Source organism: Bombina bombina, chromosome 6, assembly GCF_027579735.1.
Source record: "Bombina bombina isolate aBomBom1 chromosome 6, aBomBom1.pri, whole genome shotgun sequence".
NCBI classification, from domain to species: Eukaryota; Metazoa; Chordata; class Amphibia; order Anura; family Bombinatoridae; genus Bombina; species Bombina bombina.
In genome coordinates, this window is record NC_069504.1 from 847,622,694 (window position 1) to 847,694,782 (window position 72,089).

General features: G+C 37.8%; 2 protein-coding genes across 2 annotated transcripts; one reads left to right on the forward strand and one right to left on the reverse strand.

The window, feature by feature from the left end:
• Positions 1–24,230: 24,230 nt before the first annotated feature.
• On the reverse strand, positions 24,231–26,999 carry LOC128664661 (neurosecretory protein VGF-like). Its single transcript, XM_053719472.1, has one exon. The coding sequence runs from the start codon at positions 26,997–26,999 to the stop codon at positions 25,407–25,409; it is 1,593 nt and encodes a 530-aa protein (XP_053575447.1). The 3' UTR covers positions 24,231–25,406.
• Positions 27,000–68,105: 41,106 nt separating this feature from the next.
• Positions 68,106–70,483, forward strand: LOC128662304 (putative nuclease HARBI1). Its single transcript, XM_053716109.1, has 4 exons — positions 68,106–69,050; positions 69,340–69,418; positions 69,996–70,297; positions 70,387–70,483. The coding sequence occupies exons 1-4, from the start codon at positions 68,384–68,386 to the stop codon at positions 70,389–70,391; spliced, it is 1,053 nt and encodes a 350-aa protein (XP_053572084.1). The 5' UTR covers positions 68,106–68,383; the 3' UTR covers positions 70,392–70,483.
• Positions 70,484–72,089: the final 1,606 nt, after the last annotated feature.

A 72,089-nucleotide genomic window follows, 5' to 3' on the forward strand; every position in this document is an offset into this window, starting at 1 on the left:
CCACCAATCAGCAAGGACAACCCAGGTTGTTCACCAAAAATGGGCTGGCATCTAAACTTAAATTTCTTTCATGTAATTAGCAAGAGTCCATGAGCTAGTGACGTATGGGATATACATTCCTACCAGGAGGGGCAAAGTTTCCCAAACCTAAAAATGCCTATAAATACACCCCTCACCACACCCACAATTCAGTTTTACAAACTTTGCCTCCGATGGAGGTGGTGAAGTAAGTTTGTGCTAGATTCTACGTTGATATGCGCTCCGCAGCAAGTTGGAGCCCGGTTTTCCTCTCAGCGTGCAGTGAATGTCAGAGGGATGTGAGGAGAGTATTGCCTATTTGAATGCAGTGATCTCCTTCTACGGGGTCTATTTCATAGGTTCTCTGTTATCGGTCGTAGAGATTCATCTCTTACCTCCCTTTTCAGATCGACGATATACTCTTATATATACCATTACCTCTGCTGATTCTCGTTTCAGTACTGGTTTGGCTTTCTACAAACATGTAGATGAGTGTCCTGGGGTAAGTAAATCTTATTTTCTGTGACACTCTAAGCTATGGTTGGGCACTTTATTTATAAAGTTCTAAATATATGTATTCAAACATTTATTTGCCTTGACTCAGAATGTTCAACATTCCTTATTTTTCAGACAGTCAGTTTCATATTTGGGATAAATGCATTTGTTTCAATCATTTTTTCTTACCTTAAAAAATTTGACTTTTTCCCTGTGGGCTGTTAGGCTCGCGGGGGCAGAAAATGCTTCATTTTATTGCGTCATTCTTGGCGCAGACTTTTTTGGCGCAAATTTTTTTTTCTGTTTCCGGCGTCATACGTGTCGCCGGAAGTTGCGTCATTTTTTGACGTTTTTTGCGTCAAAGATGTCGGCGTTCCGGATGTGGCGTCATTTTTGGCGCCAAAAGCATTTAGGCGCCAAATAATGTGGGCGTCTTTTTTGGCGCTAAAAAATATGGGCGTCATTTTTGTCTCCACATTATTTAAGTCTCATTATTTATTGCTTCTGGTTGCTAGAAGCTTGTTCACTGGCATTTTTTTCCCATTCCTGAAACTGTCATTTAAGGAATTTGATCAATTTTGCTTTATATGTTGTTTTTTTCTTTTACATATTGCAAGATGTTCCACGTTGCAACTGAGTCAGAAGATACTTCAGGAAAATCACTGCACAGTGCTGGAGCTACCAAGCTAAGTGTATCTGCTATAAACTTTTGGTATCTGTTTCTCCAGCTGTTATTTGTATTGCATGTCATGTCAAACTTATTAATGCAGATAAAATTTCCTTTAGTACTGTTACATTACCTGTTGCTGTTCCGTCAACATCTAATTTTCAGAGTGTTCCTGATAACATAAGAGATTTTATTTTTTAAATCCATTAAGAAGGCTATGTCTGTTATTTCTCCTTCTAGTATACATAAAAGTCTTTTAAAACTTCTCTTTTTTCAGATGAATTTTTTAAATGAACATCATCATTCTGATACTGATAATGGTTCTTCTGGTTCAGAGGTTTCTGTCTCAGAGGTTGATGCTGATAAATCTTTGTATTTGTTCAAGATGGAATTTATTCGTTCTTTACTTAAAGAAGTGTTATTTGCATTAGAAATAGAGGATTCTGGTCCTATTGATACTAAATGTAAACGTTTAAATAAGGTTTTTAAATCTCCTGTAGTTATTCCAGAAGTATTTTATCTCCCTGATGCTATTTCTGAAGTAATTTCCAGGGAATGGAATAATTTGGGTAATTTATTTACTCCTTCTAGACGTTTAAGCAAATTATATCCTGTGCCATCTGACAGATTAGAGTTTTTTGGGACAAAAATCCCTAAGGTTATGGGGCTGTCTCTACTCCTGCTAATGTACTACTATTCCTACGGCAGATAGTACTTCATTTAAGGATCCTTTAGATAGGAAAATTGAATCCTTTCTAAGAAAAGCTTACTTATGTTCAGGTAATCTTCTTAGACCTGCTATATTTTTAGCGAAAGTTGCTGCAGCTTCAACTTTTTGGTTAGAAGCTTTAGCGCAACAAGTAACAGATCATAATTTTATAGCATTATTATTATTCTATAACATGCTAATAATTTTATTGGTGATACCATCTTTTGATATCATTAGAGTTGATGTCAGGTATATGTCTCTAGCTATTTTAGCTAGAAAAGCTTTATGGATTAAACTTGGAATGCTGACATGTCTTCTAAGTCAACTTTGCTTTCCCTTTCTTTCCAGGGTAAATAATCATTTTCGTTCCTTTCCTCACAACAAGGAACAAAAGCCTGATCCTTCATCCTCAGGAGCGGTATCAGTTTGGAAACTATTTCCAGTTTGGAATATATCCAAGCCTTATAGAAACCTATAGCCAGCTCCTAAGTACCTATGAAGGTGCGGCCCTTATTCCAGCTCAGCTGGTATGGGGCAGATTTCGTTTTCTTCAAAGAAATTTGGATCAATTCCGTTCTTAATCTCTGGTTTCAGAAACATTGTTTCAGAAAGGTACAGAATTGGCTTCAAGTTAAGGCCTCCTGCTAAGAGATTCTTTTCTTTCCCGTGTCCCAGTTAACACAGCAAGGGCTCAGAATTTCTGAAATGTGTTTCAGATCTAGAGTTGGCTGGAGTATTTATGCCAGTTCCAGTTCTGGAACAGGGGCTGGGGTTTTATTTTATCTCTTCATTGTACCAAAGAAGGTCAATTCTTTCAGACCAGTTCCGGATCTATCATTATTGAATCGTTATGTTAGGATACCAACATTCAAGATGGTTACTGTAGGACTATCCTGCCTTTTGTTTAGCAAGGGCATTATATGTCTACAATAGATTTACAGGATGTATATCTGCATATTCCGATTCATCCAGATCACTTTTAGTGTCTGAGATTCTCTTTTTAGACAAGCATTACCAGTTTTGTGGCTCTACCGTTTGGCCTAGCCTCAGTTCCAAGAATTTTTTTCAAAGGTTCTCGGTGCCCTTCTTTCTGTAATCAGAGAATAGGGTTTTGGTATTTCCTTATTTGGACGATATCTTGGTACTTGCTCAGTCTTCTCATTTTCGAAGAATCTCATACGAATCGACTTGTGTTGTTTCTTCAAGTTCATGGTTGGAGGATCAATTTACCAATCAGTTCATTGATTCCTCAGACAAGGGTAACCTTTTTAGGTTTCTAGATAAATTCAGTGTCTATGACTCTGTCCTTGTCAGACAAGAGAAGTTTAACATTGATATCAGCTTGTCAAAACCTTCAGTCACAATCATTCCCTTTGGTAGCCTTATGCATGGAAATGTTGGGTCTTAGGACTGCCACATCAGATGCGATCTCCTTTGCTCGTTTTCACATGCGACCTCTTCAGCTCTGTATGCTGAACCAATGGTGCAGGGATTACTCAAAGATATCTCAATTAATATCTTTAAACCGATTTTACGACACTCTCTGACATGGTGGACAGATCACCATCGTTTAGTTCAGGGGGCTTCTTTGTTCTTCCGACCTGGACTATAATCTCAACAGATGTAAGTCTTACAGGTTGGGGAGCTGTGTGGGGGTATCTGACGGCACAAGGGGTTTGGGAATCTCAGGAGGTGAGATTTCCGATTAATATTTTGGAACTCCGTGCAATTTTCAGAGCTCTTCAGTCTTGGCCTCTTCTGAAGAGAGAGTTGTTCATTTGTTTTCAGATAGACAATGTCACAACTGTGGCATACATCAATCATCAAGGAGGGACTCACAGTCCTCTGGCTATGAAAGAAGTATCTCGAATTTTGGTTTGGGCGGAATCCAGCTCCTGTCTAATCTCTGCGGTTCATATCCCAGGTATGGACAATTGGAAAGCGGATTATCTCAGTCGCCAAACGTTGCATCCGGGCGAATGGTCTCTTCACCCAGAGGTATTTCTTCAGATTGTTCAAATGTGGGAACTTCCAGAAATAGTTCTGATGGCTTCTCATCTAAACAAGAAACTTCCCAGGTATCTGTCCAGATCCCGGGATCCTCAGGCGGAGGCAGTGGATGCATTATCACTTCCTTGGAAGTATCATCCTGCCTATATCTTTCCGCCTCTAGTTCTTCTTCCAAGAGTAATCTCCAAGATTCTGAAGGAATGCTCGTTTGTTCTGCTGGTAGCTCCGGCATGGCCTCACAGGTTTTGGTATGCGGATCTTGTCCGGATGGCCTCTTGCCGACCGTGGACTCTTCCGTTAAGACCAGACCTTTCGTCTCAAGGTCCTTTTTTCCATCAGGATCTGAAATCCTTAAATTTAAAGGTATGGAGATTGAACGCTTGATTCTTGGTCAAAGAGGTTTCTCTGACTCTGTGATTAATTCTATGTTACAGGCTCGTAAATCTGTATCCAGAGAGATATATTATAGAGTCTGGAAGACTTATATTTCTTGGTGTCTTTCTCATCATTTTTCTTGGCATTCTTTTAGAATACCGAGAATATTACAGTTTCTTCAGGATGGTTTAGATAAGGGTTTGTCCGCAAGTTCCTTGAAAGGTCAAATCTCTGCTTTTTCTGTTCTTTTTCACAGAAAGATTGCTATTCTTCCTGATATTCATTGTTTTGTACAAGCTTTGGTTCGTATAAAGCCTGTCATTAAGTCAATTTCTCCTCCTTGGAGTTTGAATTTGGTTCTGGGGGATCTTCAAGCTCCTCCATTTGAACCTATGCATTCATTGGATATTAAATTACTTTCTTGGAAAGTTTTGTTCCTTTTGGCCATCTCTTCTGCCAGAAGAGTTTCTGAATTATCTGCTCTTTCTTGTGAGTCTCCTTTTCTGATTTTTCATCAGGATAAGGCGGTGTTGCGAACTTCTTTTGAATTTTTACCTAAGTTGTGAATTCCAACAACATTAGTAGAGACATTGTGGTTCCTTCATTATGTCCTAATCCTAAAAATTCTAAGGAGAAATCGTTGCATTCTTTGGATGTTATTAGAGCTTTGAAATATTATGTTGAAGCTACTAAGTCTTTCCGAAGGACTTCTAGTTTATTTGTTATCTTTTCCGGTTTTAGAAAGGCCAGAAAACTTCTGCCATTTCTTTGGCATCTTGGTTGAAATCTTTAATTCATCTTGCCTATGTTGAGTCGGGTAAGACTCCGCCTCATAGGATTACAGCTCATTCTACTAGGTCAGTTTCTACTTCCTGGGCGTTTAGGAATGAAGCTTCGGTTGATCAGATTTGCAAAGCGGCAACTTGGTCCTCTTTGCATACTTTTACCAAATTCTACCATTTTGTTGTATTTTCTTCTTCTGAAGCAGTTTTTGGTAGAAAAGTACTTCAGGCAGCGGTTTCAGTTTGAATCTTCTGCTTATGTTTTTCATTAAACTTTATTTTGGGTGTGGATTATTTTCAGCAGGAATTGGCTGTCTTTATTTTATCCCTCCCTCTCTAGTGACTCTTGTGTGGAAAGATCCACATCTTGGGTAGTCATTATCCCATACGTCACTAGCTCATGGACTCTTGCTAATTACATGAAAGAAAACATAATTTATGTAAGAACTTACCTGATAAATTCATTTCTTTCATATTAGCAAGAGTCCATGAGGCCCGCCCTTTTTTGTGGTGGTTATGATTTTTTTGTATAAAGCACAATTATTCCAATTCCTTATTTTATATGCTTTCGCACTTTTTTCTTATCACCCCACTTCTTGGCTATTCGTTAAACTGAATTGTGGGTGTGGTGAGGGGTGTATTTATAGGCATTTTTAGGTTTGGGAAACTTTGCCCCTCCTGGTAGGAATGTATATCCCATACGTCACTAGCTCATGGACTCTTGCTAATATGAAAGAAATGAATTTATCAGGTAAGTTCTTACATAAATTATGTTTCTTGCATTTCAAATAAAGATACCAAGAGAATAAAGAAAATTTGATAATAGGAGTAAATTAGAAAGTTGCTTAAAATGTCATGCTCTATCTGAATCATGAAAGAAAAAATGTGGGTTCAGTGTCCCTTTAATGTTGAGAGGTCTCCACTAACTAACATGCTTAAAAACACTGCAAGCTGAGATATTGTATATTGGAATGTTTAGATAATACCAATAGAGACTGGATTACTAACTGACTTATATTTAACCCATTTCCATTTAAATTAAAAGGTTATTTGCATGCACCTCATAAAAAAAGAAGACCCCAATGATTGTTCCTTAATGTATTAAAATAAAGAACGAAATAAACATTTTTGAAAAAAAGTAAGCTATCTAATAAGCAGTCTTGGCTCCTGAGTTTTGTTGTATATAGTTTACATGAGTTAAATGTATGTATTCTGCTGACTGCAGTAAGGCAATGAGCAAGCGCTTATAGTGTGAAGATGGTTGGAAAATGGATTATGTATCTCAGCTATCTTTTTGGAAGTTGTCAAAGTCAAACAGCAATGAAATGGTATTTTAAAATATATCTTTAAAATAGTTGTTTTATAATTATAAAAATATTACTTGCTTGTTTTTATAATTGTGGAGGCTTAGCAATGACAACCAACTGAGCCGTCTTTATTAGCTAATGAACAATTGTGATTTCAGTGTTAGTAGTGCACAAACCTACATTTCCTTATAGTCTCATTTGTTTCTATTAATCCTTTTCCTGCAAAAAATATAATAATATTTTTTAACTTTAATATGCATGATACATTTTTTTCCATTTCACATTTAATTTTTTGGGGGTACACCCACTTTTATGCCACGCCAACAATTTTATGCAAACAATATGCACAAACTTCAGAACAGATGTACACACCAGTACTGCATGCTATTATACTACATTATATTTCAGCAATTCCAAACTACCAGCTGCATTTCCAAACATGCACTCTCAGAGTAGATGTGCTCCCCCAACAACGCCTGTATGCCAATTGTATTCCTAAAAATCTGCCCAAGTGCATTTCACAACAACCATTGCAAGCCAAAACATTAGCTTTCAGATGATCAGATGCAAATACACAGCAACTCATGTATGTCAGCAGTACACCAAAGCATTGGACTTTAGACCAGACATTTGTCTCTGCAGCCCCTGTATGCCAGCTTTGTAACCAAACATAAGTCATTAAACATAAGTCATTAAACAGTTTGCATATCCTCAGTACAGTCTGTGTGCAAACCTTATTTCCTGTCCTGACTTAGCACTCCCACACACACAAGGGCTGCGTGTGTGTGTGTGGGGGTTGTGTGTGTGTGGGCTGTGTGTGTGTGTGTGGGGGCTGGCTGTGTGTGTGTGGGCTGGCTGTGTGTGTGTGGGCTGGCTGTGTGTGTGTGTGGGCTGGCGCTGTGTGTGTGTGTGTGGGCTGGCTGTGTGTGTGTGTGTGTGTGTGTGGGCTGGCTGTGTATGTGTGTGTGGGCTGGCTGTGTGTGTGGGCTAGCTGTGTGTGTGTGTGTGTGGGCTGGCTGTGTGTGTTTGGGGGGGGGGGCTGGCTGGCTGTGTGTGTGTCTGTGTGTGTGTGTGTGTGGGCTGTCTGTGTGCGTTGGCTGTCTGTGTGTGTGGGCTGGCTGTGTGTGTGGGCTGGCTGTGTGTGTGTGGGGGCTGGCTGTGTGTGTACACCTGTGTATGTATATATGTGCACCTGTGTATGTGTCTTTTGAGTGTGTGGATGTATGTGTATTTAAGTATCTCAGTGTGTGTATTATATATGTGTGTTTGTGTGGTACAGTGCATTGCCCCATTTCTTTAAAGTATTTTTTGTTCTGGGTAGAGGCCCCGCGCAGCGCTGTCAATCTGCCTAGGGACCTGCCCTTGCTAGGGCCGGCCCTGGCGTCTCTGTAATGTTCTTGTTATCATAAGAAAACACATAAAAATAAGGCCCAGTTCAACTCAACTGTTCCTAATTGTCAGCATAATTCTTCATTATATACATAAACAGTTGTTCCAATAGTACAAATGGTATATTGCAATATATACAATGTTATAGTGCTCCACATTAGTGGATTTATATGTTTTATTATATATAAAATGTTGTGCATTACCTTAAATGATTTTTCTCCCATTGTTTGGGGGCGGGGATAAAGGGGGCCCCATTTTGTCATCCTGCCTTGGGCCCCGCAATGGCTAGGGCCGGCCCTGAGCACAGTATAAGTGCAGAAACTTCTTCCTCAGTAACAGGGGTGAAAGAGCTAAATATATGGCTATGTGGGTTTTGGTTGATTGCGAGCTTTTGAGGGGTCGAGAGACTGGAAGTATGTTGGGAGTTGTATTCGTTTCTGATGGAATCTTACACATTTCTATTTAGCCACATTGGCTTGGATTTATTTATTTTACTTCTATAACGTTGTGTTGATATGTATATTCATTTAAGAAAGTTTTATATGTATGTAAATATATATATATATATATATATATATGTATATGAGTATGTATGTGGATATATGATTCTATGTGTTTGTATGTGTGCATGTGTTTGTGTGTGAGTATATGTGTATAATATAACCCCTTAAGACATTATACACCAACAATAAACAGTTTATGGGAGAACACACAAAATCAGCAGCACTGTATAAAATGCTAAAACCATTTTTTATTACAAAATTGGAAACATGTACAAAAAGTGTAAAAAGACAAAGTTTCGAGTACAAGGCCCCTAGCCACTTCATTAATGAATATAACACAATACATACCTTTAAATAATTCAGTAGATAACATAGACACACCTATCTTTACCCTTTCATCATCCAAAAAGGATAATAATTCTTCTCTACTCCCACCTAGTATTATATATTAAAAACTACAAATATATATTTACATCTCAAAGGCTAATAAATGCCCTTTGTACAAATAAATTACAATCAATCTACCTACAAAGACTATAATTTATATATCAAGAAAGCTTCATGTTTCTTCAGAAACAATTCCCTATCCCGTCCCCGCCTCAAGAGTGGGATATGTTAAATTATTTGAAGTCTAAGTTGAGAGACAGATTCTCCACCAGACAAAAAATGATGGGTCACTGGTGCATCATAATCCTTCCTTCTGCTGGATGACTTATGCTGGACAATTCTATCCCTCACCATACGTGTAGTATAAATACGGAATATGAGGTAGGAAATGTAGTGGGTGTACAACCAAACAACAGGGTAGTGGCGGACTGTGTACAAACACTATTGCTGCCAATAACGTCAACCGTCACTTGTAAGCATGTACAGTGTATGATGTCCCAACCCCTGGAAACAGATGTGCCAAACGACAGAGAGGTAACCTCAATCCTCCTATCCGGCAATGTGATCAAGAACAGACCTTCCGGTTACACAAACCTTCACATTCAAGCTAGCTGTATATTGCAAATAAGCAGCGTAACACAGTTCTCCATTCGCTGTAGCGCACATACCTTGCGATGCAAACAGGCCACCTACCAGGATATCCGACCTGTGAATGTATCCTTTTCGTTAGTCGTCCACATCCCACGGAGAACAGCGGCCTTCAGTCTCAACCCAAATGATCTGTTAGTTGATTAGCCACCCTGCAGCCACTTGATTGAACCTCCGTGCTCACTCAGGCCATAAAAGTACATAGAGCAAAAAAGATGTGAGAAGCACTCGAGTATCAGCAAGTAAAATAATTTATTGGACAGTTCCAAAAATCACATAAACGTATTGTAAGGAGTTAATACTCCTGGGTAAAAAGCAGAGCAAAGTGTACAAAAAGGTGAGTGCAGGGGCACTAGAACAAACAGCTTACGCGTTTCGGCCTAAGCCTTACTCATAGCCATATTAAAACAGTGTAACAAACAAACGTGTTATCAAACCTTGCCCTTGCACCAATTGGCCGCCCGGTAACCACCTCTCTAATGGCTGGCCAATCCTAAGTGTGCAAGGTTTGATAACACGTTTGTTTGTTACACTGTTTTAATATGGCTATGAGTAAGGCTTAGGTCGAAACGCGTAAGCCGTTTGTTCTAGTGCCCCTGCACTCACCTTTTTGTACACTTTGCTCTGCTTTTTACCCAGGAGTATTCACTCCTCACGATACATTTATGTGATTTTTGGAACTGTCCAATAAATTATTTTACTTGCTGATACTCGAGTGCTTCTCACATCTTTTTTGCTATACGTGTAGTATACCCTATATAAATGACCCTACGTGGACATTTTATGAAATATACCACATAACTTGTGTTGCATGTAAAAAAAACAAGCACATATTTGGCCTCTCTGTGGATGTAAAAAATGATCACATTTGATCATGCTGTTCCAGATAGAGCAATTTAAACATGGATAACACCCATTCCTCCTAGATGTAATATGAGATGTGCTATCACCTTTACTACTCCTTATATCTGCCATAGCCAATTTATCTTTAATATTTGCAGACCTGGTATATGCTTTAAGTGTTTTTTATTTATTTTAATTAAAGCCTATATATTAGGGTGACACTCTCTCAGTATGTACAAATACTTATTTTTGGATTCAACCTATTGAATTTAGTTACAAAAACTATTCTTTCCTCATTCCCTCTTTTCTGTTGCAATACCTCAACTCCTTAAATTTTATGGACCTTCTTAATAGCTTCTTGAATTACCATCACAGGATACCCTTTGTCAACAAATCGTTGGCCAGTTTCCTGTAACCGCATTGGAACTAATGCCTCATCTTGTACTATCCTTCTTAAAACATAGCAACTGACTAAAAAAAAAGATATTTAATAAAGATGCAGGATGTGCACTAGTAAAGTACAACACGCTGTTTCAATCTGTCTCCTTTGTGAACAGGTCAGTTTTCATAAGGCCATTCTCTTTATATACCCTTTTATCTAAGAATACCACAGAAGTTTCACTCCATGTGTGTGTAAAGTTACTATGGGTGAAAAGCCTCATTCAGAATCTGTACAAGATCATATAGGGATCCAATGTCACCCCTTTGAATGCCAAATATATTGTCTATATAGCGCCACCAAGTGGCGACATATAATAAAATAACTAATTTTAAAATACATATTTTTCCTCAAATGGATTCATAAAACTATTGACATAGGTAGGAGAGGCATTGGACCCCATAGCTGTACCCTGATTCTGCAAATAAAAGTTATCCTGCAACAAAAAATAGTTATAATAGAGAACGATCTCCAACAGTTCCAGAATTAAGGCTAGCTGGTGTACTGTGTACCTACTGTTCAATGCAAGTACATTCCTGATGGCTCCCATCCCACTTGCATGGGTAATTGGCATATACAGGCTTACCACACCTAATATATATAAAAAATATACTTGTCTGATGCAACTGGCAGGTCATCTATCTGCTTGCTTGCACACAGCCTGTTCATTGCTCTTTAAATTTATGATTCCCTCATACATTTTTGCAATGGTGGTAAGAGTCCACAAGACCCCACCCTGTTATTTTCTGGTGATGGTTTGTTTATCTTTTGCACATTTTTTCCCCCTGATCCTATTATTTTGCTCTTATTTCTTTACCTACCTTTCTTGCTTGGCTATACATCAGACTAGTTACCAGTAAGGTGGGAGGGGTTTGGGAATCTTTGCCTCCTCCTAGTGGCCTGGAAGAGTCATTTCCAGGTTAATGGATTGTGGACTCTCACCACCATGAAATAAATTAATTTATCAGGTAAACATAAATTTTGTTTTTGCACAATGCCACACTATTTATACTATAAGCTTTACTCTTTGGAATGGTTTATTAATATTTTCATTCAGTCTGTCGTCATTCTTCATTATTATGATGCTCCTCCCCCTCTCCTTTTCTTCTCTCCCTCTTTTCCTTCTTTCCCTTTTTTTCCCTCCTCTCCTTTCATTTACTTTTGAAATGCCATGAAAAATAAAAACAACCGGCGTCTTCTTACACAATGACCAAAAAATATTTTACGGCTAAAAAAGGACTAAAACCTGGGGAGGCTGGGGCAGCAGAATTTTGAGTTGCTAGTGCAGCACAAAACCTAAATACAACACTGTGTGTGTATATTAATATATATATATATATATATATATATATATATATATATATATATTTGTGTATGCATGCTTATGTGTGCATATGTGTGTGTGTGTGCTTTCATGCATATGTATATAACATCACCAGCTGCCATGGATTCAAACTGGTTCCACAGTTTATAAAATTGGTATAGAAAAGTTCATTATTCCATTTAACCAATTTAGCTTAGAAATATCTGAGTATATTTAAAAATAAAATTCTTGTTCTCTGTACTTTGTCTTTCGGTAAAGAATTTCATTTGTTTGATGCATTATGAAGATTAAATTCGGCTGTAACTATTCCAGTGTATGTTAAATATAAAAGATACTGTATAAAGGAATATTCCTGCCATCCCTTCTGTAAGTGACGCATGCATAATCACTTCTGATAAATGACTAGATAAAGAAGATTAATATTTTGAAGAATGAAGCAGAGAACACATAAAGACAATTTAATAGTATAGTTAATTTAGACTAATTAACTATAGCTGCAGTTTGAAAAGCCATATTATCTCATCACCTGTTCTTCCATGAATGCCTCTTGGCCCTCTGTCTTCAAAGATATTTTATAAATTTCTATGTCAAGTAGAGTGTATTAAGATTGAAAAGGTAATGTAAGCCCCTGGGGAATTCTAGCGTAAATAAATCACTAATACATGGGTATTTTTCCATTGCAGATGAAATCAGCTTCACTATATGTCTTACATATTCAATATTGAACTTGATTTGTTTTGAGTACTAAATACAGCCTTTTCTATTTTTTGGTAAGCTTTATTCTGAGCTGATAGACATATATGATTGATGTTTATGGTTTCTATTCATGTTCCTAGGAAGCTGTTAGAGGACTCATAGTCATAGACTTATAGTAAAAACATACTCACAATTGTAAGCCTATGTAGGTGCAAGTGGTCTGAGGATTGGGCCAATCGATGTGAAGTTAAAGTGTTCTGGGTGGATTTTAGATGTTGCTGGGCAGGGCTGGGGTGTTTTCAGTAGGGATGGGCAAATGTGTTTATATTCGAATGTTAGAACGAATGCTATTGTAGAAATTCGATTTACATAATTGAATGTTGATAAGAATGAATATTCATAAAAATTCTATTATCGAATGTTATTTACAGTTTTCGAATGTGACATTCAAAATCAAATGTTACATTTATAAAACACAATTGTAGACTAGAAATACTATTTTGAATTTGAATGTGACATTTAAATTCGAATGTACCATGTAAATTCGAATATTACATTTATACAACACAGTTGTAGGCTAGAAACATTTTCGAAATTTTACATTTCGAAATTGAATGTGATATAAAATACATAGCTAAACACTCTATTATTCAAACGAATATTTTCGAATGTTATTGAAAAATTCGAAAACGAAAATTGAAAAATAGTATGTTAGAATGTTATATAAACATTCGAAATTCGATTCTAACGAACGAATGTATCAAAATTCGTTTTAAATTTCGAATTTTTAGAAACATTCGCTCATCACTAGTTTTCAGTTGTTTTGTAGAGAAACTGTGACATAAATAGAGGAAAGAAGCGTAGTAACATTATACAAGTAACCTGTAGGGGGAGCTTTAGATTGGAGTGGCTCAGACATTTTTTTGTAAACTAACCTAGACAGCATAACAGTTGTATAAGTTTAAAGGGACAGTAAAGTCAAAATTAAACTTTCATGGTTTAGATAGAACATACCATTTTAACAACTTCCCTATATACTTCTGTTATCAAATTTGGTTTGTTCTAGCTAGCCTCATAAGATCTTAGCAATGTGCACGTGTCTTTAGCACTCTATAAGCTCGATTTATCTGCTTGACATCACAACAGGCGGACAGCAATCCAATTTACTTCTATTATCTGGAATGTTATTTAAAATTGTATTCTCTATCTGAATCATGAAATAAAAAATGTGGGTTGTATGTCCCTTTAAGGTTTCTAAAATGTTGATCAGCCCCATGTGTTAGGAAGTTGGCCCTCAATGGTTTATGGTCAGAGTCACAAAAGAGAGTATTTTAAGGCTAGGTAAACCTGGAAAATGTTTAAAATAAGTAGAATATCACAACTGACATCAGAAAGTCTTCTGATCCCATATATATACGTACTATATTTCTCATAAATGCCCTAATTCAAGATGTCATTACGACAGCCCTATAAATAAGAGACAGATTAATGCAAGTAAGAAGCTAGTATATCTACCGCTGTTTAAATATTGTGGGAACAGACATAAAAGAGTTAGGCCTAGGTTAATAGAGCATAAGGTCCACCAACCCTTTAAAGGGACAGTGTACTTTATTTTTATCCCCTTTAATGTGTTCCCTATATCCATGTTACCTGCTGGAGTGTATTAAATTGGTTACAAATTCTCCCTTTGTCTTTATTTTGATATTTGAAAGAGTTGATTTTTGCCTGCTGAAACAGCCACATATGCTGAAAAAGACTCTGGGACTAAAAGCCTTAAAAGCCTTCTTTCACATCTGAAGTTTCACTTACTTCATGACTAAGATTGAGATAAGTTTATTTATCTCCTAAAATTCCTCCAATCATATTCCAACACGTATAATTTGATTTATGGTGTTAACATACAGGTATGTTAACACTCTGTTAACATCACATAATAATTCACATGGAAACCGGCTACATCTAGGAAAAAATAAAAACAAAACAGAAGCAAAACAAAATCTGCTAATGGCAACAAAATTGCGCTAGATTATCTTAATATACCGCGGGCATATTAATAATATCCAGTTACAGTATATCATACAATAATAAAAATTGGAAATAAATCCACAGCCATTACCATTGCAAACATGTGTAATGATGTAGCAATGACTGATAAATAATGTAACTATCTCATTAAATTTAAATCTTAGAATGTACATAATTTGGCATAATAATTTATTTATTTATAGTTTTTTTTACTGCCAATCAATTTCCAAAAGATGGCTGAAACTAAAAACCAAATTGTTACATATAACAATGACACATAATCAATTCAGTCTACATAATAACACATGTCCCATTCCTGATTCATACCCAGAGGGACCTTAGTTTTTAATTTATTTATCCAAAATAATTATTTTTTTGTTCAAAATTTTATATTTTTCTCCACCCCTTGGTGGAACCTTGACCAAATCTATGATTTTAATCTTAAACTTAGGTGTATTCATGACGTGGACATTATTAAAGTGTTTGGCGACTGCTGAATTTTTGTTAAAATTCTTAATTTTCCTAAGATGTTCTCTAGTATGGGATCTTAAGGCCCTAGACGATTGTCCCACATATTGTACAATCCAGAAGATAAACAATAAATTCAGTTAAAGGGACACTGAACCCAAATTTTTTCTTTCATGATTCAGATAGAGCATGCAATTTTAAGCAACTTTCTAATTTACGCCTATTATCAAATTTTCTTAATTCTCTTTGTATCTTTATTTGAAATGCAAGAATGTAAGTTTAGATGCTGGCCCATTTTTGGTGAATAACCTGGGTTGTTTTTGCTGATTGGTGGATAAATTCATCCACCAATAAAAAGTGCTATCCAGAGTTCTGAACCCCAAAACAAGGTTTAGATGCCTTCTTTTTCAAATAAAGATTGCAAGAGAACGAAGAAAATTGATAATAGGAGTAAATTAGAAAGTTGCTTAAAATTGCATGCTCTATCTGAATCATGAAAGAAAAAATTTGGGTTTAGTGTCCCTTTAAATAAGTAGCATGGAAAGTAATTTTAAAAGATTCTTTAGTTACATGACTCTGAAAGCTATCTGTAAACTCCATCACTTTGCATGTCAGGCAGTTAGTAAGATGAGATCTATGATTACCAAAGCTAAAAAGCCAGTTAGAATTATTGCCCATATTAGAACATATCTGACTTGGAGATAATTTGGAAGCTTATGTTGGAGGTGTAGCTACAAATTTGCATTTGTCAACAATTGGTGCTAAAGCTACATCACCCTTTAAAATATCTTAGTGCTTCCAAATTATCTTCCAAAGTCTATCAAAGTGTAATGAGTATGCAGTGGAAAACACAATGGCATCATGAGAGAATGCTTTACCCTTACTGTTTTTGTTAAGACTTTTTTGTGTTTTCCATTTTTTAATTTCCTCAATCGTAGCTACTAACGATTTATTTTCATAGCCTCTAGTACTCAATCTATGTATTAGATCTCTACCTTCCTGTTCATAACTCTGCAATGTGCTTGCTTTATGTTGTAGTCTCCTAAACTGACTTCTAGGGAAAAATCTCACTAAATGCCTAGGATGACACGAGTTTGCATGCAAGATCGAATTACCTGCTGCTGTTTCCTTGAGGATATATCAGCATAGTTGTAAACAGGGCCGTCTTTAATATTGATTGGACCCTGGGCAAAAATTTTCTTGCCCCCCCCCCCCACCCCATGCAATTTTGCTCTCCACCCCAACATCCCAAAAAACAACTAAATCAATTTTTTTTATTATTATTAGCCCAGCGGTGGATCATCCACTGCTGGGCTAATCATTTAAAAAAAAAAAATGCAATATGTGAAACTGGACCTAAGCAGTACTAATAAGTAAATAAATATATAAATTCCTCCACTGTGGATTCATTTAATATTCTTTTGAATGTGATTCTGGTGTGAGGTTAGCTGGTTAAAGAGATTTAGGGCAGCCAACAGGAGCAAAGCAAGGTAAAGGAGGAAGCATGGAGGTGCAGACAAATATAAGTTTACTGACTGGAACAGCAGAACTACTATGGGAAGCTGTAAAATCTGAGACAGAGAGAAAATAAAAACTATAAAAATAAACCTTACATTAATGTGTGAAGTATCAGCATGACGCTATACATCAGCCACACCAGCACATGTCGCTTCTTTGCTAGGAACAAGTTCCCTCTCACCCTGAACTAGACAATGCTGCATGGGGAGGGGCGTGTGTGCACTCACTTATTCTTCCCACTGACACCTTTCTACAAAGCACTATTCCCCTAACAAACTTCAGTTAGTTGATCTTAGGGCCACAGCAGAAAGAGCAGGGCTAAGGGGACCAGTAGACTGGATGCTGTCTGTCCAAGGCTGCATGGATACAGTGTGAGATGAGTCACACAGCCTCAAGACTGAAGAGAGCAGTGTATGCAGCTGCACAGATGCTCAAATCCTCACGTGCCTGCCGCTCCAGCTTTCTGCTGCATGCGCCTACAGTCAGCCCTACCCAGAAACAATCCCCACCACCAGAGCAGTTACCTGGTAACAGTGGTAACCCCAGTAGGACCTTTTCTGATGCAGTGGGAAATGGCTGGATGCCGAGTTAGGGCTTTGCATTCAGTGCTGCACAGTGCACATCTAAAACAACACATGGCACTAGCTTGGCATGTCACATGACACCGGCACGGTCTGGCACAGTTTTAAAAAAAAATATAAGCAGAGTACTTTTGACTGTGACAGTATTAGGACTGAATGTGTGTGTTCCCCATGTCCACATCAGCAGTCTGGTATGAACCATAAAAAAAAAAAATTTTTTTTTTTTTAGGACTCTTGGGCCCCTCAACAGAGACTGGGCCCAGGGCAACTGCCCCTTTTGCCCTGTGTTAAAGACGGTCCTGGTTGTAAATCTAAGAAAGTCACCTTCTCCGCTCTCAATTCTCCAATAAATTTAAGATTAACATCATTACAATGTATTTGCCATAAACTGTTCAAAAGAAAAAAGGTTCCTTAACTATGAAAATCAGATCATCAATGAATCTTATGTATAGTAATTTATCTGAGCCAAATGGATTGTCAAGATTGTAAATTTACTGGAGCTCCCACCACCCCACAAATAAATTTGCATAAGAGGGGGTGAATTTAGCCCCCATTGCCATACCCCGGCATTGCAAATAATATTCAGTGGGTAGTTGTGGGTAAGTAGGAAAGCCACCACATCCAGCACAAACTGTCTCACTTCCGCCGGATAAGAGTTTTCTCTTTTCAAAAAATCCATAAAAATCCATAGCATGATGCAATAACATATAAACCACATTACACAGGAAACCTATAGCTGGAAACAGCTTATTGCATTCCAGGAGCATGCATCCCAAGCACACACATTTTGGGATGCTAAAAGGAGAATACATGAGGCTCAAGAGGAACTGCTCAACAGAAATGGAATACTGTGAGCAGTCAGCAATCTTCAGAGAACGCTTTCGGAAAAGAGTTTTTTCTGATATTGATAGGGCTTCTCAGGAAGTTGACAAACTTAACAGAAGTGTATTGCTGTCCAGGAATAAAAATACAAATAAAGATAACTTTAACAATACACCAATATTTGTGACTGACTACAGTAACCAATTTGACAACATAACCAAAATAATCAAGAAATGTTTTCCTATCTTACGGGGGACCAGGATCTTTACCCCTGGGTTCAAAAAGGGTGCAAATGTGTATCAAGGAGAAATAAGCCAATAGGTAACATCCTGGCCCCCAGTGAGATAAAAAACAAGAAAGGACAGGGGAGTAGTTGGCTCCAATGCAAAGGCCATTACAGATGTGGTTATGACAGTTGTAAGGCATGTGCCTTTACTCTAGTGGGCAAACAATTCCAGTCAGCAGTGACACAAAGGATTTTTTCCATTGATGCATGTACCAACTGCCGTTCCACATATGTAATTTATCAGGTCACATGTACCAATTGTAAAATACAATATGTTGGACTCACCACAAGGGGGGCCAGGGATAGGATTAAGGAGCACCTCAGGAATGTAAAATCAGATTCGCCTGACTCCCAGGTAGCACTTCACTTTAAAAATGCACATGCTGGGATTACAGAATATCTTAAGTGGCAAGTGACTGAACAAGTGAGAATGCCATGGAGAGGAGGGGATAAAGACAAATTATTAAGAACCAGAGAGGCCTTTTAGATATTCAAACTCAAATCCAGGTCACCTGATGGTCTTAATATACAGACCGATCTCATTAATTGCTGGAGATAACTTTCCATAATTCCAGTTTATTTCGGATATCATAAATTATATAGAGTTTGTGAAGGTTTTTTTCTCAGAACCTCATAATATGATTTAGTTTATTTTTCTCTTAAATGTTGTTGATTTTTAGTAAAGATAACCTGAACTCTCTATTGCATTTGTATATCTTGTTCTTTATATAATCATTATTACAGATGAGGTTTTGTAAATATTTAATTATATTCTATTTAAGCTAATATTTTGTATTAGATAGGGAACATATGTATGTTCATGCATGTGCTTTTACATATGAAGGTGACTTTTATTTTTATCTAGCTTATGACAATTGTTCCCTCATTTCAGGTTGAACTATGTATTTAGTTAGTCAACTATGTCCCCACACATATGAGAGTGCACACACTTATACACATACTGCTTGTACTGTTTTTCTTTTGATTTTGGATTAGGAGACGTTAAACTAGCATTTAGCAAAATGTTTTGTATTATATAACACTGGAAAATTTTGGCAATTATTTTTTGTCTTCTTTATAAACTGATGTTTATGCTACATTGTGTTAGCTGTTTTTATATGAGGACATATTACCTTACCATATCTGCCATTTTCCAAGCTATAGTTTCATCTCCATTCTAACACCATTTTGAATAACAATTTATTATATATGTACGGTTCTGTAATTAAAATATATTACATTCGGGGGCGGAGCCAGCTACAGAGGAGTATGGCCGCAGAATGCTAGAGCTCCGTACTAAGAATATACTAAAAAGTGACAAAATGCTGGGTGTGATGTCTTAAAACATATTTAACATCATCATCAGCTACTGGCCACATTCAGAGAGAAGATAAAGAGGCTGCAGATGAGAATTTCCCTCGAAACTGGCGTAACTATTCAGGGCCTATCCAGATTACAGACCGAAGCCGCATGGTGCAGATCTACAGCAGATACGCTAAGAAGTATCCGCAAAGTTATTAAAGCATTCCCAGCCTCCCCCTTTTATCAACCATTACAGTGTTTTTATAGTGAGACATGGAGGCTACACTAATTCAACTAATAGAAGACCTAAGTAATAAAATGGATGACCATTTCACCCAGCTTTCACGGCAGATCTCCGAGTGTTTTGGCGCATGTGATCACGCATCCATTACTAAGGATGGCGACTTTCAGGCAAGCATAACATTTGTCGAGCCCTCTGTGTTCTGCGGCAGTGAAGTGGCCAGGTTACAGATGCAGGAGGAGTCCTCCGAGGTCAGATGTGATAGTTCCGCTTCTCCGGTAATGTGTGTTCTAGAAAAAGAGACTGCGGTCAGTATTACTGAGAGCTGGGGGAGGTGTGAGAGCAAGACCCATCTCGCTGCTGCAGAATGGAAGGCAAAATCTTTGGATGCTGGTCAACCCATTTGGGTGTTAAAGCCGCTAGATGGTCCACAGCTGATCCAGCCCTACATCACCCACACATCCCCCACAGAAACACAGGACTCTGGTTGGTGCATGAAAGCAATCAGAGCTGTATCAAACATGAGGTCAGATCGGTTTCTCATGGTCGCTCCCTGCGCTCATGTTATGGCTGCAGATTATCACCCTCTATTGCATCAGACCGACACAGTGAGGGCCAGATGGGACGCAGACTTTGAATTTAGATCTGCGTTCATGATTTGTGACACAAAAGTTTCTCAGTTTGGCCCCGCGACTCCTCGGCTTATAAGAGGTATTGGTTGAAGTCTCACCTAAGGCTTATTCCTATAGCAGAAGAGGGCACTGCCCGTTACAAAAGGAACAAGACTGATGGTAGTGAACTGTTGGACCGTTGTTTTTGTATTACCCTTCTGCTCTGCACACTTGTTACTACAAATATAGTGATAGTTACTAATTCAGCATTATTGGTTTTCACTGTCTTCATCCAGGAACTTACTAAGAGATGGCATTCACAAACGCTTGATGCTCTGCAATACTGATCTATCACTAGAGCCATGTTATCACTAGGATACTGCCCTCCATTTTTGATCTATTTGATCTATTATATCCTAATAGCGGCCCATAAGCTTGAAAATCTTGGATTGAGGGGTTAATTTGTGATAATGCTCTACATTACAGGTGACCTTTCTTCCCTCGTTAGCCCAGCAAGCAGCCTGGTTCAATATTAACTCTCCTTGTTATTAGTTTTTTTAGGATGCCTGCTGTATCACATTATAGAAAATATATGGTTAAGTTGCTTGCTACCTTAGCTGTCTCTTTGATAAGCATTTTAGTTTAAATGTCCACTCGCTATGAACCTAACTACCCCTGCTGGGGAGTGATTAAGTTAGATTATATTTGTAATATGTTCAATTACATGTCTTAGATTCCAAATGACCACGTGCTTGACAAATTAGCTGGTTTATAAACAGGTCCATAGTCACTCTGTGCTGCAGCAAAAATAACATGCTCCTATATATGTTTATATTATTCTTATATACTGTTTTGTGTGTAAGGGGGCTCCTTATCATTAGTGGGACTGTTTGTATTATTATTGATATATATATCTGCAGTACCCTATGACAACCACTGTACCTACAGATTGTATTTAAATTTACCAAGGTCTGAGTACTGCAGATATGAGAGATATGTATTATACCTCTCTATGTGGAGATGTAGTCTTCTAGTCACTTACATGTTAGAAGTAGCTCATGTGTGGTTTAGTTGAAGCTAACTATCATGCTAGTAACTCTTTTATGCATCTATTCAATGCTTTTAGTTTCACACTTTAACATCCCACAGTTTAGTAGGGATCATAGTAATGTTAATAGTACAGAGATATTTAAGCATTGACTAAAACTCAGGACATATGGCATTGCCCTATCACTGTCAGGCTCAATAGCTCTCTAGGTTACATATGTTAGACATGGTCTTAGCCTCTATTGCTGTATTTTAACTGTTACTTATTCTCCCATGTATAACATTAGTTTATTCCTTATGCTACTCATTTTAAGCAGGGTAATCCTGTAATATGCTTATTCACTATATGGACCTAACTAATACACTTATACTATGTACTATGCCTGATATTAACTATGGGTTACATGTTGTTAAATACATAACGTGTTATTTACTTGCAGAAGGTTTATATCAGTTAAGCAGAGGCTTCCAATCGCTATGCATATGCCACATGCTATTGTTAGTAGAGATTTCTTTAGTGGTGAGATGAGTAATGCTTGAAAAAGACATCTAGAGGAGAGCATAATTCTAGAGTCTCGTCATCCAGACTTTTTGTGAGTTCTAGCTAACATATGATCTATCTGTATTCAACCTAATATTAATTTAGTTGCTGATATGATTTTAGCTACTACATAACATTGATATCCAATCCTAACATATGCTATCGCAATCCTATGGCCTACTCCCCACTTTATCCCCCTCTAATTATAAAACACTCATCTTGCCATAGCCCTCTTTCTCATCCAAGTTAAGGAGCTAGTACAATATATATTATGTGATTACCAATAGATTGTTTAACCTTCATGCTCAATATTAAAATATCCTTTTGTATACCCCCAATATGCTTATACATGGATAATAATTAATAGATAGATTACCCAGCCTCATAGCCCATCTATATTACTTCACTGGCAAGACTAAGAGTCCCCACCAAGTTCCCTAAAATACTTTCATATATATATGGCTCCGTCCTCCATCCTTTCCCTCATATATATAGCTGTGCTTACCTGCTGAATCTCCCCCTTCCCCCTTTTCTACGTACGCATTCACGCTCCTTTCGAAGCTCCTAAAGAGCTAGACTTCTGACCATCAGTTATCTTTTATTTTCTATACTTTTGGTCCATGGGGCCTAAAACTATGTTCCTAAATGGTCAGTCATACATGATATATTATTGAAAAATCGAGGTTTCATTAGCCTTTCACCAATGTATTATATAGCAGCCGAAATGTTTCAGTGAATTTTGTCTGTATCTCGTTTTTTTTACAAAAAGGTGTATTGTGTTTTATGTTTGTTATGCAAAAACCTCAATAAAAAAATTATTAAAAAAATAAATAAATATATATATTACGTTCCACTTTTTTTACTATATTGATACACCTACAAACTGTAATAGTTATTTATTGCATATCTATTATGTACTTGTTGAGCTTTGTTTGTGAGCAAACAAAGTTTGTGTATATTAGAATTTGTATGCAATAGAGCTATATCCCTTTAAGATCCAGATGGTTACGAGAGAAATGTAACAGGTGTGTTGTAACTTATAAAGTACTTAAGCTGCCGTCAATGACCGGTATAGCACGGTCTATGAGGAAGGCGTAAGCTAAAAACATGTAAGACCTCTGCTATACCGGTTCTTTTGTACTCATTAACGTTTTTTGACTGTTGTCATTTTACTTTTTTTTTCAATAAACGGATGCTCTTATTTTTTAATATCCCCTGCCTCGCCTTTTGCGCTGTTTTGAGATTACATCATAAGGCCCTATGTTTTTGTACAGAGGTATAATTACTATAGTACTGGTATTGTATGCTGTGTTACGCTATGCAGCAATAATATATGAAGCTGTGCATGTATAAATTGAATTTGTTTATGATACTACTTGACACTACACTCAAAAGGTAGCCTGTATGTATATATAATTTATATTAAAACTGAGCACTCTGTATGCCCAAAGCTTGTAAGGAATGTGTATAGTATATGATGTTTTGTGTTCAGAACTGCAATCTGATTGTGGTGTTAGTGAAGCATTCAAATCAACAGTGTTAAGCGCAAGTTTGCTTTTGTATCGTCTATGGCTAAGACATACAATTATTATTCTATTATCCCTTGTATGAAAATAGTAATGTTTCTTTGGTGTGCGTAGAAGGAACACATATTAACACTTGTACGTCTCTGTCTTTGTCACCCTATTTGACTCACTGTCCCTTTTGTTTTTGAAAGTGTCACTAATGATTTCAGATGCACGACTACCTTATTTTGCATTAGTTTATTTTATCACCACAAAGCAAAAAGAATAAGCCCTCAGCTCAATTTTGTCTGAGCTAGAGACCTACTGACTGCCATCCATGTGGACACCATGAACTAAGAAGGGCAGAGTGATAGCTCCTTTATATCTGTTTACTGTGTCACTATAGGATAGGAAGAATACTCAAAGCCTTTTCACTGTGTCAGTTGCAGATAAGTATATGCTGTGTATGTCATACTTTACCACTTTAACAGTATAGGTGATTTATTTTCTTAAACCACGTATTCTATTCCTTTTTGTGTAATGCTATGAAAATTCTTTATGAAAAATAACCATCTTTTGTCTGTGTCACTGATTGCCTTCAGTGTATTTTACAGTATTGCCCACCCCCATTTTTTTATTAATAAACCCACTGGGCCTTCAATCATGTTTAGGGCTAAATAACAAACATAACTCATAATAAAATAGTCAGCTTTATTTCCTTAGCAAAAAGTATTTATGTGATATGTACAAACAAGAGAGGAGAGAAAGCTCTTTATTAGCAAGATAACACAGACATTATCACAGAAAAGGCCACAGCAGCCAAGACATTGGAAGGATACTAAGGGGAACATGCAACCAGAGCTAAACTAGGGAAGCGGGCTCAGGCAGGACCTGGCAGATACTCTTAAAATGTCTTCATTGGTTTGCTATATTTTGGTAAATACAGAGGGTTTTTTATAAAAAAATATTGTGCTCAATTTAAAGAGAGACTCCTACTCTCTATCCCTAACGGAATTTCTGTTTTTTTGTTTTTTTTTTCGTTTTTTTTAAACCATCATGAAGAGATATAAACTACTGATACTTTAGATAAAATGTGAAATACATTTCAGGAATGGGGATACCCTACCGTTCCCCATATTTAGTGCAATTATTCATATTCTCAAAAAAAAAAACTTGCTTTCTGTAGTGGTAAAATCCTTAATAATAAGTGGGGTTGGAGCTATCTAATTGATTCATTTTAAAGATAGGCTTATCTTATGTCCATGTCGTTCATAACATAAATAGGATCTCCAAATATTTAGGATTATCTACCTCTTATAGGAATGTTCTGGCATAAAGAGTTAAAACCCTGGGATTTGAATCACAATCTGTTTATGAATGAAAAAACACTGGGGTTTTTCATTTTTTTCTTCTTGCTAATACAATTAAGGCTTTATTTCCAAATAAGCCAGTCATTTTGAATCCCTGGAATACTACATCATATGCTGTGGATTTATATATAATGCCTCACTTTGTTATATTTATAAACAGTCTTTTTTTAGGGTTTCATAGAATACTGGTTTGCATGATCAACCAAGGATAATGTCTGCCATTTTTAAATTGCCCAGAATATGTCAGGTTAATACATTACACAGACACTTTCAGTCACTCAGATGCAGAGCTTCCTACATATACATTTACATATATATATATTCAATGTTTCTTGTTTTAAATGGATATGATTTTCTGGGCTGAGTTCATTTGAATGAAGCTTGTCCAGCTGATTTCTTACAGATAAATTTGTATTATTCAGCTGAGTTGAATGGAATATTTGTGTGTTTTGTCACTGGGATTACTTGTTTTTGTTTGGTTTAGGGATCAGGGCACATCACTGGAAGACCTCAGGATGGGTAAGCAGAATCCTTTCAATATAGTTCTCCATCTCCTCCTGCCTGTCCTGCTCTTCATCAAAATAATCATTTCTCTGTGGGGATGGAGGCTTGTAATAGTATCGAGGAAGAGTTTGGAATGCTCTTGGCCTAATATAATTAGGGAATGTTGCTGGACGAGTGCGGTATCTGCGGGGTGTTGGCTCATATACACTATTCCAATTTGACTGTTGCACTTTGTTCCATGTTGGCTGTTGCACCTTATTCCAGCTTGGTTTTTTAACCTTATTCCAGCTTGGCTGTTGAATCTTATTCCAACTGGGCTCTGACACTTTATTCCAGGTTGGATCTATTTTATTCCAAGATGGCCCAGACGCTTTATTCCAGTCTATGTCTGGCACTTTGTTCCAGGACTGTTCTTTCTCTAGTCTCCTCCTGGAGTAATAGGCAGGTTTGGGTTTGGGAGGTTCTGGCCAGGATTGTGGAGGGGTTCTAGTTCTTTCTTTTCTACTTGGGATTTCATCTCTTGCCTTTTTCTTCTTCATCTTCCTCCTCTTTCTCTTTTCTACGTCACTTATTATATCAACTACATCATCTGCTGGGAGGTGCAATCGGCTGGACAGCTCAATCAGTTTATCAATAGTTTGTGGGTCAACTTCTTCTCCATCATCTTCTTTTGACCTCTTTTCCTGAACATTTTCTTCCTCTTCATCCTCAAATAAGGGTCTTTGTCCACCCACAAAATCTGAACCTAGGTAATCTTCTACCTCCTCAGCCTCTCCCTCTTTTTCTTTTTCATCCTCATCTTGGTCTTCCACATTCTCTCCTCCATTCAGTAGATACTGAAGTAGCATATCTTGTGCCACCTCTGCTAGCTTCTCACCCTCTTCCTCTCCCTCCAACTGTTTAGGTGTTTTGGGGTCTGTTTTTTGGGCACTCCTTTTCTCCTCCTCCCTTTGTTCTTCAAGTCCCAAAAGCTCTCTCAAGACTTCTAAGTCATTATTGTCAGAGCTAGAATCTTGAGGCGGTTCTTTTTCTCTTTTAGGGGGAGTTTCAAAACCCTCCAGCTCCTTTAGCAAAGACTTAACACTATCTAGGTCTTCCTCTTCCACCATCTTTTCATCTTCTCTCACCTCTCCTTCCTTCTCAGAGCTCCGTGTCCAGCTATTTACTCTTTCTGTCATATCATCATCTTCTTTATCATCTTTTATTGATTGGTTTTCTTCAGTAAGTTTTCTTTCACTTAATGGTGGAGGGGACTGCTTTCCTCCATCTACATTTAGTGCCTGTAGGAGTACAGCAGCAAGGGCTTTAGGGCTGATGTCTTTGAATAGCTCATCCCCCTGATCTTCTGCAGCTGGAGGGTGTAGCAGTGGTGCATCTCTCTCCTGTGCCGTATCTGCCTTCTTATATTCACTTTGGGAAAGTAGTGGAACCTCCTTCTGCTCTAAATGTTCATTGGTGGGTTCACTATGTGACATTCGATGGATGGTTTGATGTCTCTGCTCCTCCCCTAAAGGAGAGGAACGTACAATATGGACATGGATAATGTTGAGGAAAAGGAAGAGAAAGATGGAGGAAGCTTGGAACATATCTAAAGTACAAAGAGGGAAAGAGAGAAAAAATAAGATGACAAGAAAAATAATAATACAAAGCAGAGGCAAAAAACAAATAAGAATAAAAAAAAGAGCAAATGGAGATGATAGACAAGAAGAGTGATAACAATGAAATAAGGAAGAGAAAATTAAATCAAAAGGGAATAAAGAAGGATGAAGAAAAGTAATACATTTTAACATTTAAACACATGTATAAAGATAAAATGGTCAAAAAGAGGAGCGAAAGAAAGCAGTGACAGAAATGAGAATGTGAAAGGGAAAAGGGGAGAGAGAGAGAGAAAAAAAGACAAAATGTTTATTGGTTAATAAAATCACTATAGAACCACACAGATATTTGCTTACTGCTAATAGCAACCTCTTCTTGGAAATGTGTAAAATCTCAGCACTATCTAGGGTGTGTGAGAGCGGGGGAGACTAAAAAGAGACTTGAAGAAAGGCAGAGAAGGATTGTGGGACAGATAGTTTGTGTTTGTGCGGAGGTGGAGGAGACGGACTCCCATTAAGGGAATCCTGCAGGTTTCTCCCAAATCTTTTCCTCCTCCCTATGTAGAATTCTGTAGATTTTATATCCTATAGGTGAAATTCTATAAGAATCTCACTATGTTTATAATAAAAGACATTCCCAGTTATCTGAAATGCCAGTGTACTGCTTATATTAGTATCACAAACAAAACGCAGTCTGACACCGTGGGATTTCCCCTAAGAATCTCCTTCTTCCTCACACATCACCAAAATCCTCTTAACGCTTAATCTTAAGTATGAGTTCTTGCTAAGCCCACACGTTTGTGTTCTATTTATAATGCTTTATTGCTAACACACATACAAATACCTACACACATATACACACAGATACACATATATGGATCTGCAAAACCTTCCTGTTTCTATAGGAACCTGTGATCATACAGATCCCCCCCTCTTCCTTCTCTCTCCACTCCTCCTCCCTATGCATAAAGATGCTGCATCACACACTGCAGAGGAATCAGTGTGTGTGTGGGAGGCTGCCCACCCATCTTCTTGGTATGAAGGATTTCCCCTCCTACAATCTATGGGGGAAACCCTGGTGCAATAAAGGGGAGGGGGGTTAAAGCCACTCTCTTGTTATTCAGATTAACACTTTCACTTCCATAAGGCACAGTGAAGCTGTTTTGAATTTAACAAGACATAGTCTTGTTTTGTCCTTAGTAAATTCTTGCAAACAGTCCCATTAATTCTTACAATCTTTGAAAATAGAGGAAGGGAATAGTCCCTCAGAGGTTTTGCTGTACTCATATTCAGTCTGAATTAGATAAACTGACTTTGGACTAATAGTGTCTTTGTTTCCTAGCACTGTTTTATGTTTCAATGCTAAAATATATCTCCACTGTAATAATTAACTAATTCTCTGTGCTCTGGTATTTGCAATTACCTGCTTTCTCTCCATCCCCAAATTACATTATTCTGCATCATATAAACATAGTGCATTTCACCTGGGATAACTCCAGACAAAATATTTATTGGGAACCTCCAGACAAAATATTTGTCATTGTCGTCACTTATACAAGCTGCAATATCTTTCTTTGTGTCTCCTCTATTAACATGGATTTTACCTGTAGTAACAAACAGCATCTAATGATATGTACATATATATTTATATGTCTATACTTTATATATGTAGTTTCTAGTTTTGCCTTATGACAACAGATTAATAAAGTTATGCATGATTGTGTGTGTGTGTGTGTGTTGATATGTATGCAGGAAGAGGAGGGAGACTGGATGCTTGAATTATAATAAGATATGTCAGTTCATGCGTCATTAGCCCCTCTTTCATTAGAGACATTTAAACTCTTCCGTTCTGATTAAGGATCCCACGTCACTAGCATTAGAAGTAAATTAGCTATTTGATCTGACAGAGACGTTGGTTGAATAATAAACTATTGTCTGGCGTTCTCTAAACTATATAACTCCCTGCATAATCCCATGTGACTCCTATAATTATCTGTAAATTTACCAATAAATGAGGCAATGTTCAAATACTTTAAATGTAAATTGCCTTCCTTAATGCTGTCTGTCATTAAATAATGTGCACCCCTAGTTGTCATATATTCTTTTGAAAACATACTTTGCCAAATTCATTTGGCACCTAAAATCATTTATATGTATATATATATATATATATATATATATATATATATATATATATATATATATATATATATTGGATTAGAGCATTTACAATTTACTTTACAGAACTTAAAATTTCTTCTTAAATGGATTCCACTTTGCAAAACTCATAATTTATTCAGATTTTTTTATTCCACTAAATTTTGACTTACATTAATTCTCGAATCTTAAGTCTCCCCAGTTTTAATTTTTTATCCACCATAACATTGCAGCGCTTACTAATCTGCCATAATACCTGCTGCTTCCATTACCCTAAAGTAATTACCAAGGGCAACCCCATACAATCAAACCAAATGCAGATTTAGGCAAATTGTTATAAAATCTATTTACAAGCATTTGTAAAATGTAATTTATTGAATGTACATTGTTATTGGATAATGTATTCCAGGTGACATACAGCTCATTGATTTTTTGGATTTGAAATATTCTAAAATGTAATAATATATAGTTGTTAACAGAGCTGCTGCAATCATCAAATCTTCAAGCTAATATTATGTAAGTTTCACGGCTATCAGATAGCAAGCTCAGCTGTGTGTGTTGTGCCTCAGTTTTAATTCACTGTATTCTATTTGTTTATTGCACGTATTCCAATAATAAATATAAATAAGAACCAATCAAACTGCAACATTTGCATATTGTTCCAACACTTACATTAATATTTAATTTGGTTTATAAATACACAAACACCTAACATTAATTCTGTGTGGAAGCAGTTGTATAAAGTTATATATGATATATACATATATATAAACACTCTGTACATTATGCTGAGTCTGTTCAAATAATCTATTATTATAATACAATACTTCACCAATTGACAACCATCACTATTTATACAAAAATCATATGCTACTTTCAAATCCCATTATATACTATAACATGCAGGCAGTAATATACAGAATACTTGTAATAATTTATTGAAAGTCTTATTGCACCATCAGCCAACCCCAGTTATCCCCATGCAGATGTCTCACTTGTTCTTTGCTGTCTCGAAAAGGGTTGTTTCTCGGCTCTCTTTGAAGTATTGATCGTCCTCTCTTGTTTCTGTGCAGTTTCAGCACCAGGGACAGCAGCTTCGGCTTTAAATATCCCCCAACCCATAGTCACGTGCTCCCCCCCTTCCACCCAGTCCCACCTCCTCTGACGTCAATGTTCATTCATAATAATCGAGAACTAGCTCTGGTTTGGTGAGAGGTTTCTGCGCATGCTCAAAACTTAAATGGGCTGGAGTGAATGGAGAAGGAAGGGAGTGATAAAGGGGAGGAGGGACAAATGAGAAAGGGAGAAAAAACATGAATGAGTCGAGGAAGAAAGAGGAAAAAAATCATGAATGAATGTTCCAGATTTACTCCAGGCTGCAGGAATCTGCTGATTGGCTGCTGTGTAGACCAGACATAAGTACAAGATATATGGGTATTTGCCCCTTGCAAAATTCATACCATACACATGTAATGCACAGCTAATGCACAGCTATATAATTATCTGTTTGCTAGGAAACAGGCATCACTGTTCTTTCTCTATTCTATGATTTCTGCGTATCTCCCTCATCTTTTTCTGATTTAGCTTTACATTTTTAACTAGAGACTCTTCAAATTATATATGGTCTCTTATGTCTTTTATTTAAGTATTCTCTATATTCTCACTCCCTCCTCTCTACCCATTCATTAGGTCTTAGCTTTTCTCTCACTTTGTCCTTTATTTCAATCTAACACTTTACACACAGAGATGAACTAATATGCAGACATAACAACAGAAATGTAATTACACACAGACATACAAAATAAATGTACCATAAATGCAAATAATTTAATTTTCTCATGCACCATCTGAAACAGAAAGAATTCATATGTAACATTAATAACACACACATATGTGAGGAACAGGTAGACATGAATTATTGCATGGCTAGGTAGGTGTAAATGATAGCCATCTTGCTAATAAGTTTAGTAGATATAGAATAGATAGACAGACAGACAGACATACAGAGAGAGATAGATAGATAGATGATAGACAGACAGACAGACATACAGAGAGAGAGATAGATAGATAGATAGATAGATAGATAGATAGATGATAGATAGACAGACATACAGAGAGAGATAGATAGATAGATGATAGATAGACAGACAGAGATATATAGATAGATAGGTAATAGATAGCTAGTTAGTTAGATATATAGTGAATGATATAGATTAATAGAAAGAAGATAGAATATAGATACATACACACATATATATACACACACACACACAATGTAGAGAGCATGTCGATGAATCACTAATCTCTTCCCTCCCTCTCCCTCCTCCCTTCATTCTCTCTAATTCATTGTCATTTGCAAATGAAGGAAAGAGAAGTGGCAAGTGACGTCATTATTTGCGTATATCTTCAATTCTGAAGCAGGCCTGGAAGTGACAGATAGTGCAAGGGTTGAGGGAGGAAAGCAAGGGCAGATATGTGCTCTGCTGGTGATTACATTGCACAGATTAGGGGCATGTAATCTTTTAAAGGTCTATATTAGGGGTGGGGGTGTAGCTATATGATGATAATAAGCAAAATGCAATGTATAATGATTTTAAGTATCCCTATTGCATCTATCTACTTCACATATTTCTTCTTCTTTTCCCAACCTTTCTTCAGATCTACTTTATTACATTCTCCCTCTTTTCTACACTCTTGATTTTTATTTTACAGTTTCAGACTTTCTCTCCCTCTATATTTGTCTCCCCATTCTATCTCCCCCACCCTTCTTCTCTTTAGTCTCCACTGGATGAGTCACATAATTCATCTTCTCTTCAGACTCTGCAGATATTTATTTCCCTCTGCATTTATACCTTTCCCTCTCTAGTCTTTACCTCTGTTAGTCTACACTATCTAATTCTTTCTTTCATAGCCTTATCCACACTTTCTCTAGCTAACCATACCTTTCATTGTCTCACTTCTCACTTGTTCCCTTCTTCCTTCACAATCCCTCAATCCTAATTTGACAATATTTATTTTCCTCCTTTCCTCTTTTTTTCTCTCTCTGTATATTTCTTCCTCCTTTCCTCTTTTTTTCTCTCTCTCTGTATCTGTCCATCAGTCTGTCTGTCTATATACATCTCCCTCAACTGGTTTTACATGGATTTGTTCCTCTTGTTTTATCTTCTTATCTTTCTCACTTTCTCCTTTCACTGTTTAATTTTCCTATGCTCTTTTGTATACATTTATTTCCCACTTTCTTATTTTTCTCTACCCCTTTTCATATCTTTATTTTCATTGTTTTTTTTTATCTCCCTTTCTTTTCTTACATTTTTTATAGTTTTATGTGTCTGACTTTCATATCACCTTTCATTGTATTTTTATTTATTTATGTTCATTCAATTTAATCTGTCTCATTCTCTCTTTAACTTTCTCTTTTTCTTGACATCTTTTATCCCCCTTTCCAATTTTAGCACATGTTTTTATGTCTGGCTTCCTCTTTTATTTCTTTTGATTTAGTTTTCTACCATCTTTTCCAATCAGATTATTTTTTTTGCTCTCAATATTTTTGTTACCCATTTCTTTTTTTACCTGGAGGATAATCAGTCAATTTTGGTAAGTCTATAACTTTAACTTTATTGTTTAGAAAGAATAAAAATGGAGTAGTAATTTTCCCTTCTCCTGTTAGCGGAAATGCAGAGTATTACACTATTAACATTTTTCCTTATAGGGATCTGCAGCATATTTGACTCTTAATCATTTGCCTCCTAGGAAACAACAGAGCATTGCACCATTAACCATTCATCCTCTAGGCAAATGTAGAGAATTCATTGTGAGACCCTTACCTGTACTGTTTTTTTCTTTAACTCTTGTCTGCATCATACATTTAGTTCTTTTACCAGTTTTGTGCAGAAAGTCTACTTCTTTAACTCCCTTTCTGGCATAAACATTTAATGCATAACCTATTTATGTCTTCTGTAAAGAACTACATACAGTTCATTTCACTTTATTGTCCAATATTGCCCAGATACCAGCAGACCTTTTGTTCCTTTAACCCTTCAGAATTGTAGTCTTTTGATTCTTTATTAACACTCTAGAACACTACAGAGCATCTCAATGTAAACTATTTTCTGGCCTGAGACTTAGAGTCTAGGCTTCTTTAAGTTCTTTAACCCTTTTTCTGGCAAAGACTTCTCAAGTGTGACTATATCAGCTTTCTTGAAAACACATCACCTTCTTAACTCTCTTTTATCAATTGACCTGCAGTGCCTAAATTTGTTAACTCATTTTTTCTCAAAGATCTCAAGATAATCTCTTATAACCAATCATTTTTAGAGACTTAAAGAGGTTTGGTCCTTTGCTTCTGCCAGCCTTTAAGACCTCAACCCCATCTTTACATTTAGTGTTAAATTTTGTCAGAAAATCCCTTTCTCACTTCTACAAATGATACTGTGTTAGTTGTGTCTTTGTGTGTATCTGTTTGTCGCAATGCGGTAGAATTGCCACAGTGTGAGTGGGCGTGTTGCCGCTATTTGTGTGTAGGAAGGCGTTCCTCATTTAATGTGTTTTTTTGTGTGTGGGCAGTTTTATGTTGTGCATGTTTACATGCAATTAGTATTTTATATTGTTATGTAGTAGTGTGTGTGATTTTATATTGTTATTTAGTAGTGTGTGTGATTTTTTTATTGTAATGTAGCACTGTGTATGTAGGTGTGTGTGTATGTGTGTGTTTGTGTATGTGTATGTATGTATGTGTGTGTGTGTGTGTGTGTGTATGTATGTATGTGTGTGTGTGTGTGTGTGTATGTGTGTGTTTGTGTATGTGTATGTATGTATGTATGTGTGTGTGTGTATGTTTGTGTGTAGGTGTGTGTGTATGTGTATGTGTGTGTGTGTATATGTGTGTGTTTGTGTATGTGTGTGCTTGTGTATGTGTGTGTGTGTGTGTATGTATGTGTGTGTTTGTGTATGTGTGTGTGTGTGTAGGTGTGTGTGTATGTGTGTGTGTGTGTATGTGTGTGTTTGTGTATGTGTGTATGTGTGTGTGTGTGTATGTATGTATGTATGTGTGTGTGTATGTGTGTGTGTGCGGGGGGATTTATATTGTAATGTAGCAGTGTGTCTTTGTGTGTATGTGTGAACGTAGGAACATAACATATTATGTATAAAGTATTGTATTACTGCAAACTGTGTGTCATATATGCAATCTTCTTGTAGTGTGTAAATTAACATACATTTGTGTTGTATAGTTGTAGTGTTTGTATGTGCATTATTTCTAGTGACATAATACATATGTGTTGTTCATTGTATATTTGGCCAGTAAAGTGTGTTAGTGTGTACATAGGGCTATGCATATTTGTATACCATCAATATGTTTAAGCAAAGTCTCAGCAATATGTTTTTGTTAGCATGTTTTATGTGAAATATAAATTGTGCAGTTACACACTGTTTATTGTCATACATGTTATATGTGTGCAGTGTGTTGCATAATTGGGAAATATGTATGTGAAGTCTTATTGTATCTGGGCATTTGCATTATTGATGTGCTATATTTCTTTAGAATCCATTATGTTTGTGAAGTTATGGTACAAATATTTCTTCCTTATTACATTGTGTTAATAGCTTAAAAAAAAATAATAAAAATAAATATATATATATATATATATATATATATTTCCAGCATGTGTATTTACTGCAGTTTCAGTATGTGCAATTTCTGTTTATTTAATGCTCAATGATGTTACAATTGTGAATATGTATTCATAGAATACGTTTGCCAACTATGAGCACGATCAAATCCTGTAAGGGAGACAATATACAGAAAATATACTAGCTCCCTAATTTCAAATCTGAGTGGCTTTGTATCACAGTCTGGGTAGGATTTTAGTGTGTCTGTGTTATTTCCTTATGTGTTGAACTAAACACATATAAAGTCCATCTGACCACAGTAATTAAATGTATAAAATATAGGTACAAGTGTTATTTACTTAAAACATGGGTTCCTTGATCTCCCAAGCCACTCTTAAACATATTTCTATTTTACTTCTATTATAAAATGTTCTTTTTCTCTTTATATCTTTTGTTGAAAAGCAGGGACATAAACTCACGAGCATACACATGTCTGACGCACTATATTGTTGCATTTTTGCTTGAATTTTATCCATATACAAGAGCACCAGATGCAGCACTATTTCCTGACATATTGTGCTCCAGACACCTAAATAGATATCTCTTCAACAAATAATACCATGGGAACAAAGCAAATTTGATAATAGAAGTAAATTGGAAACTTTTTTTAAAATTGTATTCGCTGTCTGAATCACAGAAGAAAAAAGTGTTGGGTTTCATAAATCTTTAAGCTCAGTGGCATCCACATGTCTGAAGCATTATATGGCAGCAGCTTTGCTAGAATTGTATCCATGTACATATCGTGATGCAGACACCGACCTAGCTATCACATCAGCAAAGAGTGCCATGAGAACTAAGCAAATTTGACAAAATAAGTAAATTGGGATTTTTTTTTAAACTTTATGCTCTCTCTAAATCACAAAATAAATTTTGGGGCTGCATGCCCCTTCAGCAGCTTTAACTCTAACTCTAACTTGACCCATATCTACTCTATCTACAGTATATTACAAATCCACTTCCAAAAACATTTTTTAATTATGCATGGTAAAACAACTTTGCAATGTACGTTTATTACTTTCCTATGGCATGGAGAGTCCACAAATCATTCCAATTACTAGTGAGATATTCACTCCTGGCCAGCAGGAGGCGTCAAAGAGCACCACAGCAGAGCTTTCACTTACCTTACCCATAACCCCCAGTCATTCTTTTTGCTTCTGTCAAGGGAGCATGTGCAAAGTTGGTGTCTGAAGATATTTAAACCTTTTATGGGTACTTTTCCCTGCAAGCAAGGATTGGGGCTATGCTGTGTCCATGTCAATCTCTTTAGTAAGAGAAATGGTGACTTTTAGCAGTTAGAAGGCAGCAAGGTGGTCCTTGCTTTATTTTTAACAACTATTCTATCCCTATTATAGAAAACCAGAGATGGTTACTCTGCTTTTTCTTTTTCCACAGGTCACTGTTAGATTTGGAGTAATCTGACACACCTAAGAAGCTATTCCCTGCCTGACTGCTGCTTCCACAGGTAAGTGCTTAAGGTGCCAACACTCTAGGAGTTAATTGTGCAAGAGTTTTGTGGAGTGTGGGCAGTAACCAGGGGAACTTGTATGCTAATATAGAGCATATTATTTTCTGGGCAGGGAACATGTAAGGGGCACTGCATTAAGGGACTTTCTGACTGAGAGGACTCTTGTTATATAGTGGGCTATATAGGTGTCTGGGCTCTGTAAATTTGGGGTATTTATCCTCTTTTACATTTTAGGAGGTGTTTTTGGTACTAGTTTCGGCAGCTTCCTGTTGTGGTCATGTGACTTGTCTGTCAGCCGCTCCATTTTGGCCTTAGTTAGAGGCTTAGCCTCTCTATAGGAAACACTCTTTTTTCACGCCTTTTCTTTCAGAGTAAGAGGCGGGTGACGTAGTTATTTGGATTGCGGTCATGTGACCACTTTTGTTTTGCACTTCCTCTATCTGGCTCCGGTGCAGACCGGAGGTTTCTCTGACAAGGTGTATTTGACAGCAGCTGTTAGTGGATGGTTGGTGAGGACCAAGAGCTCAGTGGGATTTATCTTATGGTCTTTAGGAGGGGTAAGCCCTCAGCAGAGCTGAGGTTTATGGTGTCTGGGTTTTTTGCAGCGATCAGTAAACTGTTCGCAGACATATTAGCCTGTTTATTTTTGATAAAGCTAGTGTATCTTATAAAGACTTTGCTGATTCCCTGTCGTTATGGACCCTAATGAAAATTTAAATTTGCCAATTGAGAAATGTTTGTTTTGCTTGGAGGCTCAAGTGGTTCCTCCTGTGCAATTTTATTCCTCTTGTTTAAATTAGACTTTATTATTTAAAGATAAGATTTCTCCCCAGAGCCTTCTGTCTCAGGATATTGTTGTTTTAGCAAAGCTTCACATACAGTGCCCTGCGGTTCCTCTCAACAACCTACTGGGGGTGTTTATTTACCTGGGGATTTCGCTGTGCAGATAACTTCTGCTGTTTCAGCAGCCTTATCAGCTTTTCCAAATGTTTCTGATAAGCGCAAGAGGAAATCTAAAAATATTAATGCTAATAAGGGTTCTGACTTCGCTAAGGCTGCATTAGTCAGTGTATCTCAGTTATCTGATTAAGATGATCCCTCAGTGGCTTCTGTGGGTGAATTGTCAGATTATGATACTGTAGTGACCAATTCTGCAGATTCAGAGGAGATTAATTTCAGATTTAAGTTAGAACACCTTCGATTACTTTTAAAGGAGGTTCTTGCTACTTTGGAAGAATCTGACTTGTCTGTCACAGAGAATCCAAAGAGGTCTAGTAAACTTAATAGGGTATATGATGTATCCCTCATCTGTGGAAGTGTTTCCAGTTCCAGACTGTATGGCAGATATCATAACTCAGGAATGGGATAAACCAGGGATTCCTTTTTCCCATCCCCTTTTTAAAAAAAGAAGTTTCCTGTTGCTGACTCTATTTGTGACTTGGGGCGCACAGTGCCCAAGTTTGAGGAAGCTATCGCTACTCTTGCCAAGAGAACTACTATTCCAATTGAAGATAGTTGTTCTTTCAAGGATCCATTGGATAAGAAGCTTGAGGCTTTTTTGAAGAAGATGTATGTACATCAGGGACTACAGTGGCAGCCTGTTGCTAGTATTGCTACAGTTGTGGAGGCAGCTTATTATTGGTGCAATGATTTATCTAATCTCATCTTGGAAGAGACTACTGTAGAGGAGATCCAAGACAGGATCCAGGCTCTAAAGCTAGCCAATACCTTTATTTGTGATGCCAACATGCAAGTTCTTAGACTTGAAGCTAAGATTTCTGGTTTCACTATTTTAGCTTGCAGGGCTCTGTGGTGAAAGTCTTGGTCTGCAGATGTCCAAGCTTTTATCTTTGCCTTATAAGAGTAAAACCTTGTTTGGTCCAGGTCTGGCTAAAATAATTTCTGATATTACAGGTGGAAAGGGTTCTTTCCTACCTCAGGATAAAAAAATATGCCTAAGGGTCGCCAGAATTCTAATTTTCGTTCCTTTTGTAACTAAAAGGGACAAAAATCTTCCTCCTCCTCTTCTAAGTCAGAACAATCCAAGTCTTCTTGCAGGTTCAGTCAATCTTGGAATAAAGGAAAAATGACCTTATACATGACTAAGGACTGTGTCCGAAACGTTGTTGTTTGAATTTTTTGGTCTGGCTACTCCTCAAGCTGAATAAAGCTATTTGAAGAAAGAATTTGGTGGTGCTGCTTCATCTTTGTTTGGACTTATTTGTTGGGTTCTGGCAGGAACCTGGTTGCTGGCACACCTTGATACATTCCCTGTGCTGGATACTTGGGACTGCACTTGGAATAAAGGAAAGCAAGCCAAGAAGCCTTCCTCTGATCCTAAATCAGTATGAAGGGATCACCCCCGATCCTGTATTGGATCAAGTGGGGGCAAGCTTTCTTTCTTTCATTAGGCTTGGATATGCAATGTCCCAGATCCTTGGGCCATAGACATAGTGTCCCACAGTTACAGAATAGGATTCAAATCTTGTCCTCCCAGAGGCAGATTCCATCTGTCAAGGTTATCTGTAGACTAAATAAAGAGGGAGGTTTTCTTAAACTTCGTAAATGACTTATCTTCCCTGGGAGTGATTGTTCCAGTTCCTCTAGAGGAACAGGGTCTAGGATTCTTTTCAAATATTTTTGTAGTTCCCAAAACGGAGGGCACTTTCCATCCCATACTGGACCTAAAGTGTCTCAACCAATTCCTCAGAGTTCTGTCCTTCAAAATAGAGACCATCCGTTCCATTCTTCCTTTGGTGCAAGAGGGCCAGTTCATGATGGCCATAGATCTGAAGGACGCTTACTTTCATGTTCCCATTTACAGGGATCATTATCAGTATCTGAGGTTTGCCTTTCTGGACAAACATTTCCAGTTGGTTGCCCTTCCTTTTGGCCTTGCTACATCTCCCAGAATTTTCACAAAGGTTCTGGGGACTCTTCTGGCAGTGGTCAGATCCCAGGGCATTGCTGTGGTGCCTTTTCTGGATGACATCTTAGTTCAAACGCCATCTTTTCATCTAGCAAGATCTCATACAGAGATGTTGTTGTCTATTCTACATTCCTACGGGTGGAAAGTGAATCTGGGGAAGAGTACCCTTGTACCAGATACAAGGGTATGTTTCTTGGAACAATGATAGATTCCTTGTCCATGAAGATTTTTCTCACGGACGTCAGAAAATCCAAACTTCATGCTTTTTGCCTCTCTCTAGTCTGCTATTCGTCCATCAGTGGCTCAATGTCTGATGGTTGTTTCCATGGACATCATTCCTTTTGCTCAGTTCCATATGAGGCCTCTGCATCTATGCATGCTCAGTCAATGGAACGGGGACCACTCAGATCTCTTGCAGAGGATAAATCTGAACTCCCCAACAAGAGTCTCTCTCTCGTGTTAGATTTTGTCTTGGGGCACATGCTTCCTGAGGCCTTCCTGGGTGATCATGACCACAGATGCCAGCCTGTTTAGCTGGGGAGCAGTTTGGGGTTCTTTAAAAGCACAGGGTCTGTGGACTCTGAAGGTGTCGTCTCTTCCAATAAACATCTTGGAATTGAGAGCAATCTTCAATGTTTTGATAGCTTGGCCTCAACTAGCTTTGGTCCGGTTTATCAGATTCCAGTTGGATATCACCTCGGTGGCTTACATTAACCACCAGGGGGAACTCGAAGTTCCTTAACAATGATGGAGGTGACTCGCATTCTCCAGTGGGCAGAGTCTCACGATTGTCATCTCTCTGCCATCCACATCCCAGGAGTGGACAACTGGGAACTGGATTTGCTGAGCAGACACACTTTTTATCCAGGAGAGGGGGCTCTCCACCCAGAGGTTTTCACAATGATAGTCCTCAGGTGGGGGTTCCAGAGTTGGATCTGATGGCGTCTCGTCAAAACGCCAAGCTTCCAAAGTACGGTTCAAGGTCAAGAGATACTCAAGCCATTCTGATAGACGCTGTGGCGGTTCCTTTTTAACTTCAATCTAGCATACCTGTTTCCTCCGTTTGCTCTCCTTCCACGAGTAATTGCTTGCATCAAGCAGGAGAGAGCTTCTGTGATTTTAATAGCTCCTGCATGGCCTCGCAGGATCTGGTTCGCGGATCTGGTGACAATGTCATCTCTTCCACCCTGGAGGTTAACTCTGAGGAAGGACCTTCTTTTTCAGGGTCCCTTCCTTCATCCAAATCTGGTTTCTCTGAAGCTCACTGCTTGGAGATTGAATGTCTAGTTTTGGCTATACGTGGCTTCTCTGAGAAAGTCATAGATACTATGCTTCAGGCTCGTAAACCGGTTACTCGCAGAATTTACCATAGGGTATGGTGTACATACCTTCATTTGTGTGATTCAAATGGTTTTTCTTGGAACAAAGTAAGGGTTCCTCGAATTTTGGCTTTTCTTCAAGAGGGTCTGGAGAAAGGTCTGTCAGTCAGTACTCTGAAGGGTCAGATTTCTGCACTGTCTATTGTTTTGCATAAAAGTCTGGCAGTTCTGCCAGATGTTCAGTCTTTTGTTCAGGCCTTGGTCAGATACAGGCCTGTGTTTAAACCTGTTGCTCCTCCTTGGAGCCTTAATCTTGTTCTTAGAGTTTTGCAGCAGGTTCAGTTTGAGCCGATACATTCTGATGATATTAAATTACTATCTTGGAAGGTTTTGTTTTTTCTTTCTATTTCTTCTGCTCGCAGAGTATACAAACTTTCGGCTCTGCAGTGTGTTTCCCCTTACCTTATTTTTCATGCTGATAAGGCGGTCCTCCATAATAAGTTGGGGTTTCTCCATAAGGTAGTGTCGAATCGCAATATTAATCTGGAAATTGTTATTCCCTCTTTTTGTCCCAATCCTTCTTCCCAGAAGGAACGTCTTTTGCATAACTTGGATGTTGTGCGTGCTTTAAAATGTTACCTTCAAGCAACTAAAGATTTTCGGCAGACTTCTGCCCTGTTCATTGTTTTCTCTGGTAAGCGTAGGGGTCAAAAGGACACTTCTAACACTCTTTCTCTCTGGTTGAGAAGTGTTATCCGTTTAGCTTATGAGACAGCTGGACAACAGCTTCCTGAGAGAATTACGGCTTATTCTACTAGAGCTGTTTCTTCTTCCTGGGCCTTCAAAAATGAAGCTTCGGTGGAGCAAATTTGCAAGGTGGCCACATGGTCCTCTATTCATACCTTTTCCAAATTTTCCAAATTTGATACTTTTGCCTCGCTGAGGCTTCTTTTGGGAGAAAAGTTCTTCAAGCGGTAGTGCCTTCGGTTTAGGTCCACCTGTTTTGTTGTCCCCTTCTTTCATTCTGTGTCCTCTAACTTGGGTATTGGTTCCCACTAGTAAATGGAATGATTTGTGGACTCTCCATGTCATAGGAAAGAAAACAAAATTGATGCTTACCTGATTAATTTCTTTCCAGGCATGGAGAGTCCACAACCCACCCTTATTTACATTCAGTTTTTGTGTAATGACTGGGGGTTACGGGTAAGGGAAGTGATACTTAACAGCTCTGCTGGGGTGCTTTTTGCCTCCTTCTGCTGGCCAGGAGTGAATATCCCACTAGTAATTGGAAAGATTTGTGGACTCTCCATGCCTGGAAAGAAAGAAATTTATCAGGTAAGCATACATTTTGTTTTTTGCCTCCCCCTCTAATTGAACACCAAAAAGTTTAGTTTTTTTTTTACTCACAGAGAAACTAGAGTGTCACCTGTGGAATTTAGAACCTTGCCATTCCTGCATGCTGCACAGTGATTGGTTAATATGTTCATAAGCGTATTTATTTATATCAGTCCTTCTGGCCACAACAAAGGAGAAAAGGTAAACAGCACTTTGGATGCTTTTCAAGTTATATGTCTCTGGGCTGCAAAACACTGTTTTGATTTATTTTTGAAGCGTATATAAAGAATGACTTGAATATACCTGTAAACTCATAGCAATTATAGCCTAACTACAGCTTTTCCCATTGCATTAAACTTTAACTCAAAACCTCTCCTCAATAACATTAAAGGGACGCTGAACCCAAATTTTTTTCTTTCATGATTCAGATAGAGCATGCAATTTTAAGCAACTTTCTAATTTACTCCTATTATCAAATTGTGTTCATTCTCTTGGTATATTTATTTGAAAAGCAAAAATGTAAGTTTATATGTCGGCCCATTTTTGGTGAACAACCTGGGTTGTCCTTGCTGATTGGACAGCACCAATAAACAAGAGCTGTCCATGGTTCTGAAGCAAACATTTGCTGGCTCCTTAGCTTAGATGCCGTCTTTTTCAAATAAAGATAGCAAGAGAACGAAGAAAAATTGATAATAGAAGTAAATTAGAAATTTACTTAAAATTGCATGCTCTATCTGAATCATGAAAATAATTTGGGTATAGTATCCCTTTAACACCCTGTTATACTAATCCCATTAACCCTAAAATCTCTAGGCCTCATTGCATGTTAATCTTAAAGGGACATTAATCACTAAATAAATGCAAAATAAAATTATGCTAATCTGAGAATAACATGTAGATGTATTTTGAAGTTGAATTTGTTATTTAAATATTGACAAAATAAGTGAAGTTTTAGTGTCTATTCTACCGAGATTGTTATATTTATTCCAGATGTTACCAATTCCTTTACCAATTTCTTATGTTACTAAATTTCAATCTCTATTAAATAAATATATATGGTACGGTACGAGTGCGAGAGTACCTAGAGCAACCATGTATCTCCCTAAGGAAAAGGGGGGGTTAGGGGTACCATGTTTAATAAAGTATAGAAGGGCATCAATATTACAAAGGATTATTGATTGGTGTAAGAATATAGAACAGAAAGAATGGGTACAACTGGAACACAATTTAATACAAAGTAAACAATTAGGGGGTAAATGTCGGCTACTAATAAGAGCTTGGCGAAAATAATGCAAGAATACCCTATCTTAATAGAATTATTACGAATATGGAATATTATTCTTAAAATGGAAAAACCAATTCCCTCCCCACTTACACCTATTATATTAAATGACTCTCTACCATTCTGTAAATCTATAGGAAATATTAATATACGAACTTTGGATGATTTATTTCCAATTTATACACTTATGAATGGTAATATATTAAAATTGCAATCAGAATTAATTAATAATGGGGTGCAGATTTTAAGTCCATGGTATAGGTATTTTCAGCTCAAATTGTTTTTAACTACTCACCCAAAGAGAATAGACTTAATCAGACATAGGTCCCCCACTTTGAAGTAATTTGTTCAGGAAATCAATTAGCAAAGGGGAAAATATCATTGATATATAAATTATTATTAATTACAGCAACAACCTCAGAGCTACCCTCGTATACCAAAGACTGGTCACGAGAATTAGCAGTACCACCTACAATAAAAGAATGGAGTATAATTTTTCAACGTCACACGAAAACATCAATATCAGCTAGTGTACAAGAGACAAATTATAAATTACTGATGAGGTGGTATCTAACACCAAATAGGATTAAAACAATATTTCCTAATTCTTCAGGACAGTGTTGGAGAGAGTGTGGAGGAAAAGGCACATTGATACATATATGGTGGTCATGTCCAATAATACTTCATTACTGGTCTTTAATAATTACAGAAATAAATAAATTATTATCGATACAACTCCCATTAGAAACAACAATAGTTTTATTATACAAGCATGTTTTAAAATTATCCATAGAATATGATAAAGCATTGTACATACTTTTAAATAGTGCAAAGCAGATAATACCAAGATTATGGAAACAGAAAAGTGCCCCAACAATAATAGAATGGCAATCACAAATACAATATTCTATATCAATGGAAAAACTATATTATCAATCAGTGGATCAGTTGGATCTATATTATAATATAAAAAATCTTTTACAAATAAAAACATGAGGAATATATTCATGCACTATATCAAAATGAATTTTAAGAAAATATAAAATAAGGAAACTGGAATGAGCCAAGAGAGAGAGAGAATATGAAGAGAAGTTATTAAAATTATATGCTGCTGAAGATGTTATAAATAATAGCGTAAGGTTATATCCATGGGTATAATTTTTCTTTTTTCTTTTTTCCTTCTTCTTTTTCTTTTCGTTATGCTTTATATGCACTTTGTATTCCCAGCTTGCATTATTGTTAAGGAAAATGATTTTATGGACGGCAAAGGACCCCAGGGAACTGGATGGGGTCTTTCTGTGGTCTATTATGGACTTTAATTTAATATAAATATGAGGAAAGAATATATAAGGGTCAAATGTGTTAAATATGATTTATTAAGTTTGAGGCAGTTTTATAATTTTTCTTTTTGTTAAATATTATTATGTGTAAATGTGGAATAAAGCCTAAATAATAATAATTTTTTTTTTTAGTGTCTATAAAACAATGGGAGCTGCCATGTTGTAACTTAGGTTACATTCTCTGCTGTGGCCAAATAGGGAAAATTATAAATAGTTCACTAGAGTGTGCAGCCAATAGCTTTGTGGAATATAACAGTGTTCTTCCATTTCTAACCTAGTTTTTTTATAATACAATTTATCATTTTATATTACCATCTCAAAGTTTTTAATTCCCAATTTCATAGTCCCCACACTTCTTAGCATATGCACAATAATAACTTTAACCCTTTAGCTTCTCGGCTCAAGTATCTAGCAGTTGCCCCGCTCTGCATTCTCTTTCCACACCAGCAAGAATAAAAATATTCTCTAAAGGGACACTGAACCCAATTTATTTCATTTGTGATTCAGTTAGAGCATGCAATTTTAAACAACTTTCTAATTTACTCCTATTATCAATTTTTCTTCGTTCTCTTGCTTTCTTTATTTGAAAAAGAAGGCATCTAAGCTATTTTTTGCTGGTGGTAATTTTATATGTGCATCGTCACATTTTTTGGTTGTGCATCTTTGTCTGTAGATAAATACAGGATGCATGTGTATGTTTGTGCAATTTGATTGTGTATAGAATAAATGTAAGTGTGCTTTTTATCTAAGAATTTAAATGTGTCCTGTATCTAATTTATGCTTGTGTATGTGTCTGCTTGTGATGTCACTGTTTGTGTGTATGTATATGTGCAGTGTTAATGTGGGTGAGTGTGCATGTGTAGTGTAAGTTTGTGTGTGCAGTGTTAGTGTGTGAATTTGCAGTGTTAGAGTCTAAATGATTACTTGTGTTCAGTCTTCACAGCATATTGTAAAGATAGTGAAATTCTATTGTAGCCCTTCCTGTTGAACATTTGCACCTGTATACATTCTGCAGGAGAAGTTGCCTAGGCAACTATTAGACTGGTTGGTCATGTGATCAAGTGAAACTGAAAGAAGAGTGTAAGACACAGGAGGAAGCAGACATGTCAGAGCAGTGAAGGTGTGTGTGAGGCCTGGCTGTGTGAGAGCTGCAGACTTCATCTTGTAAAGTAACAGCATTCCTCTGCTGATTTAGTGTATGCTGCCAGCTGCAGTCTGTCCCTGTTAGAGAGCTGTGGAGAAGAATGCAGACAAAGTAAATGACTGGCAGACCTTGGAGTTTTCTTTCAGCCTGTTTAGTGGTAAGAAGTATCCTCTCTCCTTGTCATACTGACAGGGCATTCTGTCCATCACATAAACTTATAAACAGCTCTCCCTGTGGATTGCAGTTTCCTATGAGCTGCAACTGTTTAAATGCATGTGGATTACCTTAAAGGGCCCCAACATTTATGTGCACCAACTGGTACCCATCAGCCATTAGGGTGAAGCCTGAGGGTGGGTTCGCAGGTGGTTTGGGAGGGTGCTGGGCCTGGTTAGAGAGAGTCGGTGTGTTAGTTAGCCACTGTATTTCTTGCCTTATTTTTATTTACCATAATCCTTTAATACATGTTCATACTGTTTTACTGTTATTACTGTGTGTGTTGTAGTTATTTATTATGTTCCTGTCTGGGAAACCCATTCTTGCCCTGGATGCCCAGTCAGGTGGAGGCACTGCCACAGTCATGTACCCCAACTCCCAGGTAGCGGAGACTCAGGATCAGCCTGCAGAGCACATGGAGGTAGCTGGGGTAAAGACCCACAGGGGTAATTGTGGGCCTAGGCCAAACCCCGTTACATTTGGTGGTACTGCTGAGATAAATTGGGGTACACCCAGTAAGGATCCGTTAATTCCCCGGCCCACACTCCCATTTGTAACAGATTGGGCCCAGCAACAGAAGGTACCATTGCATCATGCAGTGATGATATGCCAGGTACCTCCCTATAGTGAGATAAAACATGTCACCAAGTGCGTAGAGATTATACTGGGAATAGAGATGGCTACCATCAGAGACATCCTGCATGATTCATACGGTCAAACTTACATGTTAGTATATTCCCATGCAGATTTGAGAGGCCGTCATAGGCCTACATGTCTATACCTTCTTGAAACAGCTCCTGAAGGATGTCGCTTAGTGTACGCTCTCCCTGATAAGGAGGAAGGGGTTACACTGCAGCAACCCTCCACTATAGGCCAAAGAGACTTTAATGTATCAAGTTATTCCCAGATTCTGTCCCCTTTGTCAGAGAAACCCCCCAGGAGATTACCGGTTACCCCTGTAGAGACTGGGGCCATCCCCAAACGAAATGTCTACTTTTCCAGTGTGCAAGGGACAACTGCCCCTAAGACCCCAGATCTAGTGGTTCCCTCATCTCCAACATCCCCAAAACCAGGCGATTCCCTATTGAGAACCACAAGTTCAGGAGAGAGTAACATATCTGAAATACTGCAAAAACTCTCAGAAGCCATAGTAACAGCTACCCATACCCACAGTTACCGTAAGCTGAAAGTGTTTTCTGGGAATCAACCTGTTCCTGCCGGGGAGGAGCCCTTTAAGGCCTGGAAGGATAATGCTGTACAATTATTGGAAGAATGGTCTTGTACGGATAACATAAAAAAACAACGGATAATGGAGAGTCTTCGTTTCCCAGCTACAAATATGATAAGGCTGTTTAGGGGAGTGAATGAACAAGCTACCGCACAAGATTACCTGAAAGTTTTGCAGGATGCGTATGGAAAATCTGAGGACTCTGATGATCTATTAATCAAGTTCCTAGCCACTAAACAGAAGGAACATGAGAAAGCTTCAGACTATATCAATCGATTACAATTGTCACTGGGAAAACTGTTTCATAATGGAGCAGTCACTGCATCTGAGTTGGATGCTCGACTATCCAAACAAATTCAGAAGGGAGGCCTTAGCAATGATCCAGTCATGATCATGTTAAGAGTTAAGTTGGATGATCAAGTCTTGTCCTATTCCACACTGATCCGAAAAGCAAAAATACTGGAGAACCAAATGTCCCCATCTCCTCCACAAAAAGGAAATTCTTCTAAAGCTGCAGATAAAGAGGATATGGAACTGTTCGTCCTTAAAAAAAAGGTAGCTGAATTAGAATTATTGTCTAAGTCATCGCCAAGAAGAACAGATTATTCTCCTACCAGGAGGCAGCACCGCAGGGAGACCACAGGAAGGTTATTCCCAGAGGAACAGTCCCCCCGAGGGAACTGTTTTAAGTGTGGAAAATCAGGGCATTTCAAGCGGGAGTGTCCCACTAATTCATCAGATACAGAAGTGGATGTGCTAGCTATTGAGCTGGAGGAGGCTCAAGCTACCAGTCCTTTCAGGAAAAGAGGAAAAAGAACCACACCCATATTATCTGTGGGGGCCAAGATCGGGCCCAAATCTCTGATACAGTTACAAATAGAAGATATTCATGCCTCGGCCTTGTTAGATACTGGATCCCAGGTCACCATCATTAATAGAGACTTCTATGACCATCATCTAAAACATATTCCCCTGGAGCCAGCAGGAGAGTTGCAGTTGTGGGGAGTGGGATCTCAGGCCCAGCCTGTAGAGGGATGTATAAGAGTGACAATAACAATCCCACAGTTAAACACAGGAATGATCTGCCCTATGGAATTGGAAGCTCTTGTATGCTCCATGAAGAAAACAATGTGCGCCCCAATAATTTTGGGTACCAACGCAAGAATGGTGCAGGACATGTTCAGGGCCTACCTAACTGAAGTGGGAGATGTATCTCTAACCAGACTGATGGAAGTCAGCCCTGTTCTAGGGAAAGAATGCCATCGACTAGCCCTACAAGCTAGACCAGGATCATGCCACTACTCAGGGAAAGAACCTTTATTTGTAAGGCCTGGAGAGACTAAGACTCTACGAGCCATAGCATCTATGCACCATGAAATATCAGGAGGAACCAGGCAATACCTCATTGAGTCCTTGCCTGAGGAGGATGAAAAAAAAGGGTGGACTCTCATACCTGAGGTGAAAGACTGGCGGAATCACTGGTGTAAAGATTTTCCCATAATGATAAGAAACTTAACACCCACAGAGATCAGAATTGATCGTCACCAGAAGATTGGTGTGATTCACTTGTTGGACCAAGTCTCTTCAGTAATGTCTGTAAAGGCAGAACAGGGAGGTGATCATGAAGGACCTATAGTTTTTGAACTGGAAGATTCTCCTCTACCACCAAAGTGGAGAGATAGCCTCCGATCCAAATTAGCTACTCGAGAGAAAGTTTTCTCCAGGAAAGAAATGGATGTGGGATGTGCAAAGAGTGCCACACATGCTATCAGACTTTCTGACCCAGCTCCTTTCAGAGAAAGATCAAGGAGAATACCCCCTCGAGATGTGGAAGATGTCCGGGATATACTCAAACAGATGGAAGAATCTGGCATTATTAAAGAGTCCAGAAGTCCATATGCCTCACCCATAGTGGTAGTTAGGAAAAAGAATGGCACAGTCCGGCTTTGCATAGACTATCGGACTTTAAACAAAAGGACTGTGCCAGATCAATATACTCTGCCACGGATAGAAGATCTGCTAGATGCCCTTTCTGGAAGCCAGTGGTTCAGCGTCCTGGACTTGAGGTCTGGGTATTATCAGGTACCCATGAAGAAGGAGGATCAGGAAAAGACAGCTTTCATCTGTCCCTTGGGATTCTACGAGTTTACCAGGATGCCCCAAGGGGTCACTGGAGCTCCCGCCACCTTTCAAAGGCTGATGGAGAAGACTGTGGGGGATATGAATCCCAAAGAGTGCCTAGTCTATCTTGATGACCTCATAGTGTTTGGAAGGACACCAGAAGAGCACGAACAGCGATTGCTGAAGGTGTTGGATCGACTCCAAGCAGAGGGTCTGAAATTATCAATAGACAAATGTCGATTTGCCCAGAACTCTGTTACATATGTAGGTCACATTGTTTCCGCACAAGGTGTGACAACTGACCCGACCAAAATTGAAGCGGTGATGAACTGGCCCAGGCCAGATAACATCAGTGAGCTGCGCTCATTTCTTGGATTCTGCGGTTACTACCGGAGGTTTGTGAAAGACTATTCAAAGATTGCTCGAGAGCTACACAACCTGTTAAAGACTAACTCAGCTATAGAGGGTGTTAAGGTGCCAAGTCCTAAAGACTCCTTCGGAAAGAAATGGACCTCAGGATGCGAAGAAGCCTTCTTAATCTTGAAGAAAAGACTCACAGAAGCTCCTGTATTGGCATATTCAGATCCCGAGAAACCATATGTGCTCCATGTTGATGCCAGTATGGAAGGCCTAGGGGCCGTATTGCATCAGAGCTACCCAGAAGGGTTAAGACCAGTGGCCTACATAAGTAGAAGTCTAACTGGTGCAGAGAAAAACTATCCGGTCCATAAGCTAGAATTCTTGGCGCTCAAGTGGGCAATTGTGGACAAGTTACATGACTATTTATATGGAGCAACATTCGAGGTAAGGACGGATAACAATCCGCTTACTTATATTCAAACAACAGCAAAGCTGGATGCCACAGGGCATAGGTGGCTGGCAGCATTGTCAAACTATAGTTTCAGCCTTAAATACAAGCCAGGCCCTAAGAATGTCAGTGCGGATGCTCTGTCCCGCAGACCTGGACTTCCTCCTCATGAAGAAAAGGAGGAATGGGAAGAAATCCCTGTGCCTGGGGTAGGAGCCCTGTGCCAAACATATGTAGTGGCTGAGAGGCAGGATGAGTTCTCTGAACTCAGAGGAATAGACTCCATATGTCACTCCCCAGAAGCCGTACCAGAGGTATTCTGTGCTCCAGCAATGCTCCAACAGTGGTCTCACATAACCAATGAAGACAAGAAGAAAGCCCAGTCACAGGACTGGTATATAGGTACAGTCCTCAAGGCAATGAGAGCCAAGAACCCTAAATTACTGAGCTCCCTTCCCATTGGACAAAGAGATTTGTACCGGAGAGAATGGAGTAAACTACATCTAGAAGATGGAATCCTTTATAGAATTATAAAATACCATGACCACCCTGGTCGAAAGCAGCTAGTGTTACCTCATAGATATCGGGGAATGGTCCTGAGAGCTCTCCATGATCAACATGGGCATCTTGGGGTAGACAAGACCTATGGCCTGGTACAAGACCGGTTCTATTGGCCTCGCATGAGAGAACATGTTGAACATTATGTGAAGACCTGCAGAAGATGTATTCAGAGAAAGACTCTGCCTGTGAGAGCTGCCCCTATGGGCCACCTGAGAAGTACAGGACCCCTGGATCTTGTGTGCATGGACTATCTATGTATTGAGAATGATACTACCGGAATTGGGAATGTTCTGGTAGTAACAGACCATTTCACCAGATACGCTCAGGCTTTTCCCACTAAAGACCAGAAGGCTGTGACCGTAGCCAAGGTCCTCTGGCAGAAATATTTTATGCACTACGGTCTGCCCAATCGAATACATTCTGATCAAGGTAGAGACTTTGAGAGTAAGCTGATCAAAGAACTGCTGGATATGTTGCAGGTTCACAAGTCCAGAACAACACCCTACCACCCTGAGGGTGATGCCCAGCCTGAGCGTTTTAATAGGACACTCCTAGACATGCTCGGGACTCTGAAACAAGTGGAGAAGCGGTCCTGGAGTAAGCATGTAGAAGCCATGGTCCACGCATATAATTGCACAAGGCATGAGTCTACAGGATTCTCACCCTATTTCCTAATGTTTGGAAGGGAAGCCAGACTACCGATAGATGTCCGGTTGGGGGTGTCCCCAGATGGGACAAAGTCAGACTCTCACTTCCAGTATGTGAGGACCCTCAGACAAAACCTTCACAGTGCCTATGAGTTGGCCACTCAAGCTGCGGCAAAAATGGAGGAACGCAACAAAAGAAGATACGATACCAAAGTGAAGCATCAGGAAGTCCAAGCGGGAGATAAGGTTCTCCTCCGGAATCTAGGGGTACCTGGGAAACACAAATTAGCAGACAGATGGAAGGATACCCTATTTGAAGTTGTGTCTAAGCTAAAGGGGCTGCCAGTGTATAATATAAAAGGCCCAGAAGGCCGGATCAAAGCTTGGCATAGGAACCATCTACTACCAATAGCCTATATCGATGAAGAGGAAGGGAGTAGTAGTGAATGGGAGAAAAGCACAACGGAGAGTCCTGAAAATGAGGCAGTAGAGACCCCAGAAGCTCTTAGTGCTGATGATCAATGGTGGTCTCCTCCTGCTGAGGAAACACAGCACTTTCCTTCCTCTCCTCCCTTAGCCTCCTCTACATTGAATCCCAACAGCCCCAACTTTGTGCCTGGGACCCCAAAAAGAGACTCTTGTATCATGGGAAAGCCAGGGTCTCAAGCATCTGGTGAACTCCCCACCCAAGTGGCCAGAGCTGAAGATTCCCAGGAACATTCTGGACTTCCTCAGAGAGAACAGAGACTGGGTACTAGAATACGACAGCCTCCCAGGGTTCTTACTTACGATCAAGTCGGAGAACCCAGTTATGTACATATGCCCCAGGTACAGTCTAAAATGGTTGATTTACTGTATGCGGTTGCGGACATTATGAATGTTGGAACCTCTCTGTACTAGAATAAACTGTAAGATAGTTAACATTTGTTTATAGGACTGCATTTATTATTATTTATATGTTTTGTTTTTTCAATTTACCTCTTGGTGGAACCTTGCCAGTGGAAGGCAAGGATTTTACAAGGGGGAGAATGTAGCCCTTCCTGTTGAACATTTGCACCTGTATACATTCTGCAGGAGAAGTTGCCTAGGCAACTATTAGACTGGTTGGTCATGTGATCAAGTGAAACTGAAAGAAGAGTGTAAGACACAGGAGGAAGCAGACATGTCAGAGCAGTGAAGGTGTGTGTGAGGCCTGGCTGTGTGAGAGCTGCAGACTTCATCTTGTAAAGTAACAGCATTCCTCTGCTGATTTAGTGTATGCTGCCAGCTGCAGTCTGTCCCTGTTAGAGAGCTGTGGAGAAGAATGCAGACAAAGTAAATGACTGGCAGACCTTGGAGTTTTCTTTCAGCCTGTTTAGTGGTAAGAAGTATCCTCTCTCCTTGTCATACTGACAGGGCATTCTGTCCATCACATAAACTTATAAACAGCTCTCCCTGTGGATTGCAGTTTCCTATGAGCTGCAACTGTTTAAATGCATGTGGATTACCTTAAAGGGCCCCAACATTTATGTGCACCAACTGGTACCCATCAGCCATTAGGGTGAAGCCTGAGGGTGGGTTCGCAGGTGGTTTGGGAGGGTGCTGGGCCTGGTTAGAGAGAGTCGGTGTGTTAGTTAGCCACTGTATTTCTTGCCTTATTTTTATTTACCATAATCCTTTAATACATGTTCATACTGTTTTACTGTTATTACTGTGTGTGTTGTAGTTATTTATTATGTTCCTGTCTGGGAAACCCATTCTTGCCCTGGATGCCCAGTCAGGTGGAGGCACTGCCACAGTCATGTACCCCAACTCCCAGGTAGCGGAGACTCAGGATCAGCCTGCAGAGCACATGGAGGTAGCTGGGGTAAAGACCCACAGGGGTAATTGTGGGCCTAGGCCAAACCCCGTTACACTATTAAGAGATGTTAATTTAAATTATAATGTGAGTAGTACTTCTCTTTTTACAGAGGAAAAAGTTTCAAGGGCTTTATCAAAAATAAAAGTAAATAATTTGGTGGGTCCAGATAATATTCATCCAAGGATTCACATTTATCAAAGCAAACTTTGATCTGTGATAGCTATTCCAGTAGCTGATTTATTTATCAGTCACTGTTAACAGGGGTTGTTCCAAAAGACTGGAAAATTGCTAATCTAGTCCCTCTTCATAAAAAGAGTAGTAGGGAAGATTCTGCTAACTATAGGCAAGTCAGTTTGACCTCAATTGCAGGGAAATTAATGGAAACTCTTTTAAAGGAAAGAACTGTCTTATCCTCAGACAAACAACTTAGAAGACAAAGGACAGCATGGTTTCACTGCTGGAAGATCATGTCAGACTAATCTAATTGATTTCTTTGACCATGTAACTAAATTAATAAACCAGGGAGGAGCCGTAGATATAGCGTATCTAGACTTTAGCAAAGCATTTGACACTGTCCCACACAATAAACTTATTCACAAAATGTATTTCCTTGTAGTAGATGCTAAGATTGTTAAGTGGGTTGAATGCTAGATTAGAGGGACAGTCTAGTCAAAATGAAACTTTCTTGATTCGGATAGGGCAGGCAAATTTAAACAACCTTCAAATTTACTTTTATCATCAAATGGGCTTTGTTCTCTTGATATACTGTGTTGAAAACTAAACCTAGGTAGGCTCATATGCTAATTTCTAAGCCATTGTAGGCCACCTTTTATCTGCATTTTGACAGTTTTTACAGCTATACAGTGCTAGTTCAAGTGTGCCATATATGTGTGCTCATTCCTGTGGAGTTATTTATGAGGCAGCACTGATTGGCTAAAATGCAAGTTTGTCAAAATAAATGAAATAAGAACTGCAGAGGCTTAGATACAAAGTAACCACAGAGGTAAAAGTATATTAAAATAACCGTGTTGGTTATGCAAAACTGTGGAATGGATAAAAAAGGGATCTTTTTAAACAATACAAATTCTAGATTAGACTGTCCCTTTAATGATTGAAGAACGAGGATTTCAAGTAATGGAGCACAATGAGGGGTCAGTTACTAGTGGTGTTCATAAAGGGTGAGTTCTTGGGCCTGTTTTCTTTAGCATGTTCATTGGTAATATTGGAAGTGTGCTCCAGGGGAAGATGTGCTTGTTTGATTATGATCTATGTGTAGAGTTAGTTTGTGTGAGTGTGGGTGTGTGTGCAGTGTTAGTGTGTGTATGGGTAGTGTCTCAGTGTATGTTTGTGCAATTTGTTTGTCTATAGAATAAATGCATGTGATGTGTGCTTTAAATCTAAGAATTTAAATCCACCCTGTTTTGTCTTATTTATTCATATGTATGTGTGTGTTTGTGATTTCACTGCGTGTGTGTATCTAAGTGTGCAGTGTTAGCGTGGGTGTGTGTGCAATGTTAGTGTGTGTGTATGTGTAGTTTTGATGTGTGTATGTGTAGTGTTTGTGTGTGTATGTGTAGTGTTTGTGTGTGTGTAGTGTTTTTATGTGGAATGTTAGTGTGTGTATGTGTACTGTTGGTGTGTGTATGTGTACTGTTTGTGTGCGTATGTGCAGTGTTTGTGTGTGTATGTGTATGTGTAGTGTTTGTGTGTGTAGTGTTTTATGTGGAATGTTGGTGTGTGTATGTGCAGTGTTTGTGTGTGTATGTGTAGTGTTAGTGTGTATGTTTAGTGTTAGTGTGTAGCTGTGCAATGTTAGGGCCCCATGTACTAAGGGACGTGCAGACAAGGTTCTCGACCCGAGAACCTTTTAGCACGGCTTCACAACGCATGGGCTGCTGACCCTGTTTATCCGCTGTCTGTATGCACCATTACACAATTGCTTGAGTGTGTAAAGCCATCCTCTCTCACAAGACACATTGCACAAGAGAAGGGTCTGTCAATTACCTTGAGTAAGTGTGTTCGAGATGATTTCAATCCGCAACCTCAGCATGTGGGAACCTGCCCCACAAGGGTTCAAATGAGTACATGGAGCCCTTAGTGTATGCTTGTAGTGTTAGTGTGTATATATGTAGTGTTTGTGCATGTGCAGTGTTAGTGTGTGTGTAGTGTTAGTGTGTCTATGTGTAGTGTTTGTGTATGTGCAGTGTTCATGTGTGTGTAGTATTACTGTGTGCTTGTGCAGTGTTAGTGTGTGTTTTCAGTGTTAGTGTGTGCATGTGTAGTATTTGTGTATGTGCAGTGGTAGTGTGTGTGCAGTGTTTTTATGTGGAATGTTAGTGTGTGTATGTGTAGTGTTGGTGTGTGTATGTGCAGTGTATGTGTATGTGTAGTGTTTGTGTGTGTGTGCAGTGTTTTATGTGGAATGTTAGTGTGTGTATGTGCAGTGTTGGTGTGTGTATGTGCAGTGTTTGTGTGTGTATGTGTAGTGTTAGTGTGTATGTTTAGTGTTAGTGTGCATGTTTAGTGTTAGTGTGTAGCTGTGCAATATTAGGGCCCCATGTACTAAGGGACGTGCAGACAAGGTTCTCAATCTGAAAACCTTTCAGCACGGCTTCACAACGAATGGGCTGCTGACCCTGTTTATCCGCTGCCCGTATGCACCATTACACAATTGCTTGAGTGTGTAATGCCATCCCCTCTCTCACAAGACACATTGCACAAGAGAAGGGCCTGTCAATCACCTTGAGTGAGTGTGTTTGAGGTGATTTCAGTCCGCTACCTCAGCATGTGCGAGCCTGCCCCACAAAGGTTCAAATGAGTACATGGATCCCTTAGTGTATGCTTGTAGTGTTAGTGTGTGTATGTGTAGTGTTTGTGTATGTGCAGTGTTAGTGTGTGTTTGCAGTGTTAGTGTGTGTATGTGTAGTGTTTGTGCATGTGCAGTGCTAGTGTGTGTTTGCAGTGTTAGTGTCTGCATGTGCAGTGTTTGTGTATGTGCCATGTTAGTGTGAGTGACTGTGTAGTATTACTGAGTGCATGTGCAGTGTTAGTGTGTGCTTGCAGTGTTAGTATGTGTATGTGTAGTATTTGTGCATGTGCAGTGCTAGTGTGTGTTTGCAGTGTTAGTGTCTGCATGTGCAGTGTTTGTGTATGTGCCGTGTTAGTGTGAGTGACTGTGTAGTATTACTGAGTGCATGTGCAGTGTTAGTGTGTGTTTTCAGTGTTAGTGTGTGCATGTGCAGTGTTAGTGTGTGTTTTCAGTGTTAGTGTGTGCATGTGTAGTGTTTGTGTATGTGCAGTGGTAGTGTGTGTGTAGTGTTACTGTGTACATGTGTAGTGTTTGTGTGTGTATGTGCAGTGTTAAAATGTGTGTAGTATTACTGTGTGCATGTGCAGTGTTAGTGTGTGTTTTCAGTGTTAGTGTGTGCATGTGCAGTGTTAGTGTGTGTTTTCAGTGTTAGTGTGTGCATGTGTAGTGTTTGTGTATGTGTAGTGGTAGTGTGTGTGTAGTGTTACTGTGTGCATGTGTAGTGTCTGTGTATGTGCAGTGTTAATGTGTGTGTAATGTTACTGTGTGCATGTGCAGTGTTAGTATGCGCATGTGAATTGTTAATGTGTATTTGTATTATTAGTATGTGTATAGTATGTGTATATGTAGTCACAGTGTATTGTATTTCTTTGTTTTTCTATGATCATTTATATAGATTTTATGTGAAGTCTGTGTTTTTGTGTGTAGTAATGATTGTTACTATGTCCAGACAATGGGGTAGATTTATCATAGTGCGAGTGGACATGACACGATGTAGGGATGTCAATCAACCCAATCGCACGGAAACAGGGCGGAGGTTGATAAATCAGCCCCATAATGTGTGTATGTGTGCAGTCAGTTTTTCTATGTACCAGCATTGTATGCTTATTTTTTTTTTTACCATGAATATCACGTACAAGTTTTCACTGCTGCGAGTTGCTGATAATTACCACTGTATAATATTAGAGTAAGAAGCGTGTAATGAAGAGATAATACTTGCATCATGAATAGACAATGTGATCAGTGCACTGTAAGACACTATGTGATAGACATTGCAAGCATATAATTTATATGGGGTAATGGAACAATTTAAAAAAATAAAATGGAAATAAGTGTTGCTCATGCCACACAAAATAAACAAGATTCTGTGAATAATGTTTCAAAAATTCTTATAGAAATTGATTCTGGCAAAATAATGGGTTCTTCTCATACTGAATAAATCTGACAGACGGAGTATGCCTTACAGCGTGTTTCTGCTGGACAGGGGTGTCTGTAAGAGAGAGCTTGTTCGTTCCTGACAGTATGTCTGGAAGAAAGTATATGTCTGACGGTGTGCCAAGACAGGGTGACTGCATAAGTTTGTTGCGTGACAATATAATATGCAACTCTTTGATTTTTGGTTTCTTTTTCTAAAACATTTCAATTAATTTAATAGCAATCATTTGAATTAATTCTATTCAAAATGAAAATGCAAATGAATGCATTTCAGTTTTGAATAAAAGCATTTTTGCTGTACTCTTGCACTAGCAAAATGTTTTCAGTGACAGCTTTTGTGGGCATATCCATATGCCCCTTGCACCTGCGTTTACAACTGCTTAGAGAGCATTGGTGACAAGTATTGATGCAATTTGTGTCACTGCTGACGTAAAGTCGCTGCCGACTCTGCAGGTGCAAAGAATGAATGCAGGTGCATGGGGCATACGCTTTCAATGCCCCTTGCATAGTAAAAGCTATCACTGGAAAAGCTTTTAATTAAAAAAACAACACATTTTTGCCTATATATGTGTATTGCAAAAACACAATTCAGAATTGAAATTCAGTCATTTGATTTCATTTTTTGAGTAGAATGTTCATTTGAAGGGACCTGTAAACACCTTGTAATTGCAACATTTTTTTGCAGTCTTCCAAAAGATTATGATATCAACAGACTCTCAACATTATTAGAACAGATTAACACCTTTATATTTTTAAAAGTTTCCATACTAAAAATTTGCGTTGGCAGGGCAGTAAATGGACAATGCAAAATAGCATCTAAACGATAAGGAGCTATTAATGCTGTTTCCCAGCCTACTGAAGATACTTGTTCTAGACCTGTCAGCCAGTCCACTGCCACTTTAACCCGAGCCGCCTGGCTATAAAAAAGTATATTGGGCAATGCTAAACCGGCAGCTTCTACATTATTCATCAAGCGCGATACCGCAATCCGTGCTTTGGAGCCTTGCCATAGAAATTTAGAGCATGTCTTATTATAATTCATTATATCCTTTTTATGAATAGGTAATGGGATATTCTGGATAAGATAAAATATTTTTGGGAATAAAATAGTTTTTAAAAGCGTGACCCTAGCCGATAAAGAGATAGGAAGTTTTATCCACTCTTCCATTTTTTTCTTGCAATCTGAGAAGCATTTGTTATAGTTCAGATTATACCATTCTTGTGGGTTCGGGTTCAAAATAATCCCTAAATAGGTTATCTGTGCTGTTTCTTTGAAAGGATGATTTATAATGTGATCTTTTTTATTTATCCATAAAAGTTCGGATTTGGACAGATTAATTTTAAAACCCGAAATCTTACCAAAGCCGTTTATCGTATCCAAGAAAATTGGAAGATTCTTACTGATATTACTTAAACATAATAGTATATCGTCTGCGTACATCAACAGTACTAGTTTTTGTACCCCGATCCGAATCCCGGTGCTGATTTTCAACAAAAGATACCAAAGGATACAAAGAACTTTTGATAATACAAGTAAATTGGAAAGTTGTTTAAAGTTCTTTCTGAATCATGAAATGAAAGTTTTGCGTTTCATATTTCTTTAAACAAAGGAAATTATTATGTTTGTCAGTATGTGAACTATATACATTAGCAAAACATTTTCATTCAAAAGAGGCCAAAATGATTTTTCAAGAGAGCAAAGTTATTGAATAATTAAAGCCAAAAATCATTTGGAAATTGGTTTGAAAGGGATATTTGATGGATTGGATTATAGCTGTTGAATTATCTGAATACAAGATATTGGTAAAGTTCATGTTGTCTGAAGTCACAGTGAATGTAAGGCAGCCAGAATATCTGCTTAAAGGGACACTGAACCCAAAATGTTTCTTTCATGATTCAGATAGAGAATGAAATTTTAAGCAACTTTCTAATTTACTCCTATTATCAATTTTTCTTTGTTCTCTTGCTATCTTTATTTTAAAAGCAGGAATGTAAATCTTAGCAGCCAGTCCATTTTAGGTTCAGCACCATGGATAGCGTTTGCTTATTGGAGGCTTATACCAATAAGCAAGCATAACCCAGGTTCTCAACCAATAATGGTCCGGCTCCTATGCATTACATTCCTGCTTTTTAAATAAAGATAGCAAGAGAATGAAGAAAAAAAATGTTTTGGGTTTAGTGTCCCTTTAAAGGGATATGACATTCAAAAATGTTTTTAATTCTATATTTGAAAGAAGATGTTTGAAAATGATTTATAGAAGAATTGTGTTGAATACATTGGGCTAGACTTCAAGTGAGGCACAAACGGGTTTGCGCTAGTGCAATTGCGATTTCACGAGCCATTTTCATTCAGTGAAATCGTGATTGCGCTAGCTCAATCGCCTTTTGCGCTTCAATACTTTCCGCGATCTAAGAGCTGTGGTAAACTGGTTTCGAAAATAAAAAGTTTCACAAAACACATCAAAAATACATTACAAAGTAAATGTACACTCTTAAATAAACTATTAACCCCTAAACTGCCATCCCCACACGTCACAAACACTAATTAAAACTATTAACCCCTAAACTGCCATCACCCCACATCGCAAAGTACCTAAATAAACTATTAAATCCTAAACCGCTAACCCCCCCCCCCCACATTGCAAAGCACATAAATAAACTATTAACCCCTAAACCACCTCTTCAGATCCGCGACATGGAGCTCCTCTTAATGCGGTCTCCAGCCGCACACTGAATAGTGAATGCAAGGTACCCCTTTTATATAGGGGTACCCTTGCATTCCTATTGATTTATTTGAATCTTCAAATTCAAATCAGCCAATAGAATGAAAGCTTTTTCCTTTCATTCTATTTCACAAAAAGAGCTGATCGTTTTAGGGCAATGCCGTACAAAAGGTCCTTTTAAGAAATACTGGTAGTTTATTTATAGAATAGGTTGGTTTTTTTTTACTTTTGGGGTTGTTGATTTTGTAAGGGGTATTAGAATAGGATTACATTTTTCTATTTTTGGTAATTATTTTTTTATTTTCTGTAATGTTATTTTTTGTTGTTGTAATGTTAGGTTTTTTATTTTTGGTAATGTTAGGGGTTTTTATTTTGTGTAATGTTACTTTTTATTTCTGGTAATGTTAGGGTTTTTTATTTTGTGTTATGTTAGGTTTTTATTTTTAAAGGTAAGATTATTTTTTTTATTTAATTTTACAGGCATTTTTTTAAGGTATTTAGGATTTTTTTAGTTAATTTAGGGGTATTTTCATTTGGGCTAAGTTAGGGGGTGTTAGGTTAGGAGGTTTAGATGTTAGTTGATAACTTTGAGTTGTGGGGGATGGCAGTTTAGGGGTTAATAGTTTATTTATTTACTTTGCAATGTGGGGGGATGGCGGTTTAGGGGTTAATAGTTTATTTAAGTACTTTGCAATGTGGGGGGTGGCGGTTTAGCGGTTAAAGGGACAGTAAACCTTAAAATTAATGTTATATAATTCTGCACATAGTGCAGAATTATATAACATTATATTAGCCAACCATTATTTAACATAATATTGCCTTTTTATTTTTAGCAAAAAACGCTGTTTTACAGACCCGCTCTCTGGGCTCTGCTGAGCGGGTCTGTTTTTTTTCCTCAGCGCATCGGGCCAGCTGTATAGTCACAGCCCGGCCCGACCGCGCCATAAGACTAAGTGCAGCTCGCTCCTGCTGTCAGACAGAGCGGGAGCGAGCTGCACTTAGTCTTATGGCGCGGTCGGGCCGGGCTGTGACTATACAGCTGGCCCGATGCGCTGAGGAAAAATACAGACCCGCTCAGCAGAGCCCAGAGAGTGGGTTTGTAAAACAGCGTTTTTTGCTAAAAATAAAAAAGCAATATTATGTTAAATAATGGTTGGCTAATATAATGTTATATAATTCTGCACTATGTGCAGAATTATATAACATTAATTTTAAGGTTTACTGACCCTTTAATAGATTATTTCTGTACCTTGCGATGTGGGGGGATGATGGTTTAGGGGTTAATAGTTTAAATTAGTGTTTGTGATCTGGGGGGATGGCGGTTTAGAGGTTAATAGGCTAGGGGCTTATGGTAGGGTGTTTTTTTTTCGCTTTTTTGTCTCCATTGATTTCTATGGGGAATACATGCACGCGAACGCAAAAAATCAGGTTAGAATTTTTGCCCTTCTCGGTTTACCTATAGCGCAAAATGAGTTGTTTTTTCAACTTGTAATACCGGCGGGACCGGACAAGCGCAAAAAACTAGCAATGTATTTGCTAACAAAAAAAAAAAACAATATTTACCGCGGCACTTGTAATCTAGCCCATAATGTATAACAGTTCTTTGATTTTTTTAAAAACTTGATGATCATGTACTAAATAAATCTGTGCAAGTTGCCATTAACCAGTACAGTCAAGATTTAGTTGCACATAATCATTTGCTTCCTGTTAGTGTTACTTCAACAGTTTTTGCATACATTTTCTTTTTCATATACATAGTAAAAGCTTTTTTGAGTAATTTGTCCATCAGTGTATGTTGGTGAGACAGTGGAATAGGTTAAAATGTAGGAAGAAACACTACATATGAAAATATATTTTGCATGAAAAAAAGTCAATTTAAAGGGACAGTAAACACATTGAGATTTTAAAATAAAATGTTTAGTTATGCACAATGAAACAACTTTGCAATATATCTTCATTATTTATTTTGCCCCCTTTTTAATATAGTTTAGCTCTCACAATTGAACGATTTCTACTTCTCAGAACATGAAAAGCACCCTGCTGACTTCTCAAGGCTAGACCCACTACATATCTTTCACTAATTGGTTTTAACTGATAACAACTGCAAAACAGAGTACTTTATACTAACTTTATGACCATGGCTAGCCTTGCTGTCTGCATACTAAAGGTTAGATTGGTTCCTCCAAATAAGTCAAATGCACATAGATGAATTACTTCTTTAAATAGAAACATATTTGCAATGAACATGTATTGGCAAAAAAGTTAGCATTGTTTTGGTGTTAACATTTTTCTCTGCACGTGCATGTGAAGCATAGCTAGATATTCTCAGCGTACCATCATCTTAAATACTGCAGCTGCTCAGAGTGCCAGTGGGGCTTGTATCATGTTAGCAATTAACAAATTGAGACATTGCCTGATGTTACAAACTCCTTAGGCTCTCTGAGGTAGTGCTGTGTTTAAAATGCTGGTGCACGGTGCATACTTAAATTTACTTTTGAAACAGCTATAACTTTTATTAGAAGCATTTTTGATAATACATGTATATTACAAAAATGTTTCTATTCAAAACTGAAATGCATCCACATGGATTCCAATTTTGGCTGGAATGTCCCTTTCAGATTTGGCTGAAATGTTATTCTATAGCAACACAGTGAAAATGTCTTGCAATTATAAGGTGTTAACTGTACCTTTAAAGCCGTTTATTTTCAGTTTGTAACAAGCAACAATGGCATGTTTGTGTACAACTGGTCCTTAAAGGGACACTGAACCCAAATTATTTCTTTCGTGATTCAGATAGAGCATGCAATTTTAAGCAACTTTTTAATTTACTCATATTATTAATTTTTCTTCATTCTCTTGCTATCTTTATTTGAAAAAGAAGGAATCTAAGCTTTTTTTGGGGGGTTGAGACTCTGGACAGCACTTTTTTATTGTTGGATGAATTTATCCACCAATCAGCAAGGACAACCCAGGTTGTTCACCAAAAATGGGCCGGCATCTAAAGTTACATACCAAGAGAATGAAGAAAATTTGATAATAGGAGTAAATTATAAAGTTACTTAAAATGTCATGCTCTATCTGAATCACAAAAGAAAAAATATAGGTTCAGTGCCCCTTTAAGGACAGATTTCTCACTGGCTGCTCAGCAAACCTCCCTGTACTTTATTGGTAGACAGTGAGTGACACACCTAATGTTTTGGCTTTTTCTCTCAGCACAGGAACATCCATTTATTTAAAGACAAAAATGTAATAAAATGAAAAATGTCCTCTTTTAGAGGCAGCAAAGAAAAATAAATGACTTTAATATCCCCTCTAGGCAGCATCTTTTCCTGTCTTTACAGTTCTTATTTTATTCTGTGGAACCCACTGACTAAAGAATTGAGGATAATGGAGATTTAGCGAAAGGCTGTATAGAATAACTTAGAAACTTGGTAGTCTGTGATTCTAGTGTGTGACACTGTGTTTGATGATGTATGTCTGACAGAAAATATGTCTGACAGAAAATTTGTCTGACAGAGAGTGCTTATGACAGAGTGTGACTCGCAAGGAATGGATTTTTGACAGTCTGCCTGAATGACAGAGAGTGTCTGACAGTGTATTTGACAGAAACTGTATGTCTGCCCAGGAACATATATCTGGCTGAGTATCAACGTAACAGAATGTATGTCTGACAGAAAATATATATCTGACAAATGTTGTGTCTGAAAAACTGTCTAATGCTGAGACTGCTAGATAGAGTGTACCTGTCTCATAGAGAGAGGACATGTTTCTTGTGTTTTTGTATTTAGCTTCTCTGTGGTTACACATTTCTAAACAGGAAATCTAAGTTTAATGAGAGATAATATCTCTTCCCTGTGCTGTAATTATAATGTATTCAGAAATTTAATGTACTGTAAAAAAATCAAACTAGACAAATTGTATATAGATAACACACATTGCTTTACTCATTCCTGGCCCCTGATCCTCACACGGTGATTAAACTCTCCCCGGACTCCCAATGACTCACACTGCACTGCAGAGAGGTCCTTGCGTCACCAGGAGGGGGACAAGGGGGGGCAACAAAGACAGAAAGAATACTATATACACACACACATATATATATATATAAAAAGTCATATATTTTTTAAACTGTATGTTATCTTTCTGTAAGTTATTATGTATAAATAAAATAATGTTCAGTTATCATGCTATTATAATCATTGTTTTAATAATAACAATAATAATAACAATAATAATAACTATAGCAAAATGTAATTATTTTCCATTTTGTTAAATATTGAATTTGGACATTTATACACAGATTCCATATGCAGGAGAGTGTTATCATACACTGACACACACTTATATACATACCAATACACATGCTCTTTGTATATACACACACACACACAGTGCAGACTCGCAGACATTATCACACACGCTCCCAGAGCCGCAGTAGTGAGTCACCAAGCCTCCCACACACCTGAGAGATTCTCTTTGATGGGCTAATGTTTTATTAGCACTGGAAACATGTTTGGCAACAGATTAAGGCAGAACGATAGAACTGGGAGAGAGAATGATGGAGAGAAAATAACCCCAAAAGATATTCAGGGAGACAAAAGAGATTATGAGTTTGCAATAGAGTTGTAGAGAATAAAATGGAGAAAACTAATGAATAGAAAGCAGAAAGAATATATTAGAGAAAGGTGAAGTCACAGAGAGAGAGAGAGAGAGAGAGAGAGAGAGAGAGAGAGAATAAATTATTAAATGAGTAGAGATCAGTGGTGTCTAGGAAAGAGAGTCAAATCTTGCAAGAAAAATAAATACAGGGCAACAGAGATCATGTGAAAAAGGAGAGCTATAGAAGAGTAGAGAAGAAATAGCAGAATGTAGAGAGAACTTAGAAGGTGGATCTGTATTAATTACCATGTTAATTCATCCTCTGATTATGTTTCTAATCATACTGCGGCTCTTAGTCATATTTTGACACAACAGGCAACAGTTACGTTCCTATAGAAACCTCTAGACAAAAACTGCAAGACGTTCTCAAATCCTATAGAAATCCTACGGGCTGCAACTTAATTGCTATCACACCTACAGGGAACATTGACAACATTTAATCATTCTCAGGTTATCTCTCTTTTTACTTTCTCACCACTCTATTTCATTATCAACCTCCACTACATTGTTAGAATTATCTGTTATGAGAACAATCTCAATCATATGTACATGGAGTTGTATTATTTAAAGTATTCAATATAATCATCCTTCTTTGTTTTATACCATGACTTTTTTTCCCCCCTCTTCATACTTCTTTCCTTCTTGTTTTAAAATATTTTTCACGTTTCGTGACAGGCTCATGGCAGCTTTCCATAACTGCAGGATATTTAGCTTCTTCTCTCTGGGAGGGAAAGAAATTATACAAAGTAAAAAAACAAATAAACAACAACAACAACAAAAACTGTCGCCTCTTCTACAACGTGACTTCTATTAAGCGCCAGCTCACGTTTTAAAGATAACAATTTTAGTTCGAAAAAAATAGTTGATTTTAAAGGGATATAATACCTATATGTTAAATCACTTGAAAGGGATGCAGTATAACTAAAAAGTTGACAGAAAAATATCACCTGAATATCGCTATGTAAAATGGAAGATATTTTACCTCAAAATGTCTTCAGTTCACAATACTAAGTGCTCTGTGAAAAGTTATCCTTCAGATACTGTCCAGCTGCATGCTGAAAAAAAAGCCAATCAGCATTAGCAGTGCTGAGCTCATGCTTTGCTTAACTGTGATCTCATGAGATTTCACTGAAATCTTGTGAGATTTCCTAGTAAACTTCTTTTAACTGGGGAGGGAAATAACATGACTGTGCCTGCACATGCTAGATGCACGCTGCTCTGAAAATCCTGCGACTAGAATCCTGATTGGCTGCTTAAAGTTCCAATGGGATGTTGCTACTGAGGAAATGTTGAGGTAAAATATCTTCATTTTTGACATAGAGATGTTCAGGTGGACTTCCGTTTGTGGGAGGGGCTTGGCGAGACGTCTGTAGCTGGCGTCCTGAGTGATCCACCTCCACACAGGCCCCTCCAAGCTTTTCCACGGCCATTGAGATTGTGCTACTTACCCTGGCCAAAGATCATGTCCGGACTGGAGGGCACTGCCTCCCACGCCGAGAAACACCTTCCGGATAGCGGGAAGTCGGACAGCCACCAAGACTCGCTGGCTAAAGTCACTGACGGTGCAAGCAGCCGAATCAAAGTGCGAGAGGTAGAGAAAGTCGAGGCGGCTGACGCTGCTTACGACGGCCTCTAGTCCCAGGATAGGAGACAAGTTTGGAAAATCCAGCTGAGGGGATCCCTGTCAAGCTGAACTTTTCAGATATCAGGCAGGATATTGGTTTGCCTCCCAGAACCCCAGGGGCAAGGAAAGATCTCAAGGCGAGACAGAGCATTGCCGCTCTCTATTTCTCGCTGGCTTGCGCTGGGATAGGAGGTGGTGAGAAGAACGTGTTATACCACGCTTTCAAGTCCTGTGGCGTCTTTCGGCTGCCAAAGGCAGAACTGTTCCATCGTGTAGCGGAGAAAGAACGGAAAAAGGAGAAAAAAAGATAAGTACTGTTACTTATATCCTCTGTTCTGTAACCCCCCTCCGTTTATTCTCTTTTTTCTGCTGTTGTGGAACATATATCAGACTGAGGATTAATGTTTACATGTTCCCCTGTCGTTAATTAGTGGACTCAAAAGTTAAAGGGCAGGGGGGGGGTGCAAGTTGCTCCCTAGGGATTTACTGTGGCCGAAGAAATAAAAGTTTGAGGTTGTTTATTACAATTAAGCCGCTACTAACTGCTACTAAGAAATAAAAGCCAAAGGAGCTCTCCTATCTCTTTGATTGGGATTCATTGAAGGTTTCAAGAACTATTCCCGGCTATCAATTTACCTGAGCCACCTCTCCCTTTTTTTCTGCTCGATCTACAGTTAACACTGATAATCAGAAACACCTGGTTTGGCTCAGGCAGAGGTCCCATTGACTGTGAAATATATACTGAATTGTGTCTGCTCTGACCTTTGCAAATTTCTAACAAGAGTCCTGCTCTCCCTCTTTGTTTTTCTTTTTTTTTTTAGCCTGTCTGTTTGATGTTTATGCATATTTTTGATGTATATTTAGACAACAACTGTTAGATTTGCCTAATTGGCTTGACTAGGATATGATATGCTAAACTACTGGGCAGGACATTTCTAAGATAAAGATGAGCTATTAAATTACTTACAGTAATATTTAACTATGTTTAAGCAACCTAAAGCTCTGATGATTTAGATATATACACTTCTGTGAAGTATCTGGTGAAGAATCCTATTTTGGTGTAAAGCAGCCTATAGTTAGAAGGCAGCTAAATAATTACCTGTTCTGAGGCTTCAGGTAAACAGCTATTTGTGAAGTATTTGGCGCAAGAATTCAATTTTTTTTTTTTTAAAGTTGTTTAGTGATACAGTCAATCATTTATACACTAAGGTTCAATATTATAAAGTATACATTTTTTCTGTCTCACCAAAATGCACGCTCCAAGAACTAAATTTAGCAAGCAATTTGAGTGCCAACTAGGCTAACTAAGGCCTCGCTTCCATTGAGTCGTAATTCAGTTTGCGTGCACTCGCAAACCGATAAATATGCTGTCGGAAGCAATATCGTTTATCGACTGTTTCCAATGGCGCGTTATACCTTAATATCGGCTTCCGGACTTCGGCTGCCGAAAAGATTTTCGCGTCCCATAGAAAGTAATATAAGCCGTTAATCGATAAATTATACCAGGTTTCCATTGAAAGCGCTAACCGTTAATACACTGTCGGAGGCTGTCGATACATTGAGACATATTACCCCCAGCTCAACTAGGTGTAAAGGAGGAAAAAAGAGCTTTTTGAGGCCTGTTTCTCATTGAAATTGAAAATCAAAAAAAAATTACATATAGAAATATAATTTTATCTAATAATAATCTTCTCCTACATGTATATATGTATGATAATTGTATATATATATTTGACCTATATAAATCATATAATTTTAATAATTACTTTTAACTGTTATGATAAAGGCTGATATATTTAAATTGAAAAATATAATAATTACATTCAGTGTCTTTGAATTTCCGATATGTAACTACATATATTTTGAAATTATAGTTCATATCAAAAATAAAAGTCATGAGTAAGTATATACTTTCAAACTGTTCATTAAATTAAGGATTAGATGAGATGAAGATAAGCCCTCCCCCCCATGTTATTCATTGCAATCACCAGTTTCACATATGTTAACAAGCAACACACAGCTATAAAAAAAAGACCACACCTAGCCTAACCTCAGAACAGATATTTCAAAATGCAGGGTGAGAGAGAAGCTGACAATGCTGAAGTTAGACAGCGTAGGCCTGACATCCCCAGAGTGAGGCTGGATATAGAAACCCTGAATGAGCAGCAGGTGTTTGAAAGTTTCAGGCTCAACAGGGAGAAAATATATCAGTTATATGCCCTGTTGCAAGATAGGCTGGAAAGCCAGGGCTATTCAAGCAGGGCTGTCCCTGGAATGACCAAACTACTAGGGGCACTTCATTTTTTGGCTTCTGGATCCTTTCAGGTGACAGGGGGCATTGTAACTGGGGTGCATAAGTCCACTCTTTCTAAGCATCTTTCAAAAGTTATTGATGGACTTTATGATAATTGCAGAAAATTTATTTTTTTCCCCACATCACCCAGAGGTTGGCGTGATGTTAAGAGGGACTTTTTTCTTTTAGGTGGCATACCCAATGTCCTTGGGGCCATTGACTGCACTCATATTGCCCTAAGACCCCCTGTGCGCAGGGAGATAATATTTAGAAATAGGAAACACTTCCACTCCTTAAATGTGCAGATTATATGTGATGCAAACATGCGCATATTAAATGTTGTGGCAGGGTTCCCAGGAAGTAGCCATGATGCCTACATCCTCAGGAATTCTGGTGTGTGGAGATTGTTTGAGACAAATCAAATGCCTGAAGGACATCTCCTCGGTAAGTGTTTATGTATATATTATGATGCCTTCATGTGTTCAATATTTTGACATTTTATTGTTTCATTGCTTTATAATCCTTTATGTATGTGTCTAAGGGGGTGAAATTGATTAAATAAATAAATTGTTAATCATTTAAAAGATATATATTAACTATGTCATAGTAAGACATATGCATAACATTATTTTATGTCATACATTGCTTTATGGAAAGATGTGTGTTTATCTATCTATCTATATCTATATCTATATATATATATATACTGTATATCTATGCATTCATATTTTAGCAGATTCTGCATATCCTCTTAAAAAATGGATTTGGACACCATTGAAAGAGAACCAGGTTGTTGGGCCTGCTGAATTAAGGTAAAATATATATTTATTTTCTGCTCATGTGTGTCAGAAATATTGATTGTGCCTTGCAAAATGCTCACTATAATCTGTAGAAAAGTAGGACCAGTACACACTTCATAGGAATGTCCCTTTAAATCACTCTTGGGTGAATGTAGGTGCAAACCTGGAGGACCTCCTTTTCCAAAGTCCCAGTAAATGTAATGAAATAGAACACACAGGTAGCACTCTATGTGGAGCAACAGCACCTTTATTGAGCAACGTTTCGGGGCTCCTGCCCCTTTATTAAGCTATATATCTGTGTTTGTGCACATACATTTGTTGCTTGATTATCTTGTGTGTGTGTGTATATATCACTATCACAGACATAACAATGTTGTACTGAGTGCCTTTAAAGGGACAGTCAAAATACAAATCATCTATTATCAGTGAAGCATTTATAAATCTCTCTGCTTCAATATAAATATATTTATATATATATAAAATGGTTTAAAGATTTATAAGATCAAACCAGGAATGTAGTTAGCTCATTAGTATTTGATTTGTCTTCACATTATATATTATAATCATATTTCTTGTTCTTTTAATACAGATATAATGAAGCACATATCCGAACACGTGCTATAATAGAACGACTGTTTGGTGTTCTAAAAATGCGCTTTCGCTGCCTGGACAGATCAGGGGGGGATCTCCAATTCAGTCCGGAAAAAGCTATTAAAATCATAGTGGCATGTTGCTGTCTACACAACATGGCACAGGAGCATGGGATGTTGAACGACTTACTTCCAACACCACAGCCCCCAGGTGAAATCTTTGAGCCTGATGTAATTAATCATCCCCAACCCCTCAATGCCCATTTGGAGAGATCTGCAACTATTCAAGAATTCTTTTCAGGTATTTTTATAGTATTGTAATGAGACCTTTTAGTTATTTATGATTATGTTTTTTAATAATACACATTTGTTTCTTTTAATGTTTTACAGATTGAAGATTCTCAGAAATGGAATACCACTCCCCTCCCTCTCTCCTCATCCCTATATTTACCACATTTTCCCTAAATAAATGTATACTTTACTCAAATATAGTCATGGTGAATGTTTCTTTATTTCCAGCTATGTACTAATCAATGCATTCATCTTATGATTTATGTATAACATAATTATCTAAAATATCATTTTAATTATATTCCAAATATGACTTTGTTCTCTTGGTATAATTATTTAAAGAGCAGCTATGCACTCCTGGTTAATAAAATTGAGTACATGGGTGAACCAATGACAGACAGGATATATACTGTATGTTGGCAACAATAAACAGCTCCAACATAGGTTCTATGCTGCTCCTGATCTTACCTAAATAAAACTATAATCAAAGGATACTAAGAATATTAAGAAATATAAAGAATATAAATATATTAGATTTGCTTTTAAATATATATGTTTTAGCAAAATAATGGAATTTATGTCACTTTAAAAAAAAAAAGGAAGAGTGTGTTCACAATAAAACATTAATGAACCAGATAAATCATTCAATTCCAATCAACTTACATATGTACTCATAATCAATTTAATCCTTTTATGTTTCTTATTTCAATCATGTATTTAAGTTTAGGAGCCATTCCATTTAATGCTCATCACCTGTGGTGCACTTGCTGATTGTTGCCTACATTTAGACAACAATCATCAAGCGCTCCCCATGTGCAGATTCAAAATGGGTAGATTCCTAAGATAACATTCCTGTTTTATTAAATTACAGATGATAATTAAGTTAAATAGATTATAGGATTACATATTTAAGTATATAAATACTGCATGCTCTAATTCCTGAGTTTTATTTTTAATAGGCTATCCCTTTAAGAAATATATCAGATGCTCATTTCAAAGAGACAAATCCAGATATAATATAATCCTTAAAATAAAGATACATTATCAATACATACAATCCCCTGAGATTGCACACTTGAATGGCATGGTTACCTCATAGAAAATAATATAGAAAAATAAGTCAAAGGAAAAAATCTTTTTATCATGAAGATGAGTTTTATTATTACAGATTTACCCTCATTCAAATGTAATTTTCAATGTGAAAATCATATTTATTCAATACAAAACGATGACACATTAAAGTTATAATGTGTCATAGTACTAATATTTATAAAATATATGTAATGTCATGTCTGCTAAAGCAGATAATACATTTGCAATATTTAGACTATTAACCAAAATACATAAGTGCTTAATATGACATACTTCAAGAGATATGAAGTATTGTCTTTAACATGGAGTTATTGAAACAATTTAAAAGTGCATTGTGCATTGGTCCCAGGGAGAGTCTGTGTCTGTTCATATGATGTCAATTAAAATGTATTAATCACCTCTATATCATGGCAATCACATATATGTTGTGTATACACCAGTGCTTAAATATCATAAAGATACATTTATCTAATTATTCTAAATATTGAATAATAATCTTGACAAAAAGGAGTGCGTTAGTCATGATAGGTATATATTTCAGATATTACATTCCACATAGGACTATAATGAATGCAAGGTATTTGGCCATATCAACAGGAAGGAATATTTACTTTTCAACTCTTCTATAACTGTATAAGCCTTATTAGCTTCATCTGAAGGAGCAAACAACATATGCTTGTGGAATATAAATCATAACATTTACACATGTC

Bases quoted from the DNA above. Each gene is read 5' to 3' on its own strand.
- LOC128664661 (XM_053719472.1), bottom strand. From the start codon at position 26,999: ATGTTCCAAGCTTCCTCCATCTTTCTCTTCCTTTTCCTCAACATTATC.
- LOC128662304 (XM_053716109.1), top strand. From the start codon at position 68,384: ATGCAGGGTGAGAGAGAAGCTGACAATGCTGAAGTTAGACAGCGTAGG. The intron at 69,051-69,339 runs GTAAGTGTTTAT...TTCATATTTTAG, and splicing joins GCCTGAAGGACATCTCCTCG to CAGATTCTGCATATCCTCTT. The intron at 69,419-69,995 runs GTAAAATATATA...CTTTTAATACAG, and splicing joins GTTGGGCCTGCTGAATTAAG to ATATAATGAAGCACATATCC.